Genomic DNA, 60,691 nt, shown 5'->3' on the forward strand with positions numbered 1-60,691 from the left:
AGAGTGTACGAGAAACTTCATTTATTGTGGAACAATTGGGGATTATGCAAGGCTGTTTACAGCTGAGGTATAATATAAATTATACGAGAATCAGGGGCGAGATTTAACATTGCAATGTCTCTTTATTCACTCTTGAAACCTCAAAATACAACAGTGACTTTAAAGTAAGTCTAACACAACGGTAACTTCACGACATATATCAGCCGCTGACCCGCCACTGGCTCTTGTCTTTTTCATGGACGAAGGCTATCCTGAAAGAAAGCAGAAAAAGGGGAAATACAACACTGACGGGAGGGTAAGGGAGGGATTGCATTGTTAAATCTCGCCTCCTGATTCTTGTATAATTTAGATTATACCTCAGCTGTAAACAGCCTTGCATAATCCCCAATTATACTTCGAAACACTCGTCTAAATTTAACAGTGCATGTTCAAAGCCGTACTTGTACTAAATTTGAGTGGTACTTGATAGGATCTCCCTCCCTGGAGAAGTGTCAAATTGGGGTCGGTAATAAAACTTTGTGAAGGTGCTCGCCAGAGACCAGTCAGCAAACTGCAGAATGTCAGGGATAGAGAAACCCTGTTTGGCTGCCTCCATAGCAACCGCCCCACGCACTGAGTAACCCTTAAATATAGTAGTGTCAACGCCTTCCATTTGCTTCTGCTCTTTCAGTCACCTGGCCAGTGTGGCAGCGGAGACAGGATTGTGAGGATTAATATGTGATAAGAAAAGCTTACTAGGTTTTGAAGGGTCATGTGGTCTCCATTGAAGCGTTCTAGCCTCATATTCCTGTAGGCACTTACAAACACGGAGATGCTCATTATCGGGGAAGCTAACATGAAAGCAAGACTTTGGATCCTGGCCTTGTCGGGCAGTTTTGGTAAGAACCGGGAGTTAAAACTGAACTCCTTCAGGGTGAAAGTATCTAAGGCGTAGATCACGGGCTGCAAGACCAGAGGCCCTGTCTAGGGCAGTAAGGGCAAACAATCCGACGGGCTTGTAGGACAGAATTTTTGTGGAAAGATTGGATTTTGAGCCTAAAGAAGAAATATATTGTACTAGTTTAAAGTTCTCTACTCTGTACAGAAATGTCTGCCGTTTGGTAACCTCTGCTGACAGAGGCCACCCAGCTAGCTCTAAGTGTTTGAGAGGGTGGGTTCTGTTTCCTTGGGTCAGTAGATCTTCCTGAACTGGTAGGAGGAGGGGCAAGTCTATGCACAGGTCTAACAGAAGTGGATACCAGGGTAGAGCTGGCCAAAATGGTGCTACAAGCACTATGTGTGACACCTGCTGACTCTGAATTTGGTGAAGGCATCGGCCTATCAGGGCAAATGGGGGAAAAGGCATAGCCCCGAAAGGTTGCCCTGTGCAGGGTGAGTGCATCCGTGTGAACTGCTAGAGGGTCTGGACGCCAGCTTACAGACTGATCTAGTTGGTATGAGAGACGGGAGGCAAAGAGGTCGACGTTCAGGGGGCCCCAATTCTGATGGAGGTGGTTGAAAACCCCTAGATGCGTTTCCATTCGCTGGAAACATTCTGTACTCCTGGGATGTAGCGTGCTGTCAACAGAATATTGTGGGTGAGACACCAGTCCCATAAATGTTTGGCCAGATAAGATAACATGGGGGAGTGTGTCCCTCCCATTTTGTTTATGTAGGTTACCGCTGAAATCTTGTCCATCAGTAGTAGTACCTGAGCCTTGGCCTTGTCCTTGTTCTTTGTAAAGGACATTATGGCTAGTGAGCCTGCTAACAATTCTAGGCAATTGATAGGACATGGGGCCTCTTCGGGGAGCCGTCGACCTCCTGTCGACATCCCTTGATAGTGGGCTCCCCATCCTTGAAGTGAGGCATTCGTCTCTATGACCAAATCTGTTGATTGTTGGAATAGGGCTTTCCCATTCCATGCTACTAGGTTGTTTTTCCACCACTGTACCTCTTCGAGGCACTCTGAGTCTAGATGGACTAAAACTTCGTAAGATCTGCGAAATCTGAGAACAGAGTTTTTTGCTTGCTGGAGGTACCAATAGTGGAGGGGTGCCGGAAAGACTGCCTGTATGGATGGGGACAGGAGGCCCAAGAATTTTGACAATTCCGTTACAGTAGTAACCGGGGTGTTTAACAGATCCTGGCATTTCGACTGGATCTTTCTTATTTTGTCCCTGGGGAGGCTGAGGCTTAAGTCGAGCGAGTTTACGAGCGACCCTAGGAACTCCATTTGTTGGGAAGGAACTAGTACTGACTTTAGGTAGTTCACTGTAAAGCCTAGCCCCTCTAGAAGATTTAGAGTCGAAGCCGCATGCTGAAGGACCTGTTCCACTGAGGGCGCCATAAGAAGGATATCGTCTAGGTATGCAATCAGGCGAAATCCTCTTTGTCTCAGTATTGAAAACACCGACTTTAACAATTTTTTTAATACCCTTGGGGCACTGGCTAAACCGAAGGGGAGGCATGCAAATTCCAGAAGTGAATCCCTCCACAGAAATCTGAGATATTTCTGGTGATTCTGCCAAATTGGGACTGTCAGATATGCATCTTTGAGGTCTATCTTCACCATATAATCCCCTTTCTTGAAAAGATCTTTCAACATGTGTATGGACTCCATTTTGAAGTGTTCATATGGGACGAAACAGTTTAAGGGTTTTAGATTTATCACTGGCCTGTGGCCCCCACCCTTTTTGGGTATAACAAAAAGGGAGCTGATGAATCCGGGTTCCTGTTGAAAGTTGGGTTGGACGAAATGGACCGCCTCTTTTAACAGCAGTTCCCAAACCTCCTGATCTATTATGCTTTGATGTTCCAATGAACATGGGATAGGGAGAGGGGCTTTTTGCTGTACAGGGATGTCTAGAAACTCTATTTGATAACCAGAGACTACGTGGAGGACTCAGGGGTCCTTTTGTAATCTGTTCCCATGCTGATAAAAAAATGTTTCAATCGGCTTGCCTGAGGTAGGTTTTGGGGAAATTCAAAAGGTTTTTGAACATACCTGATGGGAAGTGACTTGGGTGAGCCAGAACTATTGTTGTGGTTTGGCTGATATGTTCCTTGGGACTGGGTAAATGGGGCTCTGCTCCTGCCTCTGAAAGATGTGCTTGTGCCCTTATAGCTTGATGTGAGGCGAAAGAAGCCTCGGTAGAGGGCTCTGTATTGACCTCTGCCACCCCGAAACGCTTATGGAACTTTCGGGGGGCAGTGCCACGAAAAAGAGATTTACCAGCTTTCTTGGCGTCGGCCACAGTATTTGCTGTTTCAGAGCGAAGTTTTAAGCGGGATTCGAAACCATCTCGAAACAGCCGCTTGCCTGAGTCTGGGAAGTCTTCTTTCCCCAAAGACGCCAGGACTGGATTAAGTTTAGTCAGAACTTGTTCTCTGCGTTTAGATGAGACCTGGGTAGATGTATCTCCTACCAGCCTAATGGCTTTCTTAACGCAGCCAAACATAGCATCAACTGTGGCTTTATCGAGAATGGTTTCTTCATTCTCTATGTATTCCTGCATGAGCGTAAAGTTTTCATGTAGTGCGCAAGCGGACCCAAGACCTGAAGAATTTTATCCTGTATATCTCTCAGTGAATTATGATGCGTTTTGATCCCCGAAATCATGGAAGGTAGATAATTGTCTAAGTTAGGAGTGAAGGCTTCCTCTGTTGCTGGCCTTGGAAATTCTCGAATGATGGTTCTTCGCTCGAATCGTTGTAAAGGTTTTAACAAAGCTTTACGAAGCGCATCAAGTTCTTCACTAGGATCTCAACGAGAGTTAGGGGACAAAAGGCCGTCAAGGTCGTTATCCTCATTAGCGGGCGACTGATCTGCTTGTAAGTTTTTGGCGTAGGGAGTGGATTTATCGCCGCGTGGGCGTTTGGATTGAGTATTCTCATCAATCACGACATCGATAGGAAGATGTCTTTTTGTTCACTTTACTTTGCCGGTTTGGTCCACAGACTCGACGGCAGATTGTTCGGCCGACTGGCCCACAGGCGCTGCGGCTTTGTCAACGCACGATCAGTCGATCGCGTGGTCTTATAAGTCTTGCTTAATGACAGAGAGAATCGCTTGAGACAGGGTATTTAAAACGGACTGGTCGGCAACGGGAGCCTGAACTACCGATTCTGTGGGAGAGTGACGGGTAACACTTACTTCAGGCGGCGGATGGGTGTGGAATTCTTCGGCCGTATTATCTGCGTTCCCATCCATCTTGTGAGAGAATGAAAAAGACAAGAGTCGGTGGCGGGTCAGCGGCTGATATATGTGGTGAAGTTACTGTGGTGTTAGACTTACCTTGAAGCCACTGTTGTATTTTGAGGTTTCAAGAGTGTATAAAGAGACATTGCATTGTTAAATTGAGACGAGTGTTTCGAAGTATAATTGAATCTAGTAATAGTTCATTTCAGTTCGGTGCATTTAAGTTCACCAATCCTTAGAAGAATGAAGGACTATATATATAAGCCGTTCACAAGAGCTCAAATCAGTATACTGTATTTTTCTGTGGTCAAATGTCAGATCCTAAGAACAGATATGTTTGATTCAAATACACGGACATGTTTTCGCATCAAATAGATGCTTGTGTGGTAATTAACTTTCAATTTGCTTTTGAAGCGTGCAGTTGCCCCTTCCTCCCTCCCATTTCCTTCCAAAATTGTTCAAGCATGATTTTTTAGTTTCAACACTTTATTTTACTATACCACTCGATACTCTAAACTAGAGTTGTCTTTTTATAACTCTATGTAAGCGTGTCGGGTGGCAGTCTTTCGCGCCAATCAGATCGCTGCATTAGGGTATGTATCTAGCATCAATCAGATTTTCTGCATTAGGGTATGCATTTTGCCCAATCAGATTGGCGCATTAGGGTACAATCAGATTGCTGCAATGAGTTATTTATCTTGCACAAACCTATCACAGCATATCTCGCACCAACCAGAGCGTTTACGCATTGTTTTCTTGCTAATGTTGTCATGGAATCAGGGGGCCTTCGTGAGAGCGTTGTCGCTCTAGTACAAGATTTATTGGGATTACAAAGGTTGGCTGGTAATTTTATGTTTTACTTTTCAGTTAAAACTTGTTTTGTTTACAGCTTCTTTACTCACCACGCACAAGCCAAACAACCTACACTTTCCAACACGTACTACAACAACAACGTTCAAAGTCCAAACATAACATAACCAAACATTACACTACATATATGTAAGGCTATTTTATTACGTGCTTGAATTGTATTCTACCAATCAATTCAGTTTCGCTTCATTAGACTTTGCTCCACTGCGTGTCATTTCCTTGTGAAGAACCTGCATTTAATCTAATATTCTAACTGCATTTTACAACCCCAGGAAATTGACGTGGAACTCAGTGATATTTTTTAGTGAATTTTTAACGCGATTCTCACGTGTTTTTACGTCTTCCACCAATCAAATTCACTTTTGACTACCTTGGACTTTACCCCATCGAGTGTTCATTTTTTTTTAAACAACCTGCATTATCACGTATTCCACAAACAGAGGACAAAGTTTATATAGGCAACAACCAAACAAGGAGCCCCTTTTCTTCCCCTATCTGAAGAATGGAGATCTTTGGTTAAGGTCTACTAGAGATCAAACAGAGTTCCAGATTGTTTTCCGCAGTAAAGTTACGTGGAATGAAATTCTTGAGACAACTAACTTTAAAGGAATCATTTTTATTTTGTGTCAGACGGCTGAGGATCGGCAAAAAACGTAGTCTCCTTCGCGACCGTTATTTGGTCTCGTCACGCGACGCGCTCACTCTCCAAGGAGGAAACGAGGGCGTTATGGGACATGACCAAACTATAGCTGCGAAGGAGAATACTGTGAGCGTGGCACTAATGCAATTTATTTTTGTTTTTGTGTCGTCTCACTTCAGACAGACTAGAAGGTTCTTTTTCCCCCTTTCTTAGTTAAAGTAAAACAATGCAATATTTTCGTTCTTTTTAAAATTATGCTTTTTTTTTAAACAAAAATTAAGATATCAGTTACACGAAGTGTCCCACCTCAACCCACCTATCCAATAAAAATAACTCCTGCATGCATAAAATGGCTATGTTTGCCGTTGTTTCCATGCAATATAGATGCCTAAACCAATTCCAACCTTTTTTGTGGAAACTGGCTTTTAAAAGCCAGTAAGTAAGCCTGGCTGAAGGTAACTACGTAGGTGGGTAAATAAGCAAATAACTAAGTAAGTCACTGCTCTTTCGGAAGCTATCAGAGCAGTCTCATGAAGTGAAACCGAATTATCTCGGGTCTAAGTCGAGTTTTTTTAATCGCTATGACTTTATAGGATCTGATATGAAACGTGAGACGTGTTTAAGGTGGCAATTGTCATTCTGGATTTTTTCAGGACCTTTTTGGAAGGTTTCGAGCCATCTTACGGAACGGAACCGAAACTGAAGTGCAAGAGATTTTCTAAAACTCTTTGAGTCAACTTTAAACTTAACTCATTGCATGCACGTTTTGGTAAAAATATTGGACACTGTTTCAATAAATCCACGTTTCGAGTAAAAAGATTTCGAAGAACGTACCAACGTTAAATAAAAATACCAAGTCGGAATTTAAAGCTGGTATCACAGCGTTCCAAACCCGCTTGTACTCCCCCTCGATGATTTGGACCTCCGACAAAACTTATGGTTTTTAGTTTTCTCTTTATAATAAGTATATCTTGTTTGATAATTTTTGTCAACGCTTCTTGATTCTGGACACAGAATTCCTAGATGACTTTATTATATGGACGAGAGCGTTTTACTGGGAACTAAAAGACTCGTAGAATCGATACGACCACTACATCCGGGAAAAGCTCCCTGTAGATTGTGCAACGGTAAACGTTATTTAACGTTAATAAAGCATAATATCTTTTTTATTTTGAGTTACATACTTGCTCTGATAAAACATAATTAACCACTGCACTTAACTCTATCCCAACAGATCCAGAACGAGTGGAAACTGAAAATTGTTTCAACAGATCTCATAAAAGTGGAGCTACCAGAAGGTTTAAAATTCCTGAAATAGCGTTACCACGTGAATGAAGAAACAAACGAGCCAAGTTTCTTTCACGTCAATTGTCCCAAACGCTGCGTTAGATCATTTGTGAGATACAAAACAATCACCATAGATCTAAGATGTTTTTCCCTTAAATAAGCCGCAAACGGTTTTTTACCATAGGTTTCGTTAAGCGTTGACAGAAGGGTCTTATCGCCATCTACAAGTTACCTGAAATATGGACCCTGACCTCTTTTAGCCGACCTCCTCCCCTTAGGCCTGTCCCGATTGTGCTAGGCAACTTTTAGTAACTGCGTTTGTTTACCTTTTAGAGTATCCTCAAATTTCGCCCATATTTGAGAATAACTTTTTAAAGCTAAGTTTTAAGTTTTATTTCTTTGCGGATGTAGAAGTTATCGTGAAGAAAATAAAGCATTTAATTAACGTTTACATAAAAAATATCAAGAAATATAGGTACTTTTTGGACAGGCCTACCTCCCAAAAGCGAACGCCTAGACTTGACATTTCGAATGCTCGCCCAGGAGACGTTCGACTGTCTTTGTATTAAAGCCAGCCTTTCAATCTCTACCACAGATGTCTATTGTCCATGTAACAAAAAGAAAATTACACGTTAGCTTGAAGATATGAATCTTATATTCTTGTGGCAAAACAATATTATTTTTCGTTGCCCACATCGTTCGATAATCGAACTCACCAGAATTTCCGTGTCTGATCTAGTTGGGTCGCTGAACACAATCAAATTCAGTCGAAGGTTTTATTAAGACAAACTTTATACACTTCTAACTCTGTTCTTGTGACACATCATTTCGTCTGCAGCTGCAGTTTGTCCAATTCGTGTTGTAAATGAATTGACCAAGGAATCAAATTCAGTTGAATAGTAAAGCGCACATATTATATTTCTACCTTAACCGCGGGAAGAAGCGGATCTTTTGCCAGTATCTCTCATTTGACGGGGCCAAAATTTGTGCTACGTTTCCTACCTCTGATTTCCGAGGCTTTTCTTTGGCGCTTTTTTTTCTTGCATTCTACAATTCTGACCAAGGAATCCAGTTTAGTTGAATAGTAAAGCGCACATATTTCTACTTTATCCTCGGGAAGAAGCGGATCTTTTGCCAGTTTTTCTCATTTGATGGAGCCAAAACTTGTCCTACGTTTCCTATTTCTGATTTTCGAGGCTTTTCTTTGGTGCTTTTTTCTCACATTCTGCAATTTTGTCAAAGAACGTTGACGCAGTCGACGCCACTTTGAAAGTGCCTTAAAACCGAGTTGAACGTAAGAACTGACAGCTACCAACAAAACGCAAAAAAAATATATTACGGATTAGCGACAAGTAAATACCAACCGACAGCCGACATGGTCTAACATTATCAATATTTTTATGATTCAGGAAGAGTATTCTAGGTAAGGAAATGGGGTTAACCGACTTGCGTCAAAGGTGAAGATTATAGCTGACTAACGAAAAAACGCCAAAAAAATTTACCGGTTAGCGGCAAGTAAGTACCAATCAACAAACGATGTGGTCCAACACCATCGATATTTGTACTAGGAAAAATGAGCTAAAGCGAGCATTTTAGATCAGAAGCTGAAACATAACATCTGTTAGCTGTTGTTCTCACTTCCAGTTTTTCATTGAAAATTTGTTTAGCTCATCCAAAGTATTGGTTTTACACGGCCAAGTGTGTCACATCCGATCAATATTTCACCATTGAGCAGAAGCAAAACAAGGGGAAAAAAAGATAAAATTTCTTCCTTTTTAGCTGACAGTTGCCTTTGAATATATTTTCCTGTATTTTTATTACACCGTTATTCTTGTTGACTCAATTCCAAGCAGATGTCCATCACTAGATTAAATATGTCGAAACGTGAATCATTATAGTTCTCCTGTGTACTATAAAATTCTTAAGCTGTCTTTATGTCCGCCTTTAGGATTGTTTTTGGCAATTAATCATCTGCAGCAAAAGTCTGCCATTCAAGCGGGATACAGCTTTAACGTCATGTGTTCTTCAGACTTTTCAAAACGAAACTTCAACAGTGTACATGAAATGTCGAACCCTTTTGAACCCAAAGAAAGACGGTAAAGAGTATTGTTAACCGCGTACAGTTTTCTCCAACAGCATCTTTCCAGGTAACGTAAGATTATTAATAGCTGGCTTATTTTGCGTTGCTTCGATAATTAATTCACTTTCCTTTGGAAACACGGAAAAAGATTTTACACAGAAGTTTTCATAACCATGATGGTCCTACAAAACATATGAAACATGTTTCTAGGCCCAGCGAAAGTTAACAACACCGAGGCAAAACTATACCACTACCAGTGGCGCTTGAACTGCAATCTTTTTCATCATCCTTTGAACCTTTATCGATTCTGTTACACTCAAGATGACGTTTTGTTACAGACCATCTCTGTACTTATGAAAATATTTACCCTCATGCGAGCAAAACATCTTTAACTTCGAAAGGGTAACAACATGGCTTCCTAACAATCGTGGATCGGTCCAATTTCCGAAGCAGTGATGTTTGCGCATTTAATTCATGTTTTATTTTTATTATTCTGAGAGAATTTTCGCATTTTCACCAGCGCTAAAGGGAATCCTCTGTAAGCGAAAGTTTACAAACCTCAAGCTCCTCTACCCGGTAGAGGAGCCCGAGCCCGCTACAGTGGCGCTTGCACTGTCATCTTTCCCATCTTCCTTTAGACCTTTATTGACTCGAATTGCACTCATCAAGCGCAGATCTTCTCTACACATGTGACAATTTTGGCCTCAAGGGCTCGGTTTTCCCGCAACATGGCTTCCTAACAATCGTGGATCGGTCCAGATTCCGCAGCAAATTTAATGTGTGCGCTTTAAATCATGTTATTTTTTTGCAGAAATCTTTTCTTTAATGTGCAACAACTATATCGGCATTGCAACAACCTCTATTTTTGCAGCAAAATTTTATAATTTGCAGAAAGGTTTTCTTTTATCAGTTTGCAGCACCTAAAAGAAAACTGCCACAGGTTTCTTTATTATGCCACCCACTTGTGGAAAATGACTGGTTAATTTGACGATTAATTCTTTTCGATTTCGATGGTTGACGGATAACTAATAACGCCTATGATGGTCGACGATTAGCTGTCAGAGTCTTTAACTGATGGATGTTTCTTAGGAAGATGTTCTTCTATGAGTAAACAATGTATAATAAATGTTACGATAGTATCTCGCACGCTTTTCGAATTCCCCATCGGTGCATTATTATGTTGGTATCTCGCGCACTCTGTGAATTCTCTTTCTTTGCGTCGTGACGATTCTATCTCGCACACTATTTGAATTCTCTCTCACTGCATTGTTACGTTGCGATTGGGTGTTACGAAACCGAAGACCTCGAAAACGAAGACCTAAGACCTAAGACCTAAGACCCGGTCTTCGTTTTCGTACTACGAAAATGAAGACCCTGTAAACAGAAAACTGTAGAAATTACAAGTTAAACACACATTAAACAGCAACAACGCTTAGTAATATAATACTTTACACTTCACGCGTTTCTTCCCATTATAATACTGTCAGTACCACTTGCCCGTCTTGTCTGTTCTGTTTTGGTATGCAAGCCAATTTGGTGTTGATGTTCTCGAGGGTTTCCTCGGGTAAACTTACCACACACATCTTATTCTGGAACAGCAGGCAGATTTATAGTTAGCACTGCGTGACAGAATAACAAAGAACGCGTTCTGTACAGTAAATGACTCTTGGGTTCTGTCAATAAATATGTCTACTGTATTTCGTTGCTAAAATAGATTCTGAAGGTCGTTGAGCCTTCTCTGCTGGAAAATTCTCGTTAAAAAGTAAGGTATATCTGAACTCAGTTGAAATTTACAATAGTTTGATACGTGTGTCTGACTCTTGTGAAGACACTTTGGTCTATTACAAGAAAACATTGATAAATACCGACTTGCTCTAAACTTCAGTTTCATCATCGTTCGATATACCCTCACAAAACAAGTCAACTTCTATACTTCAATACTTCTTCTCATGTTGTTTATCTTGATTTAATCTTACCCTCTTCGTATTAAGCTTACAAACATTCTTTGTAACTCCTCTAACCTTCACATAACGACGTAGGCAAGACTTCGGTATGCTTGGACGAATACGCTCATAAACAAATTCCTTCAGGTTTCTGCCCTTTCCTCTGAGACGGTAAAGCGTTGCTTCTGGTATTCTACTGGATTCTCGATCACTTCTAAATCCACGGTTGTGTTTAAATGTAAACATAATATGAGATATTTCTCGATAGAAGGTTCAATCGTAACGGATCGCTCGTAAAGTTCGCGGGCTGACCCGTTCCCAAAACGCTCCACAAGTTTTAGTGTGGGTCTACCGCGAACGGTGTGTGACTTGGTATGTATATTGAGCGTAATAGCCTTCGAACTTCTTCCGCGTACATTAAGCAAGGAATTGTCCCCAAAGGCAGCCATTGCTTTAAACCATGCACTCTTGGGTTCACTGAACGCATGCGCTCTCACAGTTCACGCATGCGCTGTAGTGGAACTGCGTTTTGCGACTGAACGCGCAAAAGAAAAACCAATTTATACCTTGGGCGTTTCCCTCGGAAAGCCCGAGTAAAATGACAGTAAACTGAGCACTTTTGGAAATTTGGAGATTTGTTTATTTTTCTTGATTCTCACCTATCTAAAGCTGTTGCTGAGGGTAAAAATCCACCCTTTTTGTCGGCTGACGGCTGAATTTTAAGCTCTATAACGGCTGACAGTTTAAATCTGTTGAGACCCTCTCTCGTTGCAGCAGCTGTTTATAACTACAACAACTTTTATTCTTAAGGCAACTTTTTTTTAATTTGTACAAAGGTTTTCCGACTCGACCCAGCCTCTCTCTCTTTGTCACTCCTCTTTTACCATAGCACCACTTACTATTTCGCTCCGTTTTACTGAATGACAACTGGAACAGGCTAGAAAAGCAAAAGTGCCCGAGATACCAACGTAACGTTCATTAATCATTTTTTACTCCTAGAAATGTTTCTTCGTAATAAACGTCAACCGGTAAAGGCCACGAAATTTAACCATCAACTGTCGAAATGGAAAAAAAAATTACCATCAACCGTCAAGCTTTTCTCCATGAAGACCCTCTTACAAGTGGAACGGAGCGGTATCAGTCGTCGCCAATAGGCCATAAAGGGACTATAGAAAATTGACTGCCAATTCAGGGGAGGGAGGTCATATGAATATTAGAGACCCAAAGGGGAATCAGACAAATTCAATCTCTACCCCGGCGATAATCGGTTCTAAAAAAAATCGAGATTGTTTTCTTTACTCTACGGTTGTATGAAAAGATGTAAAGGTCAAACGTGGTAATTGATAAATGATAAGAACAGTTGGAAACAATTCACGGTATTTGCTCAGTAGAAAGTATGAGAACCACTTTAAATCACTGCAGAACTGATTTTGAGGTGAAGCAAATACGCCTTAATTTGTACATTAGTTTTGGTGAAAATTTTATTTGTGGAAGATCAATTTTTAACATTCCCTGCTTTGTTTCAGGTTCAAACCACAGTAAAAAGACGTTAAAGTTTTTGATCAATGAGTGGCAATGAGTAGCATGATGGCGGCAAATAATTCTTCTATTGCAGGTACGTCTTTATGTGCTATAAGTTTGAGGATATTTCTTTTGGCACGTTTTGGATGAATATGATTTCGTAATGCTACAATGGCAGCCTCTGCATAAGACTAAATCAACAGAACGGAAAGCCGTAAAAATCTTGAACAAAAGCTCATCTTTCAAACCGGCAGTCTCAATCCCACAGGGATCAATGAACGCTTTTCATTCCACTAATTTATTCATGTTTTTCTCGTTGCCATGCACCCACCAATAACGTAGCTCCATTTTCTGCCTTTAAAAGCACACACAACCCACAATTCCTCTATTCGCTCCGACGAAGGGCTAACGCTCGAAACGTCAGCTTTTGTGATCATTACGGTGGCCAATTTACCATTTCAACTTTTGTTGATATATCCAAATTAAATCAACAGAAGTGAAGTGATTTTCACGATAGGTGGGGAAAGGCGTCGGGTACCAATCGCACGGTATTGGTAGGCCACTCAGATAAGCAGGCGCTAGTTATATGAAGCGCCTTGCTCAAGCGAAGATTCATTCAAGTAAGAAATAACAGATGCCTCTCTCCTCGCACAAATTGTTATTGGGAAACTCGATAACATCAGACGAGTGGTTTCCTCGTATAATCGTGACAAAAGCGGGCGGCAAACTCAAGCGAAGAGAGATCTATAAAAAAGGTTTTTCGTCTTTAAGGCAGCGTCGTTAATCAGGCAAGCATGGCTAAGCTAAGATAGGTTCTTAACAAATTATCTGTAAGAAAATTGTAGAAATCTCAAAATTGAAGCTGATTTATTCCCCATTTTTCTTTTCTTAGATGTGGCAAACATGAATTCATCAGTTATTAACGGTTATTTTCGTGTCAGCAGTACTGTGTGCATGACTTTAGCATATGTGGTTATATTCGTCCTCGGCTTCTTTGGTAACATCTGTATCATTTACATCGTGGTTTCTCGTAAAAGGATGAAGACTAACTTTAATTTCTTAATTGTAAATATGGCAGTCGCAGATCTCCTGGTTTCTCTCTTCCTCATGCCGCCTGTGGTGAGTAACAGTTGTCCAATTATTAAATGTTACTCCATCGTTTAGTTTAGTTACGAAAAACCTCTCACTCACTCCCAAAAATTTAACACATTTTGTTATCCAACGCTATTAGCTCGGATTGTTATTGAAAAACCTCTTTTGTGTACTACCCTGTCGCCGTAGGTGAAATTCTTGTATACTGGCTCATCCTGGATCCCAGGGGCAGTGGGAAAAGTCACGTGTAAGTTTGTCAACTTCTTGGGGAGCCAGTCCATTGCTGCGAGTATCATAACACTTTTCTTCGTGACAGTGGATCGTTACTTCGCCGTTTTACATCCACTTCGAGACATGTGCTTCATTCGAAGCACAAAACTAGTCACCTCTGTGATATGGATCGCATCTTCCCTGTATTTTATGCCGTATCTCTTGCTCTTTGATGTTGTAAAGAGTGCTGATGGTTCTCACTGGGAATGCAGATTGGTTTGGAATTTCTTTACCTCGGATATAAGTGTCCAGTTTTCTATCGCCAAAGCCTATTACATGGCCATCTTCTTGATACTGTATTTGGTTCCTCTTGTTGTCATTGCATGGGTTCATGTTCTTATTGGTGGACATCTTTGGTCACACCAGATCCCAGGGGAGCCAACAGCTCATCAGAGACATCAGAATGAACTGTCAAAGCGCAAAGTACTGCGCATGATCATCATCGTGACGGTGACGTTTGCTTTGTGCTGGTTGCCAGCTCATATTCAGCATTTATTGATTTTCTGTTTTAACAACACTTATATAGCTTTGCTTAAAGTTGAACACCTAACCTCCGGTTTATTTTTCATATCACACGCCAATAGTGCCATAAATCCTTGTCTGATTATTGGTTTAAACAAAAGATTCAACGATGAATTTAGAGGAATTCTTACATGTCTTTTCTGCCGAAATTCCTTTCCCACGAGGAGAAGCTTTGGGACAGGAACATCTGTTGTTCTAACTCGCATACGAAAGACTTTACTTAAATGTAGTGCCACTGTTATCCCTTCTCACGCTCAACAACGCGCACGGTATCAGAGCTGTACGTTTTGAAACTTTTCTTTGGTTAGACAAGACGATGAAAACGGACCGTATTGAACCCCTTTTTTGCCATTGGTTAGACAGGACGATTTAAACCTACCAAAACCATTAAATATTAATAACCGCCTCCCGCTTAGCTCAATTGGTTAGAGCGCTGGACAGTTGTGCGGAAGGTCGAGGTCGATGGTGCGAGCCCCGGCCGGACCAACACTCAAGGTATTAAAATAACTGAGGAGAATGCGCTACCTTTCTAAAATATCAAGAAATGGATAGACATCCTAGTCTTCTCGGATATTGACCAATAAACCGTTGGTCCCGTCTCCTGCATCTATTAATTAGTTAATTTGGTCAGGCAGGGGACGTTAAAGAACCCACTCACAAGATTACTGTGATGTGGTCTGGCCTGTTTACTGGGAACTAGGGTGGAGGGGGCATCTTCAAATACGTTTCCTTCGATTCTTTGTAAACCGCCGATGCAGTACGGCCAAAGTCCCCCGAAAGGTGTTATGATGCGCATTTGATCATATCCACATGCTAATTTGCGCAATATAAATATTAAATTATTGTTATTATGTATTATATTTTATCATTGCTGATCTGTCCTCAGTAGTATAAGTATTATTCAACAAATTAAAAAAGGGTCATCAATGATAAGCCAACCTAGGGGAAGGAGTTGCATGCATGAAAGTAATCATGGTGTATATACGAAAAGTTACAGTTACTTTGTAGGACGTTAGAAGACTACTTTCAACTAGTGTGTTTTGCGCGTTGTTATTCTTATCATCATCCGGGAACTCATTAATGTTTCTTAGAAACCACACATAGCTTGTCAAGCTTGTCAATATTTTCATTGCAAAAGTAGAACAAGGTATTATCAACCAGAGCACAATTAAACCGCCAGTTTGAAAGGGGTATATGTAAGACATTATCTGTCTGTTGCATATAGCCAAACACAAAGTGGAAGAATTTTTAAGACAAACAAACAGTTACCTCGAAAGAATCAAATCACAGCTGAAATATCAGACTCAGAAACTATATATTCTTATGCAAATAAATTGACCAATTAATGTTTCTAAAAAGCCTGTGAAGTCCTTGAAGACCCATATATTATTTGGTCTCGGTTATAATAGTATCACTTGATTGTGTGTAATGTAGCTTAGGCAGACGAAAGTTTTGGTTAAGAACCATTATTGATAAAGTTTTCAGCGAAAGATGTGACCTGATATGTATTGTCGTCTTCATGTGATTTTGCTCAGGAAATGTAAGTATTGTAACTAATTGTTTAAAAATATCTTCTGTACAGTTGGAGATGAAAGCACTGTCAAATTGAAACAGTTAGTGGTTTAGCACTTCTGGTGTTTGTCAACAAATTAAAAAATCAAATATACAATACTGTACTCCCTAAATAAGTAAAGGTTTAGTAACGTCTCCTCAAAATATCTACATAGTATAATATAACCAAGAACTACCTTGAGCGATTGAATAAATTAAAAATTCCTTTGAAAGATGTGCTGTTCTTGAATGCACCATCGAGACAACCATGATTTTCCATCTCTTGAAATTGAAAATGGTGATGTTTATCAATCTTTTGAACACATAACCTGTCATTTGACAACGTTTCACAGGCCTATTACGTTCCTTATTTAATATTACAAAGGATAATCGGCTTAACGCCCCAAAAAGTCCATCTTCATTTCTTTTAGTTACTTTTCAGGGTACCCTTAGATTTCGCCCATATTTGGGAGTTAATTAGCGTTTACATAGATAATATCAAGAAATTTAGGCGTCAACTTTTTGGCATTTGAGAGGGCAACTTTCCAGCATTTTACGAGTACAATCGGGACAGGCCTACCTCCGGTTACCGATCACCTAAACTTGACATTTCGAATGGTCGCTTATTTGAGGTATTGAAGCCAGCTTCTTACTATTTACCGTGTCTATCTATTGTCCAGGTAATAAAAAGAAAATTACTCGTTAGCTCGAAGATATAAACAATGATATCTTTTTTTCGTTGCCAGCATCGTTCGGTAGTCGATCTCAACAGAAGTTCCGTGTTTGATTTAGTTCGATCGCCGAACACAATTAAATTCAATTTAAGGATTGTTTTATTTAGGCAAACTTTGTACTCCTCTAACTCTGTTCTTGTGACACATTATCTCGTCTGTAACTGCGTTTGGTCAGATTTGTGTTGTAATGAAATGAATCCAATTTAGTTGAATGGTGAAGCGCGCATGTGTCTAACTTGTCTTCGGGAAAAGCGGATCTTTTGCCTGTCATTCTCAATTGACGGAGCCAAAAATTGTAAGTTTCTTATTTCTGATATCCGATGCTTTTCTTTGGTGAATTTTCATCTTGCATTCTGCAATTTCGTCAAAGGGCGGTTACACAGTCGACGCCATTTTGGCCTCAGTTTTCGGCTTCAGTTTTCGGTGGAAAAAAGACAGGATTTACACATGCCATTGTAGAAAACAATTGTCGTTGAAATTGTACAATACTTTTCCTTAAGATCTCCAGGTTAGGGCTAGTGTATTTTTTAAGAGAAGATCGTCGCAATAGTGATTTAACTCGCGTGTGTTTGCCACACTAGTACTGTTAATTATTTAAAAGAATATCCGGTCAACTCGCCACCACAACAAACTCGCCACCACTCGAGCTCAAATCACCACCGGTGGCGATTTGACTTAAGCCTTACGTGTAGCCTCTCGTGTGAAACTTACATCAAATGAAAGCTAATATGCAGTAGTACATTGCAAAAAGGGAAAGGGACTCAGAAGTTGGAGTAGCGTCTCAACAATGGAAAGTTAAACGAAAAAAACATGTTGATATCCTGAAGATTATGATCAGTTTGTGAACAGCAAAACTAGAGTGATATAGTCGCTCAGTGAATTTCGCTAAGTGGTTTCCGCTGTGTTGTTGCCCTTTATTGAATATTTTCATTTGTTGAAAAGATTTCTTGTCCTAGTGTTGGGAGGCCTGTGCCTTCCATAAATAAGGCATAGCGGTCTCAGAGCGAACACGAGGAAAATGAGTCTCCATGTTTGGTGTAGTTTACATTAGCTTGACTGGCGATTTCCAAAAGCTCCTACATAATGTGAGTTCTTTAGAAAAAAAAGGACAATTCAGTGTTTGATATTTAGGTTTACTCATCGCTGGTACATTTTTCATTTAGCGAATCGTACAAAGGTTAAGAAGTGTATGTGGATCTCACCTGATCTCGATTGTTGGATTTTATAAATAAATTGTGGATTTGCGGCTACACACCGATATGAATGATATCGTATGAAACTTACATCATATGATGCTAAGAAGTCGAAGGTCAATGCGAAATTTAAAGCACGTACAAATACAGCGAAGTTTACTCAAATAGACTTTGGCGTCCTTTCTTTGTTTGGTAAACCCTTTGTTCCAAGCACAAAGGGACTCCTAGAGGAGGCCAAGTCGCTTTCTGCCAACTTTTGCCATGTTTGAACGCGCTATTAATTTCGCATCATCAGAAAATAAAAGATAAACAAATTCAAGATCTAACCTTTCGTATGATGTAAGTATTATTAGATTTAATAGCGAATTGCGTTCATAAAAACGAAACTCGTGTTAAAGCTCACGTCGACATTTTCTTGAAGTTTTTTCGCTTAAAGCAAAGCACGCTAGTCTGTTTGAGTGAATCTCGTTGTATTTCTACGCGCTTTTAATTTTGCAATAAACTTCGACTTTTAGCATTTAGATGATGTTAAAGAAAATAATTGCGCGAGAGCTGGATACGAACAACGAACCCAGGAGCAGTAGGGGTGGGGTGGAGGACCCGAACATGTAAAACTTGTTTTCTGTCGTTTTATGAAACTTTGGCTTTCTTAATACAAGGTCTTATGCAAAGACAAAACGTGTTTTCTGTTTTGTTTCACAGTTGTTCAGAATGCGTCTGCTACATGAAGAGAAAGTGACAGGTCTTATGCCGGCTTCTCTTCGAGGGGTAGTTATCTACAAGTGCACTTCATAAAGAAAAGTCGAGCATAAATAATATGAAAATGTCGCTTTGAAAGGTGGCTCTTACCCCTGTGCACCCTAACATCGGTAAGCTACTGCCTGTGAATATATTAAAATCATACATATGAACTGCGGATTATGAAATGAATATGGAAGCGATCTTCGCAGTAATGAACACTTTTTGAGCAGTAGTGAAAATGAGGCCTGTACGGGATTTGAACCCATCACCTCTGCTCTAAACTGTCCTCCATGCGTTTCCAAAGGTACCGACAAAGAAAATTTGTTTCACAATCAGGAGTTTGTGTAGTTGATGATCATTTTCTTGATTGTCGTGAACTTATTGGGGTGATACTGTAAAGAAAAGCTTGATGCTGGTCACTCTTGGTGGTTAAAGGGTTAACTGATATATTACTTCGCTCTCACACTGCTTCACCTGATAAGGGAGGAGTGTCGCTCAAAGGGAAGTTTAATTCAAAACAAATTCAACTCAGATTTGGTCAGTCAGATTCAGCTAAAAACATCATGAATACGGGCAAATTTATTTCCAGCCTTTCGAGTGGTTTTTAAATAATCTTCATTTTATTAAGCTGGCAAGGTCTTAATATATGAATTGTAATAATTTTCTGTCAAGTGAATTGTGGAATACCCCCTCATAAAGGCAGTTCGTATTTTACAAATAATTTTCATTTTCCCCTGCAAAATTACCAGGACCTTGAGGATACCGTGGAACCTGTCAGACAGCAGATCTCAGTGTTACAGTCCCGCAGACGGGTGCTACAGGAAGAACTGGATACTAGAAACCAGCTCTCTTCGTCTTTTAATGTATCATCGGTTCGTGAGCAGGATGAATCATAACAAACACTGAAGGGACTCATCGTTAAACAGGAAAGACCGACAGTTCGTTTCCTTAACCGGGCGAAGTGCATTATATGACAGTGTTATAACTCATCTATACCATGCCCACTAAAACCGCTTTCCTTTCCTTTCCTTTGGCCGTGCCTTTATACGAGCAGATCCATCTCACAAATGCGAATTGTAATATAAATAACGAGTGATTATACGATTGTATGAAATGAATTTAATCTGTTTCATAAACCACTGTGCGAATGATGTCGTAGTTCTTCCGTGTTATAATGTTACAAGGTGTCAAACACCAGAAATCAAGCTTGTCTCCTCCCCAGTCAAAGCCGCAGATAGTTGCTCTTTTCTCTTACATTAACAATGAATATATTTGAAAGTAACTCATTGAAAGGCTTTTAGTATCGCAAACGCTTTTCTTTCGGAAAACTGAATTTGGTTGATATTCTCCCGTTTCCGTTTTACTGTTCAGAGCATTGTACATCAAATCCTTTCCAACCACACGGACTTTTTTTTTAGAAAATTGGATAATTTTTCATTCTTATTCAGTTTCACCCATAATAAAGAAATGAACATAAAAGTGGGAGTTTTACTTTACTGTGATTGAGATCAGAAAGTTTATATAATTGGTGCTTACTTTTCAAAGTTAGCAACCCAACGGGCAAGCCCCTATCATCTTCTGAACCACTCGTATACGCAACCAAACACAAAGTGAAGACTCTGGTGGAAAAAAGTTTTGAAACTAAGCTTTACGTCATCACTTGGCTACAAGTTATTAAGTGGCGATCGCAATAGATACTGTCGTCTACCACACAATTTACTTAAAGTAAACAAGTAATTTACTGTGGATGGGCTAGCGGGAGCCAATACCTTACAGAATTCTCTCGTTTCGAAAATTTGCATTTATTGCTAATAATTTTCTGGTACCAGGCAACCTAGGCCTGCATTCTCAGTTAATTACATTTAAACTCACAGCCAGTCAGGCTGGTGACCTACAACTTTGCTAACATTGCTGAGCACTTATTAGAGTAAACCCTCAAGTAAGCAGAGAGGCAATCTGTCACTCAGGGTGGAGAGTTAACTTCATAAATTCATTGGTTTTACCTGTAAACCACACTTTGTGATCCGCTTCAGACGTCTTTGAGATGCGAACAAAGTGCATATGATTGCAGGAAGCTGAAGGTTTCATGTTCAAAATGTGAAACGGCGTGGAGGCTTTCTTTTGTATAGGTTGGTACAGCTTGACCTCATAAACGCCGCACCCAAATTTGTTAGACTAGTCATTGATCCCTAGGTAATCAATGTGTATCCGTAGACTTCCAAATCTTTTCACCAAAAGGAAATTTTGAATCGCTCGAAAGTTTTATCTTCTTCTGTATGATAGAAGCTCACGGCACCTTTTCTATATATTGGTCCACAATCGACATGATTTAAACTTGTCTTCTCTCTGTCGAAGGAGGAGAAAATCGCTGGGTGGCGAGGTCAACCGCCAAAATTAATGGGTTATGAAAGAAGTCAGCCCTTTTTTAATATAAACTATTAAAATTAGATATCAGATTATTCTCAAACAGTCAGTTTATAGGCGAAAAGCAATAAACATCACCACAAAGTGAGCATGTATGGTAACCTGGAGTCTGGTTTACCAGTTTAAAGTTCCTTTTAAGACCTTCCCCTTTTCGCGTTAAGCAGAGAAAATGGGGAAAAAAGGGAGATCCGAAACACCTTCAGAGCGTCGACGGTTAATATTGACCTGCTTTTTTGACGATTGACGGTAAAAATTTATCCTTTTTGACGATTGACGGTAAAAATCTATCCCTATTGACGACTGACGGTTACATTCTAGGCCCTTTTAAGGCTGAAGGTTAATCCTCATTGAGACTCTTACAACACACCTCCTACGCAGAACAACGATAACATCTGTTCATCGTTGCACTCGCCTTATTTTTATAAAAAAATGTTTTTACCTTATCCAAAGTAGTGGTCTCTAATATTCATATCCTTTTTATTATTTTACACGGTCAAATATGTCACATTTATTAATATTTTATTAGCGGGCAGAAGAAGAGAAACCATTGAAAAAATAACGATAGAATTTATTCCTTTTTAGTTGACAGGTGCTTTTGAATATATGATCCTATCTTTGTATTACACCTTTAATCTTGTTGACCTAATTCCAATCAGATGTCCATCGATAGATTGAAGATGTCGAAACGTAAATCATTCGAGCTCTTCTGTTTACAATAAAATCCATCAGAAATCGGTTTGTCGGCCATCAAGCTTGGTTTTCGTAATTAATCATCTGCTGGAAAAGTCAACCATTCAAGCGGGAAACAGTCAAGTTTAACATCAAGTGTACTTTAGCCTTTTCAAAACGAAATTTCACCAGTGTACATGAAATGTGAAACACTTTTGAACGCAAAGAAAGAAGACAGTGAAGAGTATTCCCAACCCCGAACAGTCCTCGCCAACAGCATTTTTCCAGGTAACGTAAAATTGTTAATAGCTGGCATATCTTGCGTTGCTTCAATACTGGATTCCCTTTCCTCTTTCAACACCTATACATTTTTGCGCAAAAAAGTTGTAGTTTTGAAAAGCCTCGAGATTTATTAAAAATAATTCAGATTTTGTACTGACGCAGTTTGATCGTGGAATGGACAGGGCATCTCTAATAAAATACGGAGTTATTTTTTCAGTATACATACCAGGCTCTCTCCTTTTAATATATACTTTCAATCAAACGTATATGAAGGTATTACTTTGCTCTTATTACTTTGCTAAAGCACGCGGCTCTAAGAGCATCTGAGAAACACTGAGAGGCGACAATCGGTAGGCAACAAGTGAGAGAGAAAGTAAACCACACAGAAGTTGTCATACCCATGAGAGTCGCACAAAACATATGAAACATGTTTTTTAAGCCCAGCGAGATGACCTACACCGCTTTCAATTCTCTATTTCTGTTATGTCTAATTAACTACAAAGAAAAGTAAGCCAATTCAGAGGGAAATCTTGCCTTCCCCCTTGCGCTGAAGGGAATCCTCTGCAAGCGAAAGTTTACAACCCTTGAGGCTCTTCTACCACTACCCGTAGAGCTTGCAATGCCATTTGTTTCATCTTCCTTTGAACCTTTATTGGCTCTTATTGCACTCAGCGTGACGTTTTGTCACAGACCATCTCTGCACTTGTGGCAATATTTGTCCTCAAGCGCGCAGTTTCTCCCACGACATGGCTTCCCAACAATTGTGGTCGCTCCAGATTCCTCAGCAAATTTTATGTGTACGCATTAAATTTACTATATGTTATTTTTGCAGGAATTTTTTTAATGCGCAGCAACTTTATCATTGTAGCAAATGCTTGTAATTGCGACAACTTTTATTGTTTTGGCATTTTTTTAATATGCAGAAAGGTTTTCCATAATCAGTTTGCAGCACCCGAAAAAAATCTGTCAAAGGCACAGGCGGCCCAAGCGCACTGTGTGTGGTTTTGAGGTCTAAATTTCGTTAACGGTAATACCTAACATATTAAGATCGAATTTTACGCGTAAGTGTAGGCCGTTAATAAGGAAAAAAATTAAGAAAAAATTAAAAGGATACCAAAAGTGAGAAATAAAACGTGTGAAGTCTTCTTGCCTTTTTTCCGCAACCGCTTTGTTGTCAACAGCGCATGCTTCACATAGAAAGTCGCCAAAACAGCGTTAAATTAAAACGACTGTTGGCAACAAAGCAGCTACGGAAAAGGTAAGGAGACTTCACACGTTTTATTCTTCGCTTTTGTTATCCTTTTTAATTTTTTTCTTAATTTTTTTCATAATTTTTTTTATAATTTTTTTTTAACGGCCCACAATTACGCTTAAAATTCAATCTAAATATGTAAGCTATTGCCGTTAGTGAACTTTTGACCCCAAAATCACACACAGTACGCTTGGGCCGCCTGTGTCAAAGTTTCTTCATTATGCAAAACGTAATTTTTTTTTATATTTTTTTTGTGGACAATGAGTGAAAATAGCAGCAACTTTTTAATTTGCAACATTTCCCCTGTGACCAACTGTTAGATATTTTTCTTCAGATTAGCACGCTTACTTTGAGGGTCTTAGTGGGGGGTATATAGCTGACGACTGACGGTTAGTTTTTTCCATTTTGACGGTTGACTGATAATTTTTAACGCCTATGGTGGTTGACGGTTGACAAACTCGTTCCCAGGGCCTCTCATCTTCTAGCCCCATGGAAGATGAAAAATCAAAGATTTACTGTATCCCGTCGGTTAAACGGCCACAACATCTCTGCCCGAATATATCGCTTCTAAACACTGGACTTGTTTGGGTTTTAAATTGAGATTACAATACCTGCTCGGAGATATAGCGACTTGAAGGCTGCTATAAAACATGGCGACCTAAAAAACGATAAAGGCTATTTTGGAGATGACAAAGGATATGATGCAAAAATCGAGCAAATAAAAGACTCTTCCCTAGGGAAATTTGTTTGCTTTGTAAACACGTGACCAGACCAAACCAGGGTCTCCCTTCTCTCGCTCCACAGGGCGGGAAGATGAAAGACCCTGGAAAAGAGTTTGGACGGTTAAATTTCAAAGTCTTTGGTGGAAGACGTTTATTAGGAAGATATATTTCTATGAGTAAACAATGTATAATGAATATAACGATCGTATTTCACACACTTTTAGGATTCTCTTTCAAACGATAGTTACGTTAATATCTTACACATATAAGGATCGACCTACATTCGATTGTTACGTAAGTATCTTATGTACTCTTTAGATTCTCTCTCATTTGATTGTTACGTTAGTATCTCGCGCACTTTTAGGGTTCTCTTTCTCTCAGTGGTGAGAGCACTCGCCTCCCACCACTGTGGTCCGGGTTCGATCCCCGGACCTGGTGTCAAATGTGGGTTGAATTTGTTGTTAGTTCTTGTCCTTGTTCTGAGGGTTTTTCTCCGGGTCCTCCGGTTTTCCTCCCTCTCCATAAACCAACATTCCAAATTCCAATTCGATCTGGAAACAGTGGACAAGAAGAGCCACCCAGTGGAATATCCATTGCTAAATTATTTATTTATTTATATATTTGCTATCTCTCACACTTTCAGAATTCTCTTTCATCGGATTCTTACGTTAGTATTAAACGGTCTTTTAGAAAACTCTCTCATTCGGTTGTTACGTTAGTATTTCGCAGACTGTTATAATTCTTTTTTATTTGATTGTTACGTTAGAATCTAACGCACTTTCGGATACTTCTTTATTCGAATTCGTAAGTTACGTTACTATCTTGTACATTTTTAGGATTGTCCTACACTCGATTGTCACTTCAATATCTCGCACTTTTAGAATTCTCTTTGATTTGATTGGAACGTTCGTGTTTTTCTCGCTTTTAACATTTTAAACATCGATTATAGATAAAAATGTCGTTGATCTCGAGGAGATCATTGATATGCTGGCGATGATAGCTATCGACAGAGTACAAGACTGTCGACATGACCTAAGCTTGATCTCAGTTATGATCTTGTCGAACGGCAAGAAATGTTTCTTCATAATAAACGTCAACCGGTAAAGGCCTTGACATTTAACCATCAACTGCCAAAATCTAATAAAATTAATTGTCAACCATCAAAGCTATTTCCCATGACGGCTCTCTTTCAAGGGGTACGGAGCGGTATTAGTGGTCGCCAACAGAGTATAAAAGAGGACTATAGAAAATTGACGGCCAATTGTTTGAGTTCATTTCAAGTTTATTTCCAACTACATTTATCGTTCAAAGTGCTGCTCTAGTATGAAACCCATCACGGAACAGTTCATAGCATTTGCTCCTCAAGTGTTCTTCTCAGGAGTGGTACACCATTCTAATAAATTAATTCTTATTAAACATATCAAAAAAAGAAGTAGTGTTATCAGGTGTCCCACAGGGATTGGTCCCAGGACCCTTGCTTTTCGTTATTTATATAAATGATATATCTAATAGCTCTGATAAATTGAAGTTCTACTTTGTTATATGCTGACAAAAATCTCAAATCCCTTGAATCTACAGTTTTTGCAGAAATTTTTAGGGTTTATAACTGGCTGATCGCAAATAAATATCACTTAATATAAAGAAATCTAATTCTGTCCTTTTTAGACCAAGACAAGAAAAGTTAAATCACCAAGTCAACTTGAAAGTACTTGACCATCAAAACAACTCGTACAATTCTTTAGAATGTAAAAATTATGTCAAATATCTAGGTGTGCTTATTGATGAAAATCTTTCTTGGAAATACCACATCGCCCACATTGCTTCAAAAATAAGTAAAACAATTGGAATTACTGCCAGCCTTACACACTATACCCCTGAATATTCATATCGCTTATTCAGCCCTACTTATTGTATGGCATAGTCGCTTGGGGCCAAGGTGTTAGAACTTACAAAAACAAAATTCTTATTATTCAAAAACGCGCTCTCCGCCTCCTGTTCTTTGGTGACTACAATTCTCATGCAGTACCTTATTTTGTCTCCACTAGCTTTCTTCCCTTAGATCTACTCTACTTTAAATCCGTTGCTATTCTAATGCATGATAAATCTAACAGCTTAACACCTACTAAAATATCTAACTTATTTGCTTCCAAATCTAATTTTCACTCATATAGTTCAAGATCATCTTGAAGAGGTGACGATTATGTTAAACACTTAAGGTTAGACAAACATACCAAGTCTTTTTCAAGGTACGGTGTAAAAATCTGAAACAGTTTATCGTGTGAAATGCGTCAAATGCCCAAAAATAACTTTAAAACCAATGTCCACGATACTTCACTCCGAATACTTTCAGAAGAAAATGATTATATTAGTTTACCCGACTTAATAACAAAATTTTCCTGAAAACTCGGCTTCGTATATTTGCAATGTAAACTTAATTAGATTGAATTCATTTTTATTTATTTGTTTATTTATTTAGCATTTTTTCCTTTTTTTCTCTAGTCTTTCTTGTGAGCCAATTGTACTGGCATAGTTAATTAATAAAGTAAAGTAATTAAGATAAGAGAAAAACAGTGGTGATAAGCCAATTGATTAACGTAACAGTAAACACTAATAGTTCAGCGTTCCCGGTCTAGCATATCATTGAGTTTGTGATCTTTGTAAATATTTATTTATAAAACCATATAACAGCGGAGCTCGCAGCACGCGCAGCGTAGCCCCATAATTATACAAAATAGTAGTAGTAACCCATCAAGCCCAAAAAATTGGACCTATTACCGTACGAGCGTCCGCACAAGGTGCTACGTTTAGCATGCACGGGCACGCCAACGCCACGGAGCTTTAGTTTTGCTGACGAGACGTGCGGGAAAAAAATACGAGCTCCGCTTTTAGGCTTGGCTGAATTTTTATATTAGTGTAATGCCACGATTCAAGTTTAATTGCCTTTAGCTGATAAAAGCAGAGCACTTAATTCGAGGGGAAGTTCTTAATTTTAATCAGGTGAATACAGAAAAAGGTTCTCGTATAAGGTCAATTGACGATAGAGACTATTATCTTGGTGGGATTAAGTTGGATCGTGTTGATGTTGAGAAAGACCAAGGGGTTTTGGTTAGCCAAAATTTAAGCTGGAATAATCACGTTGATCTTATCTCTTTTAAAACTCAAAGAATGCTCGATGTCCTTTATTGAATATGCACGAACATAAATGATATTAGTACAGAGAAATTACTTTGTATTACTTGTGTTCGTTCGCGTTTTGAATATGCTAACGTGGTATGGCTACCTTATACTAAAAGAGACATCAACAATTTGGAACAAAATACGCGCGCCTTGAAAAGTTAAATTTATTACCTTAGAAGTATCGAAGAGAAATTAATGATTTAGTCCTCTTTTTCAAGTCTCTTAAAAATATATTTAAGTTAAATATTTTCGATTATGTATCGTTTTGCTTTTGTACCAAACCGCTCAGGAATGTTGATCATTTAACGCTTGATGTGCCTTTCAGTAGGACTGACGTCTTAATAAAATCTTCCTTTTGTCACTATATTGCTATTTTCATGTGTCTAACTATGCAAGCAGTTAACTACTTATGATATCAGTAAAACTAGAAAGTTTTGTGTGAATCTCAATATAGAATAGGGATTTAGAAAGGAAGGGTAGTTGTCAACAGCCTTGAGGGGCTCAATTTGGGATTAGGGCACAAAATGCAATTAACAGTTTTTAAATTATCAGGTTAGTGCAAAAAGTCTTGGGCTCAGCAAGACCAGTGCCATCTGGATACTTGCCCCGGGGTGCTAGAGGGCAATGAGAATGCTTGTCACTTGACTTGTGGTTGCTCAAACCCTAACCAAACTGTAACCCTAACCCTAAACTGTAACCATAACCCTAAACTGTAACCCTAACATCAAAATACTGGAAGAAGGTCAATGGATTTCTGCAACCCCAAACCCAGCCATTGGGTTAAGTCGAGACTCGCCATAGCTGTCTCCTGAGAGTGTCAAATACCTTAGTCAGGTGATTTTAATTGTTTTCATTATTTAGCTGAAAGAATTCTTTTTTTGTTCGGATTTGTCGAATGTGGAATGAATTACCTGTTAGTATAAGAGAGTCAAATACCTTGTCAATCTTTCGTAAGAATTTGATGACCTTTTATTATGATAAGTTTAATACAGTTTTTTTCTAATTTTAAATTGCATCAATTTTTAATAGAATTGCATAGCTTAAAGTAAACACGCGCTCTGATTGGTCAATACGTCAAACGGAAGAGAGTGTATTTAGCGTGGAATCGCACTAATGCATAAAGCGATATCGCTGACGTGAGTCGCGAGCAAAAATTATTGTTATGAACGTAAAAACGTAAATACAACTAGTGCTACGTAAATATGAACAAATATGAACAAATTTATAGAAAACGAATGTCTTCCAAATTTTGAATTCAAATTCAAATTTTTAGAAAATTGGAGGAAACCACTCCGCTCAAAAGTACGAGAAAACGCATAGAAAAAAAAAGTCAAAATGGCAGAGACGAGGGAAGAAAGCCAAACGACAGTTCTTGCCGAGGAAAACCAAAGAAGCGTTCGGAAAGAAAACGAAAACAAGTATCAATGCCTAAAAAGGTCAAGCATCTTTTCCGGAAATCCAAACCATTGTAGCCTATACAGACGACGAACTGGCCTCATTTTGAGACAACATGGTTTCAAAAAACACTAAACGGCAAATTCACAAATTCGAGTGGTCGCAAAACAGTCATCCAAGCGCTCCGTGATGATTTCGACCCACCAGAGATATCAGAGCTCACTGGCCTCTCCAATCCTGAATCCATATCCAGCTACAGCCATAATCCTCTGGAAATAGCGGCGAATGTCGAATAAGTTGGCCGGTTTCAACCCATGCCAAGCACGACAACTACCAACAGCTATTCAAGTCATGCTTTACGGGAGATTGTTCTCAATAGCTCAGCCACGCCAAGCAACACAGCAGCTACTAGTGACCTTGACAGCAATGCCAGTCGTTCTAGTTACCTGATGGTAGGAGCAGTTGGCGGAATGTTTACTGGAGTAACTTTTAATAAGTGTCCAGTAAATATTTCCATAAACTTTCAGTCTACCATTGATACCAACGAGCGACTCCCTGCAATGAAAGAAAAACAGTTAAAATTGGGACTTTTAACCTTTTTTAAATTGTTTTTTGTCAGAGTTTACCGAGAAATTCCAGTCTTAATCATTATATTTTAAATACACTTGTTTTTACAACTGTAAATCACTTACCGGTTTTTCGTCGATCTTGCTTTGATACCGGAACGCTTGAAATTTCATTTCACTTGAGGATTTGACCATTCAGTTGTTGATTGTCGGCGCCACATTTTGCCAAGTTGAGTGGTATTAGGAAAATCTCTGTCTTAAATAACTCCATAGTTTGTACTTTCAGTTTTTTTGCTGAAGATTGTAAAATGTGAGGCACTGCTTTCTCCACGAGTTTGAAATAAAAGTGTGGTTTTCATTCTAAAAATATCTTGTTCACTCTATTCGCTAGATATTGACACCTGACTTTGAAAGGGTTTCCATTGTTTGCACACTGGCGTGGCGCACAGAAATACAAAACATCTGGTTTCGCCCAGTGATTTGATGGCTTTAGCTATGCCATTCAAGAAAAATTCACGAGGTACAATTAAAATTGTCGACGGTTCAAACGTGAGCGACTTAACTTGCTTTCCGTTCCCTTAACAATGACAGTTCTGACAGTTGTCTTTAAAATGGCTTTCTTAAGGGCGTGCGTACGGGATAAAAACAAACAATAATACTGCCGTTTTAATTTCTTGTTTTCTTATTTTTATTCAGTCATGCGATTCAAGAAAAAATCACTGCCAGACTCGTGAATTCCACAATAAATTTCACTTGAAAAACCGATATCGTGTGATATCGGTTTTTCGCGTGAAATTTAAGGTGGAATTCACTCGTCAGGCAGTAAATTTTTCTATAATATTATTTTTTAAATATATTACTTAATTACTTCTCTAGATATATGCAGGATGTAATCATAGGTTGCTTGATTTTAAAGTAGTCTTTTACTCCGTTTTAAGCCTACCCCAGATTGAGCAAGTGATTGATGTAATTGTCTTTGTGATTGTAAAAATCTAAAATTTGATTTACAAAAATTAAGAAAAAATGCCCTCTGCCTTGACCAATCACAATTCAGTAATTTTGCCCCTTATATGATAAGGAACAAAAGTACGTAGTTATTGTACATATACCATTAAGCTACCATTTCTGTTCCTAACAAATTATCTGAAAATATATAATTTACACTTGGGAATGGGTAAGTCGAACTCCCTCGGATTACTCAAAGTACCTGAATATAACCCAGACCGTGTAAGAACGAAATTGTTTTGCTAAATTACCTTACATTTCTCAACTTCCGGTACACTCGGGCCGTACACGTGACGTATGCGAAAAGTAACATGAAGATGTTACCTCCTGTCGGTCGATGTTACTTCGAAGTGACCACTTAATCGCTACATAACTGACTTTGAGGTGAACGAAATACACCTTACTTTGTACCAATAATTCTTGATTCGTTTCAGGTTTAAACCACAGTATAAGTATTGAACTGTAATGAGTAGCACGAAGGCGGCAGATAATTCTTCAATTGCAGGTACGTTTTTATGTGCTACCAATTTCAAGATATTTGTCTACGCACGGTCTAGATGAATACGAATTTTCAATGTTACCGTGGCAGCCTCTGCGTGAGTGAAAATCAACGGAAGCGACGTGTTCTTCGCGACACGTGGGTAAAGCCGTCAGGTACAAACCTCAAGGTATCGTTAACCCACTTGTGCAGATAAGCAGGCGCTAGTAATATGATGCGCCTTACTCGAACGAAGATGCCTCTCTCTTCCTCTCTCTCTCTCTCTCTCTCTCTCTCTCTCTCTCTCTCTCTCTCTCTCTCTCCCTCTCTCTCTCTCTCTCTCTCTCTCTCTCTCTCTCTCTCTCTCCCTCTCTCTCTCTTTCTCTTCCTCTCTCTCTCTCTCTCTCTCTCTCTCTCTCTCTCTCTCTCTCTCTCCCCTCAAGCGCTGTTATCGCGAAACTCGATAACATCGGACGAGAGGTTTCCTTGTACAGTCGTGGCAAAATCGGGTGGCATACTGGAGAGAGAGATCTATAAAAAAGATATTTCGTCTCCTCGTTGTTATTTAGGCAAGGCTAAGCTAAGTTAATTAGGTTCTTAACAAATTATCTGTTAGAAAAATTGTAGAAATCTCGAAATCGAAGCTGATTTATTCCCCACTTTTTTTCTTAGATGTGGCAAACTTAAATTCATCAGTTGTTAACCGTTACTTTCCTGTCAGCAGTACTGCATGGCTAACTTTAGCGTATGTGGTTATATTCGCTCTCAGCTGCTTTGGTAACATCTGTATCATTTACATTGTGGTTTCTCGTAAAAGGATGAGGACTAACTTCAATTTCTTAATTGTAAATATGGCAGTTGCAGATCTCTTTGTTTCTCTCTCTATTATGCCGTATATGGTGAGTAACAGTTGTCCAGTTATTAAATGTTACTTCATCGCTTAGTTTCATTACGAAAAACGCTCTCACTCACTCCCGGCAATTTAACACCTTTTTTAATTCCCACACTATGAGCTCGGGTTGTTAGTAAAAAACCTCTTTTGTGTATTTCCCTGTCCTCGTAGGTGAAATTTTTGTATACTGGCTTCTCCTGGATCCCAGGGCCAGTGGGAAAAGTCACGCGTAAGTTCGCTAGGTTCTTGGGGAGCCAGTCCATTGCGGCGAGCGTCATAACACTAGTCTTCATTACAGTGGATCGTTACTTTGCCGTTTGCTCTCCACTTCGAAACATTTGCTTCATTCGAAACACAAAACTAGTCGCGTCAGTGATATGGATCTCGCCTTCCCTGTTACTTTTGCCGTATTTGTTGCTCTCTAATGTTGTAAAGAATGCTGATGGTTTTCACTGGGAATGCAGATTGGTTTGGAATTTCTTTACCTCGGACAGAAGTACATAGACAGGTAAAAACGAACGATATAATATCCCGACGTTTCGGCGACTTCGTGACGCCATTATCAAGGGAACAAATGAAAATAAAATTAACAAATGCGAGTTCCGGAGTTACAACTAATTTGCATAGGGGAGGTAGCTACACAAATACTTTAGCACGGATAGAATCCGTTTGTACGTTCAAACTCGGTGTTTATTGTTTGATGTAAAGCATCTCGTTGACAAGACAATCGAATTTGTTCATGCACTTCTTGAGAACTTTGAAACAGCTAAGAAGGTGCTCAGGGACAGCACCTGCGTGGTTGTTGTCGTAGTGCTTGCGTACGACATTTGTTAATTTTATTTTCATTCGTACCCTTGATAATGGCGTCATGAAGTCGCCGAAACGTCGGTATATTATATCGTTCGTTTTTACCTGTCTATGTATTACTAAATCTTTGTTAATTCGGACAAAAGTGTCCAGTTTTTCATCGCTAGAGCCTTTTACATGACCATATTCTTGATATTATATTTGATTCCTCTTGTTCTCATCGCACGGGTTCATGTTCTTATTGGTCGCTATCTTTGGTCACGCCAGATCCCAGGTGAGCCAACAGTTCACCAGAGACATCAGAATGAACTGTCAAAGAGCAAGGTACTGCGCATGATCATCATCGTGGCGGTGACGTTTGCGTTGTGTTGGTTGCCAGCTCACATCCAGCATTTATTTTATTTTACCAACACTCACATAACTTTGCTTAAGGTTGAACGACTGAGATCCAGTTTATTTTTCATATCACACGCCAATAGTGCCATAAATCCTTGTCTGTTTATTGGTTTAAACCAAAGATTCAACGATGAATTCGGAAGAATTCTTAGATGTCTTTTCTGCCGAAATTGCTTTCCCACGAGAAGAAGCATTGGGACAGAACCACCTGTTGTTCTAACTCGCATACGAAAGACTGTACGTCAATGTAGTGCCACTGTAATCCCTCTTCACGCTCAACAGCGCGCACGGTCTCAGAGCTGTAGGTTTTGAAACTTTTCTTTGGTTAGACAAGACGATGAAAACCGACGGTATTGAAGCTTTTTTTGCCATTGGTTAGACAAGACGATAAAAACCTACCAAAACCATTAAACTTTGATACTGTAGAAATTTTATCGTCGTTGAACTGTTCTCAGTCGTATAAGTATTATTCAACAAATTAAAAAAGGGTCATAAATGATAAGCCAACCTAGGGGAAGGAGTTGCATGGAAGAAAACATGGTATATACGAAAAGCTACACTTACTTTGTAGGACGTTAGAGGACCACGTTCAACTAGTGTGTTTTGCGCGTCGTTGTTCTTATTATCATCCGGGAACTCATTAATGTTTATTAGAAACCACACATAGCTTGTCAATATTTTTATTGCAAAAGTAAAACAAGGCATTATCAACCAGAGCACAATTAAACCGCCAGGTTGAAAGAGGTATATGGAAGACGTTATCCGTCTGTTGCATATAGCCAAACACAAAGTAGAAGAATTTGTAAGACCGACAAACAGTTACCACGAATGAATCAATTCACGGCTGAAATATGAAGTACTTGAAGACCCATATATTATTTGGTGTCAGTAATAATTGTATCATTTTGACTGTGTGTAATGTAGCTCAGGCAGACAGAAGTATAGTTTAAGACCCATTATGGTAAAATTTTCAGCGAAAGATGTGAGCTGATGTGTATGGTTGTCTTTATGTAATTTTGCGCAGGAAATGTAAGTATTGTAACTAATCTTTTAAAAATATCTTCTGTACCGTTGGAGATGAAAGCACTGTCAAATTGAAACAGTTAGTGGTTTAGCACTGCTGGTGTTTGTCAACAAATAAAAAACGAAATATACAACATTGTACTCCCTAAATAAGTAAAGTTTTAGCAACGTCTCCCCAAGATATCTACATAGCGTAATATAACCAAGAACTACCTTAAGCGATTGAATAAATGAAAACTTCCTTTGAAAGATGTGCTGTTCTTGAATGCACCATCGGGAGAACCACGATTTTTCATCTCTTCAAATTGTAAATGGTGATGTTTATCAATCTTCTGAACACATAGCCTGTCATTTGACAACGTTTCACAGGCCTATAAAGTTCCTTATTTAATATCACAAAGGATAATCGGCTTAAAGGACGCCCCAAAAAGTCCATCTCTGTTTTTGTACTTTTTAGAGTATCCTTGAGAAAGTCTCTTCCTTCCCCGCAGCACAAGTAACTTAACAACACCCCAAGATGGCTACTATCGACGTTTGATAGTACAAATTGTTTACGTGATTTTTAGTGACATGAGTGGTTTAATGTTTGGTTAGAATTTTCACGCTTAATATTAGAACCAATTATTGTACTTAACGAGATTTTAAATTGCATGGATTCCGTAAAAAAGCTTTTAATTTAATGTTTCATCCTTGTTGCTGCTCTGAAAAGTAAATTTATCTGAAAATTCTAGAACAGGAAGTGCGAACATAGCTTCCTTTATCTAAGAGTTCTAGATCAGGAAATGCGAACATAGTTAGAAGTAGTAGTAGAAGTAGACATCTATATTTATACAGGATAGCCCCTTCAGTGTAGTAAACACTGGTATCAACGGGGGTCCTGTTACCCGTCCATCCCACCCCAGGGGAGGACATCCATCACACAGTAATCTCGTGCGTGGGAAATTAACGTCTCCTTACCCTAACCCTGCAGGAGACGGGACCTCAATTTATTCGTCCCTATCCGAGAAGACTAGAATATCTAATCATTTCTTGATGTTATAGAAAGGTAACATATTCTTCTCGATTATTTTAAGACCCTGAGTGTTGGTCCGGCTGGGGCTCGAACCCTCGACCTCCCACACAACAGTCCAGCGCTCTATCCATTGAGCTAATCGGGAGGCGGTAAATCTCAGCTGATCTCAGTTTAAGAATCTCAAGTCTATTACCGTACTTATCACACCTAACACGGGTGCCCTGAATAGTTGGAATGAAGAACAGAGTATATGTTGATATGCTACCCCTATCTCCCCCCCCCCCCCACTTCCGCCGTTGCGTGAGTTTTGTAGAAAAATACCTACTTACCATGTGTCAGACCAGTGTATTGTTCCTTATTTGTGGGCTGAGAAGCCCTAAAACCAGACACAGTATCACGAGATTATTGTAAAGGGCCACCCTGCTTTCGGTTTGATTTTCCTGTTTACGTGATTGAGAATGAAGAAAGGAAGCATCTTATGTGTCATAGTTTTACTTTGTTTTTTCGTTAGAAACGTAGATCAGAACGCATTTTAGCAATTGAAAAGGAAGAATCTAAACATTTGCAAGATGATAAACGAAATTTCATGCAGCATCAAGCATTAAAATAATTTTCGTTCATTTTTGCCTTGAAAAAAGCCGTTCTTAGGAAGAACCATTTAGACGAATATAACCTCTGTACATGACTTAAATTCTCGCGCGACTTGTGGCTGTTGAAATATCGTGGTTATCACATCAGAGCTGCTTTGCTTTCTGTGCGAATTCTTTATTGCTTTTTCCTAAGTCCAAAAAACCAAACAAACAGAAGAACCACAAGCCGAACAACTATCTTTACACGACATGGATTGTATCCGTATAACTCAGACTGTTTTAATCTTCTCGGTTGAGAAAAAAAAATCATTGTGATGCAAAAGTGGTACAAGTAACCTTGATTCTCTATTTGTCCCTCTCCTCTCATTTCATCATTCACCCCACGCTATGGGAAAAACGAAATTAACTTCGTCGTCCCTCACCCATCCCTTATCTACATAAACGTGTTTAAGCACGACGCTTAAAAAAACTTTTTAAAAAACATTAGTTCACAAAGACTAGCCGATTGCCTACAAACAAAACTATGGTTTTTTTTGCAGATTCTACTTGAAAATAGTCGCTGCCTTTGAATACACGGGAGAACAGCTAAATTACAACAAGAGTTGTTACTTTGTCACTGATATTTTAACTGAGGGTCTGTGCACAATCTTTAAACAAGAATGGGGCAGTCGCTACAAGACAACATTACGAGAATGGAAAGACCAACCTTCTGGAATGGTGAGTCCCCTCGAAACAGGAGTAGAGACGCCCAGCTGTTATCACCATGTAAATCGGCGATAGAGCTCAATGGGACTGTACCATACTGTTTTACGTTATCCTTTTTTCAGATTGTATCAGCAGTCTTAGTTCAATAGTTTGATCAAATGAGGACGACCTGCGGAAATCTCGAAATGAAGAGTTTGCATATGTGCCACGGGGCCACCTCTCCGACGGAGATTTCCAAAATGCCATTTCAACGGTTGAAACTGTATTCCACGCCCTCGGTCTACCCATATTGAAAATCCAAGAGGTTCAAAAATCAGACAAGCTACCCCACAGAGGAGTTAAACAAAGTCTTACGGAAGGTTGACGACTTGGAACAAGAAGTTAAAGAGAAGGAAGAGGAACTTCTAGAGAAAGACAAGGTGCTTCTGGAAAAAGCAACAACACTTGTGGAAAAACTGGAAGAGCTCCGAGAGAACTCAAGCGAAACAACTGAGACTGCTGTGAGCGTGCCTTAGGATTCTTCTGAAAAAGCTGAGACCTGACCATGTCGATGTCGCAGCCTCTTATAACAATATGGGTAACTTACATTGTGACGTGGGCGAAACAGATAAAGCAAAAGACTCCGACATTCGTGCACTGGATATTAATCTGAAAAAGCAAGGACTTGAACATGTTAATGTTGCAGCTTCTTACAACATTCTGGGTAGTTTACACAGTGCGCTGGGAGAAACAGATCAAACAAAAGACCGCTATGAGCGTGCACTGGAGATTAAACTGAAAATGCTGGGACTTGAACATGTTTATGTTACACGCTATTACAACAATCTGGGTACTTAACACTGCACGCTAGGCAAGACAGACCAAGCAAAAGACTAATATAAGCCTGCTCTGGAGATTAAACTGAAAAAGCCAGGACCTGAACATGTAGATGTTGCCGCCTCTCATAACGATCTGGGTAGTTTACACCGCGCGCTGGACGAAAATGATCAAGCAAGAGATTACTTTATGCATGCGCTGAAGATTCCTTTGAAAAAGCTGGGACCTGAACATATGTTGATGTTGCAAGCTCTTACAACAATCTGGGTACTTTGCACAGTAGGCTGGGCGAAACAGACCAGGCGAAAGACTACCATAATCGTGCACTGGAGATTGGTCTGAAAAAGTTGGGACCTGAACATGTTCGCGTCGCATCCTCTTATAACAATCTAGGTAATTTACAAAGTGCGTTAGGCGAAACAGCTCTAGCAAAAGACTTCTATAAGCGTGCACTGGAGATTCCAATGAAAAAAGCTGGAACCTGAGCATGTATATGTCGCACATTCTTACTATAACCTAGGGTGTGTGCACAATGACCTAGACGAACTCGAAGAGGCCAAGCATTGTCTTGATTAAGCATTGGTAATTTATATTTCAAATATGGCCAAGATCATGTCGGCGTGGTGAAGGTCAGGAGGTATTTATCTCGGCTACAAGAGAAAAGGAAGAGCTTTGAGCACCACGAAGCTGTTTTGAAAAATAAGAAAAGATACAGATGTTGAGTCTAGTAACTGTGCTGATTCATAGACCGTGAAGGCCTCAATTTAGTTTTACACGTTGTTGTCTCTCTGCTCGTGACAATTCATACCGCTTAAATATTCTCACTATATTTGGTATAATCTATATAATCCTATCTTGATCTGAAAATTCTTGTTATCGGAAAGAGCTTTTTTTTCTGGACAAATAGATCATCACTGTCTCAATTCTGGAGATGTTTCCTTGCTTACCATTCTACGGATACTCGGTGGATACTAAATCGTATAGAAGTCGCCAATAATTGGCGCCGCTTCTTTTGAATTATGATTGTTGATTGATTGAATTGTATACATATCACTCTCTTCTTATCAGCAATGTACAATCATAATGTAAAAGGTGGCCTGATGGTTTTGTAATGCTTCACATTTAATGCAACTTAAACCGACAATGTCTCCTCTTGTAAGGTTTCCAAATGAATAGTTCAGGACTCAATTCCACTCTAGATCTCAGGCTGTGAAGTTTAGAAGTATTAATAATCGATTATTAGACTACTTGTGATGTCACCTTAAAATTTAAAATTTAAATGAAATGGAGACTTAAATACTTTATCTGGTTTTGAAACATTTTTAAACGGAAGTCGTGCCTAACCTACAGAGTGTACGAGAAACTTCATTTATTGTGGAACAATTGGGGATTATGCAAGGCTGTTTACAGCTGAGGTATAATATAAATTATACGAGAATCAGGGGCGAGATTTAACATTGCAATGTCTCTTTATTCACTCTTGAAACCTCAAAATACAACAGTGACTTTAAAGTAAGTCTAACACAACGGTAACTTCACGACATATATCAACCGCTGACCCGCCACTGGCTCTTGTCTTTTTCATGAACGAAGGCTATCCTGAAAGAAAGCAGAAAAAGGGGAAATACAACACTGTCGGGAGGGTAAGGGAGGGATTGCATTGTTAAATCTCGCCTCCTGATTCTCGTATAATTTAGATTATACCTCAGCTGTAAACAGCCTTGCATAATCCCCAATTATACTTCGAAACACTCGTCTAAATTTAACAATGCATGTTCAAAGCCGTACTTGTACTAAATTTGAGTGGTACTTGATAGGAATTCCCTCCCTGGAGAAGTGTCAAATTGGGGTCGGTAATAAAACTTTGTGAAGGTGCTCGCCAGAGACCAGTCAGCAAACTGCAGAATGTCAGGGATAGGGAAACCCTGTTTGGCAGCCTCCGTAGCAACCGCCCCACGCACTGAGTAACCCTTAAATATAGTAGTGTCAACGCCTTCCATTTGCATCAGCTCTTTAAGTCACCTGGCCAGTGTGGCAGCGGAGACAGGATTGTGAGGATTAATGTGTGATAAGAAAAGCTTAGTAGGTTTTGAAGGGTCATGTGGTCTCCATTGAAGCGTTCTAGCCTCATATTCCTGTAGGCACTTACAAAAACGGAGAAGCTCATTATCGGGGAAGCTAGCATGAAAGCAAGACTTTGGATCCTGGCCTAGTCGGGCAGCTTTGGTAAGAACCGGGAGTTAAAACTGAACTCCTTCAGGGTGAAAGTATCTAAGGCGTAGATCACGGGCTGGAAGACCAGAGGCCCTGTCTAGGGCAGTAAGGGCAAACAATCCGACGGGCTTGTAGGACAGAATTTTTGTGGAAAGATTGGAGTTTGAGCCTAAAGACGAAATATATTGTACTAGTTTAGAGACCTGCCACATTGTAACATAACGGGGTTGTGGTGGGCGAAGTTGGAACACGCCTTTGAGCAACTGGCATACTAGTGGATGAGAGCCTGCCTTGTGACCATCAGTTTCATGCAAGACAGCAGAAAGTACAGAGCGGTAGACGTTAGTGGTTCTGTACTCTTTACCCTCATGAAACTGGAGTGCGAGAAAATCCAAAATATCAGTTAAAGATGGTGAAAGGGGATTAACATTGACCTGTTGACTACACAAGCTATTCCATTTTGTCCAGGCGGAGGAATAGGCACTAGTTGTATTTTTCCTCCAGGCTGCCAAGAGGAGTTCTCTACTCTGTACAGAAATGTCTGCCGTTTGGTAACCTCTGCTGACAGAGGCCACCCAGCTAGCTCTAAGTGTTTGAGAGGGTGGGTTCTGTTTCCTTGGGTCAGTAGATCTTCCTGAACTGGTAGGAGGAGGGGCAAGTCTATGCACAGGTCTAACAGAAGTGGATACCAGGGTAGAGCTGGCCAAAATGGTGCTACAAGCACTATGTGTGACACCTGCTGACTCTGAATTTGGTGAAGGCATCGGCCTATCAGGGCAAATGGGGGAAAAGGCATAGCCCCGAAAGGTTGCCCTGTACAGGGTGAGTGCATCCGTGTGAACTGCTAGAGGGTCTGGACGCCAGCTTAGAGACTGATCTAGTTGGTATGAGAGACGGGAGGCAAAGAGGTCGACGTTCAAGGGGCCCCAATTCTGATGGAGGTGGTTAAAAACCCCTAGATGCAGTTTCCATTCGCTGGAATCCCGAAATATCCTTTATTCCCTGTCCGCTTCTACATTCTGTACTCCTGGGATGTAGCGTGCTGTCAACAGAATATCGTGGGTGAGACACCAGTCCTATAAATGTTTGGCTAGATAGGATAACATGGGGGAGTGTGTCCCTCCCATTTTGTTTATGTAGGTTACCGCTGAAATGTTGTCCATCAGTACTAGTACCTGAGCCTTGGCCTTGGCCTTGTTCTTTGTTAAGGACATTATGGCTAGTGAGCCTGCTAACAATTCTAGGCAATTGATAGGACATGGGGCCTCTTCGGGGAGCCGTCGACCTCCTGTCGACATCCCTTGATAGTGGGCTCCCCATCCTTGAAGTGAGGCATTCGTCTCTATGACCAAATCTGTTGATTGTTGGAATAGGGCTTTCCCATTCCATGCTACTAGGTTGTTTTTCCACCACTGTACCTCTTCGAGGCACTCTGAGTCTAGATGGACTAAAGCTTCGTAAGATCTGCGAAATCTGAGAACAGAGTTTTTTGCTTGCTGGAGGTACCAATAGTGGAGGGGTGCCGGAAAGACTGCCTGTAGGGATGGGGACAGGAGGCCCAAGAATTTTGACAATTCCGTTACAGTAGTAACCGGGGTGTTTAACAGATCCTGGCATTTCGACTGGATCTTTCTTATTTTGTCCCTGGGGAGGCTGAGGCTTAAGTCGAGCGAGTTTACGAGCGACCCTAGGAACTCCATTTGTTGGGAAGGAACTAGTACTGACTTTAGGTAGTTCACTGTAAAGCCTAGCCCCTCTAGAAGATTTAGAGTCGAAGCCGCATGCTGAAGGACCTGTTCCCCTGAGGGCGCCATAAGAAGGATATCGTCTAGGTATGCAATCAGGCGAAATCCTCTTTGTCTCAGTATTGAAAACACCGACTTTAACAATTTTTTTGAATACCCTTGGGGCACTGGCTAAACCGAAGGGGAGGCATGCAAATTCCAGAAGTGAATCCCTCCACAGAAATCTGAGATATTTCTGGTGATTCTGCCAAATTGGGACTGTCAGATATGCATCTTTGAGGTCTATCTTCACCATATAATCCCCTTTCTTGAAAAGATCTTTCAACATGTGTATGGACTCCATTTTGAAGTGTTCATATGGGATGAAACAGTTTAAGGGTTTTAGATTTATCACTGGCCTGTGGCCCCCACCCTTTTTGGGTATAACAAAAAGGGAGCTGATGAATCCAGGTTCCTGTTGAAAGTTGGGTTGGACGAAATAGACCGCCTCTTTTAACAGCAGTTCCCAAATCTCCTGATCTATTATGCTTTGATGTTCCAATGAACATGGGATAGGGAGAGGGGCTTTTTGCTGTACAGGGATGTCTAGAAACTCTATTTGATAACCAGAGACTACGTGGAGGACCCAGGGGTCCTTTTGTAATCTGTTCCCATGCTGATAAAAAAATGTTTCAATCGGCTTGCCTGAGGTAGGTTTTGGGGAAATTCAAAAGGTTTTTGAACATACCTGATGGGAAGTGACTTCGGCGAGCCGGAACTATTGTTGTGGTTTGGCTGATATGTTTCTTGGGACTGGGTAAATGGGGCTCTGCTCCTGCCTCTGAAAGATGTGCTTGTGGCCTTATAGCTTGATGTGAGGCGAAAGAAGCCTCGGTAGGGGGCTCTGTATTGACCTCTGCCAACCCGAAAACGCTTATGGAATTTTCGGGGGGCAGTGCCACGAAAAAAAGATTTACCAGCTTTCTTTGCGTCGGCCACAGTATTTGCTGTTTCAGAGCGAAGTTTTAAGCGGGATTCGAAACCATCTCGAAACAGCCGCTTGCCTGAGTCTGGGAAGTCTTCTTTCCCCAAAGACGCCAGGACTGGATTAAGTTTAGTCAGAACTTGTTCTCTGCGTTTAGATGAGACCTGGGTAGATGTATCTCCTACCAGCCTAATGGCTTTCTTAACGCAGCCAAACATAGCATCAACTGTGGCTTTATCGAGAATGGTTTCTTCATTCTCTATGTATTCCTGCATGAGCGTAAAGTTTTCATGTAGTGCGCAAGCGGACCCAAGACATGAAGAATTTTATCCTGTATATCTCTCAGTGAATTATGATGCGTTTTGATCCCCGAAATCATGGAAGGTAGATAATTGTCTAAGTTAGGAGTGAAGGCTTCCTCTGTTGCTGGCCTTGGAAATTCTCGAATGATGGTTCTTCGCTCGAATCGTTGTAAAGGTTTTAACAAAGCTTTACGAAGCGCATCAAGTTCTTCACTAGGATCTCAACGAGAGTTAGGGGACAAAAGGCCGTCAAGGTCGTTATCCTCATTAGCGGGCGACTGATCTGCTTGTAAGTTTTTGGCGTAGGGAGTGGATTTATCGCCGCGTGGGCGTTTGGATTGAGTATTCTCATCAATCACGACATCGATAGGAAGATGTCTTTTTGTTCACTTTACTTTGCCGGTTTGGTCCACAGACTCGACGGCAGATTGTTCGGCCGACTGGCCCACAGGCGCTGCGGCTTTGTCAACGCACGATCAGTCGATCGCGTGGTCTTATAAGTCTTGCTTAATGACAGAGAGAATCGCTTGAGACAGGGTATTTAAAACGGACTGGTCGGCAACGGGAGCCTGAACTACCGATTCTGTGGGAGAGTGACGGGTAACACTTACTTCAGGCGGCGGATGGGTGTGGAATTCTTCGGCCGTATTATCTGCGTTCCCATCCATCTTGTGAGGGAATGAAAAAGACGAGAGCCGGTGGCGGGTCAGCGGCTGATATATGTGGTGAAGTTACTGTGGTGTTAGACTTACCTTAAAGCCACTGTTGTATTTTGAGGTTTCAAGAGTGTATAAAGAGACATTGCATTGTTAAATTGAGACGAGTGTTTCGAAGTATAATTGAATCTAGTAATAGTTCATTTCAGTTCGGTGCATTTAAGTTCACCAATCCTTAGAAGAATGAAGGACTATATATATAAGCCGTTCACAAGAGCTCAAATCAGTATACTGTATTTTTCTGTGGTCAAATGTCAGATCCTAAGAACAGATTATGTTTGATTCAAATACACGGACATGTTTTCGCATCAAATAGATGCTTGTGTGGTAATCAACTTTCAATTTGCTTTTGAAGCGTGCAGTTGCCCCTTCCTCCCTCCCATTTCCTTCCAAAATTGTTCAAGCATGATTTTTTAGTTTCAACACTTTATTTTACTATACCACTCGATACTCTAAACTAGAGTTGTCTTTTTATAACTCTATGTAAGCGTATCGGGTGGCAGTCTTTCGCGCCAATCAGATCGCTGCATTAGGGTATGTATCTAGCATCAATCAGATTTTCTGCATTAGGGTATGCATTTTGCCCAATCAGATTGGCGCATTAGGGTACAATCAGATTGCTGCAATGAGTTATTTATCTTGCACAAACCTATCACAGCATATCTCGCACCAACCAGAGCGTTTACGCATTGTTTTCTTGCTAATGTTGTCATGGAATCAGGGGGCCTTCGTGGGAGCGTTGTCGCTCTAGTACAAGATTTATTGGGATTACAAAGGTTGGCTGGTAATTTTATGTTTTACTTTTCAGTTAAAACTTGTTTTGTTTACAGCTTCTTTACTCACCACGCACAAGCCAAACAACCTACACTTTCCAACACGTACTACAACAACAACGTTCAAAGTCCAAACATAACATAACCAAACATTGCACTACATATATGGAAGGCTATTTTATTACGTGCTTGAATTGTATTCTACCAATCAATTCAGTTTCGCTTCATTAGACTTTGCTCCACTGCGTGTCATTTCCTTGTGAAGAACCTGCATTTAATCTAATATTCTAACTGCATTATACAACCCCAGGAAATTCACGTGGAACTCAGTGATATTTTTTAGTGAATTTTTAACGCGATTCTCACGTGTTTTTACGTCTTCTATCAATCAAATTCACTTTTGACTACCTTGGACTTTACCCCATCGAGTGTTCATTTTTTTTTAAACAACCTGCATTATCACGTATTCCACAAACAGAGGACAAAGTTTATATAGGCAACAACCAAATAAGGAGCCCCTTTTCTTCCCCTATCTGAAGAATGGAGATCTTTGGTTAAGGTCTACTAGAGATCAAACAGAGTTCCAGATTGTTTTCCGCAGTAAAGTTACGTGGAATGAAATTCTTGAGACAACTAACTTTAAAGGAATCATTTTTATTTTGTGTCAGACGGCTGAGGATCGGCAAAAAACGTAGTCTCCTTCGCGACCGTTATTTGGTCTCGTCACGCGACGCGCTCACTCTCCAAGGAGGAAACGAGGGCGTTGTGGGACATGACCAAACTATGGCTGCGAAGGAGAATACTGTGAGCGTGGCACTAATGCAATTTATTTTTGTTTTTGTGTCGTCTCACTTCAGACAGACTAGAAGGTTCTTTTTCCCCCTTTCTTAGTTAAAGTAAAACAATGCAATATTTTCGTTCTTTTTAAAATTATGCTTTTTTTTTAAACAAAAATTAAGATATCAGTTACACGAAGTGTCCCACCTCAACCCACCTATCCAATAAAAATAACTCCTGCATGCATAAAATGCCTATGTTTGCCGTTGTTTCCATGCAATATAGATGCCTAAACCAATTCCAACCTTTTTTGTGGAAACTGGCTTTTAAAAGCCAGTAAGTAAGCCTGGCTGAAGGTAACTACGTAGGTGGGTAAATAAGCAAATAACTAAGTAAGTCAGTGCCCTTTCGGAAGCTATCAGAGCAGTCTCATGAAGTGAAACCGAATTATCTCGGGTCTAAGTCGAGTTTTTTTAATCGCTATGACTTTATAGGATCTGATATGAAACGTGAGACGTGTTTAAGGTGGCAATTGTCATTCTGGATTTTTTCAGGACCTTTTTGGAAGGTTTCGAGCCATCTTACGGAACGGAACCGAAACTGAAGTGCAAGAGATTTTCTAGAACTCTTTGAGTCAACTTTAAACTTAACTCATTGCATGCACGTTTTGGTAAAAATATTGGACACTGTTTCAATAAATTCCACGTTTCGAGTAAAAAGATTTCGAAGAACGTACCAACGTTAAATAAAAATACCAAGTCGGAATTAAAGCTGGTATCACAGCGTTCCAAACCCGCTTGTACTCCCCCTCGATGATTTGGACCTCCTACAAAACTTATGGTTTTTAGTTTTCTCTTTATAATGAGTATATCTTGTTTGATAATTTTTGTCTACGCTTCTTGATTCTGGACACAGAATTCCTAGATGACTTTATTATATGGACGAGAGCGTTTTACTGGGAACTAAAACACTCGTAGAATCGATACGACCACTACATCCGGGAAAAGCTCCTTGTAGATTGTGCAACGGTAAACGTTATTTAACGTTAATAAAGCATAATATCTTTTTTATTTTGAGTTACATACTTGCTCTGATAAAACATAATTAACCACTGCACTTAACTCTATCCCAACAGATCCAGAACGAGTGGAAACTGAAAATTGTTTCAACAGATCTCATAAAAGTGGAGCTACCAGAAGGTTTAAACTTCCTGAAATAGCGTTACCATGTTAATGAAGAAACAAAGGAGCCAAGTTTCTTTCACGTCAATTGTCCCAAACGCTGCGTTAGATCATTTGTGAGATACAAAACAATCACCATAGATCTAAGATGTTTTTCCCTTAAATAAGCCGCAAACGGTTTTTTACCATAGGTTTCGTTAAGCGTTGACAGAAGGGTCTTATCGCCATCTGCAAGTTACCTGAAATATGGACCCTGACCTCTTTTAGGCGACCTCCTCCCCTTAGGCCTGTCCCGATTGTGCTAGGCAACTTTTGAGTAACTGCGTTTGTTTACTATTTAGAGTATCCTCAAATTTCGCCCATATTTGAGAGTAACTTTTTAAAGCTAAGTTTTAAGTTTTAGTTCTTTGCGGATGTAGAAGTTATCGTGAAGAAAGTAAAGCATTTAATTAACGTTTACATAAAAAAATATCAATAAATATAGGCACTTTTTGGACAGGCCTGCCTCCCGAAAGCAAACGCCTAGACTTGACATTTCGAATGCTCGCCCAGGAGACGTTCGACTGTCTTTGTATTAAAGCCAGCCTTTCAATCTCTAACACAGATATCTATTGTCCATGTAACAAAAAGAAAATTACACGTTAGCTTGAAGATATGAATCTTATATTCTTGTGGCAAAACAATGATATTATTTTTCGTTGCCCACATCGTTCGATAATCGAACTCACCAGAATTTCCGTGTCTGATCTAGTTGGATCGCCGAACACAATCAAATTCAGTCGAAGGTTTTATTTAGACAAACTTTATACACTTCTAACTCTGTTCTTGTGACACATCATTTCGCCTGCAGCTGCAGTTTGTCCAATTCGTGTTGTAAATGAATTGACCAAGGAATCAAATTTAGTTGAATAGTAAAGCGCACATATTATATTTCTACCTTAACCTCGGGAAGAAGCGGATCTTTTGCCAGACTCTCTCATTTGACGGAGCCAAAATTTGTGCTACGTTTCCTACCTCTGATGCCCGAGGCTTTTCTTTGGCGCTTTTTTCTTGCATTCTACAATTTTGACCAAGGAATCCAGTTTATTTGAATAGTAAAGCGCACATATTTCTACTTTATCCTCGCGAAGAAGCGGATCTTTTGCCAGTTTTTCTCATTTGATGGAGCCAAAACTTGTACTACGTTTCCTATTTCTGATTTTCGAGGCTTTTCTTTGGTGCTTTTTTCTCACATTCTGCAATTTTGTCAAAGGGCGTTGACGCAGTCGACACCAGTTTGAAAGTGCCTTAGAACCGAGTTGAACTTAAGAACTGACAGCTTCCAACAAAACGCAAAAAAAATATATTACGGATTAGCGACAAGTAAATACCAACCGACAACCGACATGGTCTAACATTATCAATATTTTTATGATTCAGGAAGAGTATTCTAGGTGAGGAGATGGGGTTAACCGACTTGCGTCAAAGGCGAAGATTATAGCTGACTACCGAAAAAACGCCAAAAAAATTTACCGGTTAGCGGCAAGTAGGTACCAATCAACAAACGATGTGGTCCAACACCATCGATATTTGTACTAAGAGAAACGAGCTAAAGCGAGCAATTTAGATCAGAAGCTGAAACATAACATCTGTTAGCTGTTGTTCTCACTTCCACTTTTTCATTGAAAATTTGTTTAACTCATCCAAAGTATTGGTTTTACACGGCCAAGTGTGTCACATCCGATCAATATTTCACCATTGAGCAGAAGCAAAACAAGGGAAAAAAAAGATAAAATTTCTTCCTTTTTAGGTGACAGTTGCCTTTGAATATATATTCCGGTATTTTTATTACACCGTTATTCTTGTTGACTTAATTCCAAGCAGATGTCCAGCACTAGATTAAATATGTCGAAACGTGAATCATTGTAGTTCTCCTGTCTACTATAAAATCCCTAATCAGTCTTTATGTCCGCCGTTAGGATTGTTTTTGGCAATTAACCATCTGCAGCAAAAGTCTGCCATTCAAGCGGGATACAGCTTTAACGTCGTGTGTTCTTCAGGCTTTTCAAAACGAAACTTCAACAGTGTACATGAAATGTCGAACCCTTTTGAACCCAAAGAAAGACGGTAAAGAGTATTGTTAACCGCGTACTGTTTTCTCCAACAGCATCTTTCCAGGTAACGTAAGATTATTAATAGCTGGCTTATTTTGCGTTGCTTCGATAATGAAGTCACTTTCCTTTGGAAACACGGAAAAAAATTTTACACAGAAGTTTTCATAACCATGGTGGTCCTACAAAACATATGACACATGTTTCTAGGCCCAGCGAAAGTTAACAACACCGAGACAAAACTATACCACTACCAGTGGCGCTTGTACTGCCGTCTTTTTCATCATCCTTTGAACCTTTATCGATTCTTGTTGCACTCAAGATGACGTTTTGTTACAGACCATCTCTGCACTTATGAAAATATTTACCCTCATGCGAGCAAAACATCTTTAACTTCGAAAGGGTAACAACATGGCTTCCTAACAATCGTGGATCGGTCCAATTTCCGAAGAAGTGATGTGTGCGCATTTAATTCATGTTTTATTTTTATTATTCTGAGAGAATTTTCGCATTCTCACCAGCGCTAAAGGGAATCCTCTGTAAGCGAAAGTTTACAAACCTCAGGCTCCTCTACCCGGTAAAGGAGCCCGAGCCCGCTACAGTGGCGCTTGCACTGTCATCTTTTCCGTCTTCCTTCAGACCTTTATTGACTCGAATTGGACTCATCAAGCTCAGATCTTCCCTACACATGTGACAATTTTGGCCTCAAGGGCTCGGTTTTCCCGCAACGTGGCTTCCTAACAATCGTGGATGGGTCCAGATTCCGCAGCAAATTTAATGTGTGCGCATTAAATCGTGTTATTTTTTTGCAGCAATCTTTTCTTTAACGTGCAACAACTATATCGGTATTGCAACAACCTCTATTTTTGCGGCAAAATTTTATAATTTGCAGAAAGGTTTTCTTTTATCAGTTTGCAGCACCTAACTGAAAAAAAACTGCCACAGGTTTCTTTATTATGCCACCCACTTGTGGAAAATGACTGGTTGATTTGACGTTTAATTCTTTTCGATTTTGATGGTTGACGGATAACTTTTGGTCGACGATTAGCTGTCAGTCTTTAATGGATGTTTCTTAGGAAGATGTATTTCTATGAGTAAACTATGTATAATAAATGTTACGATAGTATCTCGCACACTTTTCGAATTCCCCATCGGTGTATTATTATGTTGGTATCTCGCGCACTCTGTGAATTCTCTTTCTTTGCGTCGTGACAGTTCTATCTCGCACATTATTTGAATTCTCTCTCACTGCATTGTTACGTTGCGATTGGGTGTTACGAAACAGAAGACCTCGAAAACGAAGACCTAAGACCTAAGACCTAAGACCTAAGACCCGGTCTTCGTTTTCGTACTACGAAAATGAAGACCCTGTAAACAGAAAACTGTAGAAATTACAAGTTAAACACACGTTAAACAGCAACAACGCTTAGTAATATAATACTTTACACTTCACGTGTTTCTCTCCCATTGTAATACTGCCAGTACCACTTGTCCCTCTTGTTTGTTCTGTTTTGGTATGCAAGCCAATTTGGTGTTGATATTCTCGAGGGCTTCCTCGGGTAAACTTACCACACACATCTTATTCTTGAACAGCAGGCAGAATTCGAACGCTAGCCGCCTTTGATTTATAGTTAGCACTGCGTGACAGAATAACAAAGAACGCGTTCTGTACAGTAAATGACTCTTGGGTTCTGTCAATAAATATGTCTACTGTATTTCGTTGCTAAAATAGATTCTGACCGTCGTTAAGCCTTCTCTGCTGGAAAATTTTTTGTTAAAAAGTAAGGTATAACTGAACTCAGTTGAAATTTACAATAGTTTGATACGTGTGTCTGACTGTTGTGAAGACACAGTGGTCTATTACAAAAAAACATTGATAAATACCGACTTGCTCTATACTTAGTTTAATCATCGTTCGATATACCCTCACAAAACAAGTCAACTTCTATACTTCAATACTTCAATACTTCTTCTCATGTTGTTTAACTTTATTTAATCTTACCCTCTTCGTATTAAGCTTACAAACATTCTTTGTAACTCCTCTAACCTTCACATAACGACGTAGGCAAGACTTCGGTATGCTTGGACGAATACGCTCATTAACAAATTCCTTCAGGTTTCTGCCCTTTCTTCTGAAACGGTTCAGCGTTGCTTCTGGTATTCTACTGGATTCTCGATCACTTCTAAATCCACGGTTGTGTTTAAATGTAAACATAATATGAGATATTTCTCGATAGAAGGTTCAATCGTAACGGATCGCTCGTAAAGTTCGCGGACCGACCCGTTCCCAAAACGCTCCACAAGTTTTAGTGTGGGTCTACCGCGAACGGTGTGTGACTAGGTATGTATATTGAGCGTAATAGTCTTCGAACTTCTTCCGCGTACATTAAGCAAGGAATTGTCCCCAAAGGCAGCCATTGCTTTAAACCATGCAGTCTTGGGTTCATTGAACGCATTCGCTCTCACAGTTCACGCATGCGCTGTAGTGGAACTGCGTTTTGTGACTGAACGCGCAAAAAAAAAAAAAAAACCAATTAATACCTTGGGCGTTTCCCCCGGAAAGCCCGAGTAAAAATGAAGGTAAACTGAGTACTTTTGGAAATTTGGAGATTTGTTTATTTTTCTTGATTCTCACCGATCTAAAGCTGTTGCTGAGGGTAAAAATCCACCCTTTTTGTCGGCTGACGGCTGAATTTTAAGCTCTATAACGGCTGACAGTTTAAATCTGTTGAGACCCTCTCTCGTTGCAGCAGCTGTTTATAACTACAACAACTTTTATTCTTGAGGCAACTTTTTTTAATTTGTAAAAAGGTTTTTCGACTCGACCCAGCCTCTCTCTCTTTGTCACTCCTCTTTTACCATAGCACCACTTACTATTTCGCTCCGTTTTACTGAATGACAACTGGAACAGGCTAGAAAAGCAAAAGTGCCCGAGATATCAAAGTAACGTTCATTAATCATTTTTTACTCCTAGAAATGTTTCTTCGTAATAAACGTCAACCGGTAAAGGCCACGACATTAACCATCAACTGTCGAAATGGAAAAAAAAATTACCATCAACCGTCAAGCTTTTCTCCATGAAGACCCTCTTTCAAGTGGAACGGAGCGGTATCAGTCGAATAGGGCATAAAGGAGGACTTTAAAAAATTGATTGCCAATTCAGTGGAGGGAGGTCATATGAATATTAGAGACCCAAAGGGGAATCAGATAAATTCAATCTCTACCCCGGCGATAATCGGTTCTAAAAAAAAATCGAGATTGTTTTCTTTACTCTACGGTTGTATGAAAAGATGTAAAGGTCAAACGTGGTAATTGATAAATGATAAGAACAGTTGGAAACAATTCACGGTATTTGCTCAGTACAAAGTATGAGAACCACTTTAAATCGCTGCAGAACTGATTTTGAGGTGAAGCAAATACGCCTTAATTTGTATCATTAGTTTTGGTGAGAATTTTATTTGTGGAAGATCAATTTTTAACATTCCCTGCTTTGTTTCAGGTTCAAACCACAGTAAAAAGACGTTAAAGTTTTTGATCAATGAGTGGCAATGAGTAGCATGATGGCGGCAAATAATTCTTCTATTGCAGGTACGTATTTATGTGCTATAAGTTTGTGGATATTTGTTTTGGCACGTTTTGGATGAATACGATTTCGTAATGCTACCATGGCAGCCTCTGCATAAGACTAAATCAACAGAAGTGAAGTGATTTTCACGATACGTGGGGAAAGGCGTCGGGTACCAATCGCACGGTATTGGTAGGCCACTGAGATAAACAGGCGCTAGTTATGTGAAGCACCTTGCTCAAGCGAAGATTCATTCAAGTAAGAAATCACAGATGCCTCTCTCCTCGCACAAATTGTTATTGGGAAACTCGATAACATCGGACGAGTGGTTTCCTCGTACAATCGTGACAAAAGCGGGCGGCAAACTAAAGCTAAGAGAGATCTATAAAAAAAGGTTTTTTGTCTTTAAGGCAGCGTCGTTAATCAGGCAAGCATGGCTAAGCTAAGTTAGGTTCTTAACAAATTATCTGTAAGAAAATTGTAGAAATCTCAAAATCGAAGCTGATTTATTCCCCATTTTCTTTTCTTAGATGTGGCAAACATGAATTCATCAGTTGCTAACGGTTATTTTCGTGTCAGCAGTACCGTGTGCATGACTTTAGCATAAGTGGTTATGTATGCGGATTGGTTTGGAGTTTCTTTACCTCAGACAGAAGTGTCCAGGTTTCCATTGGTAGAGCCTATTTCACGACCATGTTCTTGATACTGTATTTGGTTCCTCTTGTTGTCATCGCATGGATTCATGTTCTTATTGGTCGACAAATTTGGTCACGCCAGATCCCAGGGGAGCCAACAGCTCATCAGAGATATCAGAATGAACTGTCAAAGCGTAAAGTAGTGCGTATGATCATCATCGTGGCGGCGACGTTTGCGTTGTGTTGGTTGCCAGCTCATATTCAGCATTTATTGATTTTCTGGTTTAACAACACTTATAAAGCTTTGCTCAAAGTTGAACGTCTAAGATCTGGTTTATTTTTCATATCACACGCCAATAGTGCCATAAATCCTTGTTTGTTTATTGGTTTAAACCAAAGATTCAACGATGAATTCAGAGGAATTCTCAGATGTCTTTTCTGCCGAAATTCCTTTCCCACGAGGAGAAGCTTTAAGACAGAAACACCTTTTGTTCTAACTCGCATACGAAAGACTGTACGTCATTCTAGTGCCACCGTAATCCCTCTTCACGCTCAACAGCACGCACGGTCTCGGAGCTGTACGTTTTGAAACTTTTCTTTAGTTAGACAAGAAGATGAAAACCGACCGTATTGAACCTTTTTTGCCATTGGTTAGACACGACGATAAAAACCTACCACAACCATTAAACATTGATATCGTAAAAATTTTATCGTCGCTGAACTGTTCTCAGTCGTATAAGTATTATTCAACAAATTAGAAAAAGGGTCATCAATGATAAGCCAACCCAGGGGAAGGAGTTGCATGGAAAATAATCATGGTCTATATGAAAAGCTACACTTACTTTGTAGGACTTTAGAGGACCACGTTCAACTAGTGTGTTTTGCGTGTCGTTATTCTTATTATCATCCGGAAACTCATTAATGTTTCTTAGAAACCACACATAGCTTGTCAATATTTTCATTGCAAGAGTAGAACAAGGTATTATCAACCACTGCACAATTAAACCGCCAGGTTGAAAGAGGTATATGGAAGACGTTATCTGTCTGTTGCATAGGGCCAAACACAAAGTGGAAGAATTTTTAAGACAGACAAACAGTTACCACGAAAGAATCAATTTACGGCTGAAATATCAGACTCAGAAAGTATATATTCTTAGGCAAATAAATTGACCAATTCATGTTTTTAAAAAAACCTGTGAAGTCCTTGAAGACCCATATATTATTTGGTCTCCGTTATAATTGTATCATTTGATTGCGTGTAATGTAGCTCAGGCAGACAAAAGTATAGTTTAAGAACCATTATTGATAAAGTTTTCAGCGAAAGGTGTGACCTGATGTGTATGGTCGTCTTCATGTAATTTTGCTCAGGAAATGTAAGCATTGTAATCAATTGTTTAAAAGTATCTTCTGTACTGTTGGAGATGAAAGCACTGTCAAATTGAAACAGTTAGTGGTTTAGTACTTCTGGTGTTTGTCAAAGAAAAATATCATATATACAATACTGTACTCCCTAAATAAGTAAAGGTTTAGTAACGTCTCCCCAAGATATCTTCATAGTATAATATAACAAAGAACTACCTTAAGCGATTGAATAAATGAAAAATTCTTTTGAAAGATGTGCTGTTCTTGAAAGCACCATCGAGAGAACCACTGTTTTCCATCTCTTCAAATTGAAAATGGTGATGTTTATCAATCTTTTGAACAAATAACCTGTCATTTGACAACGTTTCACAGGCCTATTACGTTCCTTATTTAATATTGCAAAGGATAAACGGCTTAAATGACGCCCCAAAAAGTCAAGAAATTTAGGCGTCAACTTTTTGGTATTTCAGAGAGCAAGTTTCCAGCATTTTACGAGTACAATCGGGACAGGCCTACCTCCGGTAACCGATCGCCTACACTTGACATTTCGAATAGTCGCTTATTTGAGATCTTAAAGCCAGCTTTTTAATATTTACCGTGTATATCTATTGTCTATGTAATAAAAAGAAATTTACACGTTAACTTGAAAATATAAACAATGATATCTTTTTTTTGGTTCCCACATCGTTTGATAATCGATCTCAACTGAACTTCCGTGTTTGATTTAGTTCGATCCCCGAACACAATTAAAATCAATTTAAGGATTGTTTTATTTAGGCAAACTTTGTACACCTCTAACTCTGTTCTTGTGACAAATTATCTTGTCTGCAGCTGCGTTTGCTAAGACTTTTGTTGTAATGAAATGAATCCAATTTAGTTAAATGGTGAAGTGCACATGTTTCTACCTTGTCTTCGGGGATAAGCGGATCTTTTGCCTGTCTTTCTCATTTGACGGAGCCAAAAATTGTACGTTTCCTATTTCTGATATACTATGCTTTCTTTTGGTGAATTTTCATCTGGCATTCTGCAATTTCGCCAAAGGGCGGTGACGCAGTCGACGCCATTTTGGCCTCAGTTTTCGGCTTCAGTTTTCGGTGGAAAAAAGACAGGATTTACACACGCGATTGTAGAAAACAATTGTCGTTGAAATTGTACGATACTTTTCCGTAAAATTTCTAGATTAGGGTTCGTGTTTATTTTTTTTAAGACAAGATCGTCGCCATAGTCATTTAACTCGTGTGTGTTTGCCATACCAGTACTGTTGATTATTCAAAAGAATATCCGTTCAATTCGCCACCACAACACACTCGCCACCACTCGAGGTCAAATCACCACCGGTAGCGACTTGACTTAAGCGTTACGTGTAGCCTCTCGTGTGAAACTTACATCAAATGAAAGCTAATATGCAGTAGTACATTGCGAAAAGTTAGGTGTAGCGTCTCAATAATGGAACGTTAAACGAAATGAAACATGTTGATATCACGTAGATTATGATCAGTTTGTGAACAACAACACTAGAGTGATTTATTCGCCCAGTGATTTTCACTAAGTGGTTTCCACCGTGTTGTTAGCCTTTATTGAATATTTTCATTTGCTAAAAAGATTTCTTGCTCTAGTGTTGGGAGGCCTGTGCCTCCCATAAGGCATGGCGGTCTTAGAGCGAGCACGAGGAAAATGAGTCGCCACGTTTGCTGTAGTTTACATTAGCTTGACTGCGAATTTCCAAAAGCTCCTACGTAATGCGAGTTCTTTAGAAAAAAAGGACAATTCAACGTTTGAAATTTCCAGGTTTATTTGTCGCTCGTATATTCTTCATTTAGCGAATCGTGCAAAGGTTAAGAAGTGTATGTGGATCTCACCGGATCTCGATTGTTGAAGTTTATAAATAAATTGTAAATTTGCGACTACACACCGATATGAATGATATCGTATGAAACTTAAATCATAAAAATGCTAAGAAGTCGAAGTATAATGCGAAATTTAAAGCACGTACAAATACAGCGAAGTGTAGTCAAACAGACTTTGGCGTCCTTTCTTTGTTTGACTGATAAACCCTTTGTTTGAAGCACAAAGGGACTCCTAGAGGAGGCCAAGTCGCTGTTTGCCAACTTTTGCCGTGTTTGCACTCGCTATTAATTTCGCATCATAAAAACTAAAAGATGAATAAATTCAAGAACTAACCTTTCGTATGATATAAGTTTCATTAGATTTAATAGCGAATTACATTCTTAGGAACGAAACTCGTGTTGAAGCTCACGTCGACATTCTCTTGAACTTTTTTCGCTGGAAGCAAAGCACACTAGTCTGTTTGAGTAAACCTCGTTGTATTTCTACGCGCTTTTAATTTTGCAATAAACTTCGACTTTTAGCATTTAGATGATGTAAAAGAAAATTGCGCGAGAGCTGGATACGAACAACGAACCCAGGAGCAGTAGGGGTGGGGTGGAGGACCCGAACATGTAAAACTTGTTTTCTGTCGTTTTTTGAAACTTTGGCTTTCTTAATACAGGGTCTTATGCAAAGACAAAACGTGTTTTCTGTTTTGTTTCACAGTTGTTCAGAATGCGTCTGTTACATGAAGAGAAAGTGACAGGTCTTATGCCGGCTTCTCTTCAAGGGGTAGTTATCTACAAGTGCACTTCATAAAGAAAAGTCGAGCATAAATGATAAGAAAATGTCGCTTTGAAAGGTGGCTCTTACCCCTGTACACCCTAACATCGGTAAGCTACTGCCTGTGAATATATTAAAATCATACATATGAACTGCGGATTATGAAATGAATATGGAAGCCATCTTCGCAGTTATGAACTCTACATGAGCAGTAGTGAAAATGAGACCTGTACGGGATTTGAACCCATCACCTCTGCTCCAAACTGTCCTCCATGCGTTTCCAAAGGTACCGACAAAGATAATTTGTTTGACAATCAGGAGTTTGTGTGGTTGATGATCATTTTCTCGATTGTCGTGAACTTATTGGGGTGATACTGTAAAGAAAAGCTTGATGCTGGTCACTCTTAGTGATTAAAGGGTTAACTGATTTGTTACTTCGCTCTCACACTGCTTCGCCTGATAAGGGAGGAATGTAACTCAAAGGGAATTTTGATTCCAAACAAATTCAACTCAGATTTGATCAGTCGGATTCAGCTAAAAACATCATGAATACGGGCAAATTTATTTCCAGCCTTTCGCGTGGTTTTTAAATAATCTTCATTTTATTAAGCTGGTAAGGTCGTAATATATGAATTGTAATAATTTTTTGTCAAGTGAATTGTGCAATACCCCCTCATAAAGGCAGTTCGTATTTTACTAATAATTTTCATTTTCCCCGGCAAAATTATCAGGACCTTGAGGATACCGTGGAACCTCTCAGACAGCAGATCTCAGTGTTACAGTTCCGCAGACGGGTGCTACAGGAAGAACTGGATACTAGAAACCAGTTCTCTTCGTCTTTTAATGTATCATCGGTTCGTGAGCAGGATGAATCATAACAAACACTGAAGGGACTCACCGTTAAACAGGAAAGACCGATTGTTTGTTTCCTTAGCCGGGCGAAGTGCATTATATGACAGTGTTATAACTCATCTACACCATGCCCACCAAAAGCGCTTTCCTTTCCTTTGGCCGTGCCTTCATACGTGTAGATCCATCTCACACGTGCAGATCCATCTCGCAAAGGCGAATTGTAATATAAATAACGAGTGATTATACGATTGTACGAAATGAATTTAATCTGTTTCATAAACCACTGTGCGAATGATGTCGTAGTTCTTCCGTGTTATGATGTTACAAGGTGTCAAACACCAGAAATCAAGCTTGTCTCTTCCCCAGTCAAAGCCGCAGATAGTTGCTTTTATCTCTTACAATAAATATATTTGAAAGTAATTTTAGTATCACCAACGCGTTTCTTTCAGGTAAACTGAATTTTGTTGATATTCTCCCGTTTCCGTTTTACTGTTGGGAGCCTTGTACATCAAATCCTTTCCAACCACACGGACAGTTTTTTAGAAAAGTGGATTATTTTTCATTCTTATTCATTTCACCCATAATGAAGAAATGAACATAAAAGTGTGAGTTTTACTTTACTGTGATTGAGATCAGAAAGTTTATATAATTGGTGCTTACTTTTCAAAGTTAGCAACCCAACAGGCAAGCCCCTTTCATCTTCTGAACCACTCGTATACGCAGCCAAACACAAAGTGAAGACTCTGGTAGAAAAAATTTTTGAAATTAAGCTTTAAGTCATTAATTCGCGATGGCGATTTATTAAGTGGCGATCGCAATAGATACTGTCCTCTATCACACAATTTACTTTAAGTAAACAAGTAATTTACTATGGGTGGGCTAGCGGGAGCCAATACCTTACAGAATTCTCTCATTTCGAAAATTTGCATTTATTGCTAATAATTTTCAGTTAGCAGGCAACCTAGACCTGCATTCTCAGGTAGTTACATTTAAACTCAGAGCCAGTCCGGCTGGTGATCTACAACTTCGCTAACATTGCCGAGCACTTATTAGAGTAAACCCTCAAGTAAGCACAGAGGCAAACTGTCACTCAGGGTGGAAAGTTAACTTCATAAATTATAGTAAGTAGAGGTTCAGCTTATATTTGAACAATCTGAATACTATTTTAGACTTGCTACTTTGAATTCAACATCACATAGGATAGATTGCAGTCGTATTGTTTCAAGAGCTGTAGTCGATGTTGATGTTGTCACTGCGTACAATTCCTTGCTGTCGAATGGTGAGCTTGTTGTGCCAAGCAGTGTTGCTAAAGATGTATTGCACAACATAATTCAGCTAAATATAAGGGTGCGTTCTTTCTCATTTGCAAAGGACATCATACAAAAACATGAAGTTGAGGCAAAGCAGCTGAAATCCAAGGAATTACGCAAAGAAATAAATAGAGCTTCCAAAGCTATTGATCAGAACCAGGGTTAATTAACACTGTCAGGACAGACTAAGCTAATAACCCTGGTAAGCTTTATTTCAAATTCAATAAGTACATTAACATTTACTGTTTGCTACTTGTTTGTGCATATTTCAAGACTACATAGTTCAAAGGCTATGAAAACAACCAATAAATTCTTCATATTGCTTATGGACAACGCATTATAATAAAATATTCCCGTGCTGAGAAATAGTAGTTACATTTTGCTGGGTGAACACTTTCAAGAGTGATTTTGTAAACCTGCGAAATAATGTTATAGCATAGTTTAATAATTAGACTAATAATGTATTGAGAACAGCTTACAAATGTAGTGTATTTTACCACCTTTGATTTCACTGGTCTTTGAAAACCTTTTCAATTACACTGATCTTTTGGCTGATCTTTTAAGCACTAGTTCATCACTTACATTTACCCAGGCTTTTCTTTTATCTTTCCTACTAGGCGTGTTTCCACTTTGACATGAAATTGATCTCTGAATGTGGATAGTATTATTATAGCCGAATGACCTAACATTTGGATTGTCGTTTCGTCTCCTTAATTTCCTTTGGTTTCCAAAATATTCCTCCAAGCTGTCTTGGCAAAACCTTTCTGTGAGCACATACTCGACATAACCTTGCCAAGGAGAAACCTATAAATACAAGTATATGTAAATACAGCCTCTTTCTATTTTGTATCAAATTTGATTGATATCATCACAGGGGATGCAATAATGTCAAACTTCTTAGTGTAAAGAGTGGTTTGAAAAAATCAATGAAATAATGTACTGATACATATCAAAATCAATGTATTTATTTTGTAAATCACTCTGCTGGACAGCTTCTGTCCATTTTGTATCATATTTGATTTATAATATCATCACAGGGGATGCAATAATGTCAAGCTTCTTAGAGTAAAGAGTGGTTTGCAAAAATCAGTGAAATAATATACTGATACATATCAAAATCAATGTAATGATTTTGCAAACCACCCTATGCTGGACAGCTTCTGTCCATTTTGTATCATACATGGTTGATAATATTATCACAGGGGATGGTATAATGAATGAAATAATATACTGATACACATCAAAATCAATGTACTGATTTTGCAAATCACTCTGCTGGACAGCTTCTGTCAATTTTATATCATATTTGATTGATGATATTATCACAGGAGATGCAATAATGATTGAAATAATATACTGATACATATCAAAATCAATGTATTGAGAACAAATTGGTATTCTTATCGATTTAATCAGGGCTCGACACTAACGGTAGTCCACTAGCCACAGACTAGTAGAAATTCAGTTTTGGCTAGTGGTTTAGCTGTAGGCAGCTTCCAGATGCCAATTCCTTTCGAACAGTGGCATGAACCACATCCTACAACAGAGCAGTTGTCTCCTGGCATTTCACTTTTTAGGATTCTCGATAATTCGATCTGAATTTAGCGCTATTGGCTTCATAAAAGACAGTTTTACACGACCAACATGACTATCGACCATCATGTAAAGACGCCATCTTCCAAAATGATATGTCATCCATATAAATAATGCTAATTTGAGCATGTATGCCGACGACCATCAGATGTATGTCATGGGGAAGAAGCATGACGTTGTCGCGCAAAGTATTAAGATACATAGAGAGAAAGCTCTATCCTGGTGCAAGAACAACTATCTCTCAACCATCCGAGAAAAGTTCCAGCTATTAACGATCAACTCGAGAAATGTTGACAAAGACAACGATAATCAAAATTTTTCTGTTGACGGTCATACTATTAAGAAAATGGGGGAAATACGGCTTTTAGGAGTTCAAATCGATGAAAAATTGAGTTTTACTAGTCATATCAGTGATCTATGCTCTAAGGCCAGTCAAAAAGTAGGAGTCCTAGTGCGGCTACGCAGTTTAATACCCTGTAATGCTAAACTATCACTTTACAGGTCTTCAATTCTGCCCCATCTAACCTACTGTCATCTAGTATGGCACTTTTGTAATGCATCGGATCGGAGAAAGCTTGAGCGGATTCAGGAGCGAGCACTTAGGGTGGTGTACAAAACTAGATCAGCGTCCTATCAAGAACTGCTAAGTCGCGCCAAACTACCGACGTTGAACAATCGGCGTCTACAAGACATTGCCACTTTGATGTTTAAAGTTAAGCACAGTCTCGTACCCGAGAATATTTCTGACTAATTTAATATAAAGAACACTCAGTATAATTTACGGAACAGTGACTTCGAACTGCCAAGATTCGAAACTGTAAGACTTGGTAGGAATTCTATTAAATATATGGGATATATATCATCATATCATATATATATGGGATATATATCATCTGGTCGAAGTTACCAAGACAACTAAGAACGATAGAAACTCTAAATTCGTTCAAGAAGAACATAAGAAAAGTCGACCTTTCAACTCTCGTTGAAATTTAAAACTTAACTAAATAACTTTATAATCTTTTTAATTATCTACTGTAAATAACTATCATCTACATATGTAAATGTATTTGACTTTTAAATTTTTTTTGTGTCCCCCATTAGCTTATAGCTAAAGACATAGACACTTAAATAAAGTTTTTCATTCATTTTTTTCATTCATTCTACAGC

The 60,691-nt window shown here is 39.4% G+C and overlaps 2 protein-coding genes and 1 long non-coding RNA gene across 3 annotated transcripts; all 3 read left to right on the top strand.

The window, feature by feature from the left end:
- Positions 1-13,321: 13,321 nt before the first annotated feature.
- On the top strand, positions 13,322-16,189 carry LOC148721990 (substance-P receptor-like). Its single transcript, XM_088736925.1, has 2 exons — positions 13,322-13,640; positions 13,803-16,189. Exons 1-2 carry the CDS (start codon positions 13,425-13,427, stop codon positions 14,694-14,696), a joined length of 1,110 nt encoding a protein of 369 aa, XP_088593051.1. The 5' UTR covers positions 13,322-13,424; the 3' UTR covers positions 14,697-16,189.
- Positions 16,190-30,581: 14,392 nt separating this feature from the next.
- Positions 30,582-33,001, top strand: LOC148721991 (neuromedin-K receptor-like). Its single transcript, XM_088736921.1, has 4 exons — positions 30,582-30,621; positions 31,267-31,493; positions 31,658-31,967; positions 32,424-33,001. The coding sequence occupies exons 1-4, from the start codon at positions 30,582-30,584 to the stop codon at positions 32,999-33,001; spliced, it is 1,155 nt and encodes a 384-aa protein (XP_088593047.1).
- A 14,533-nt stretch (positions 33,002-47,534) lies between these two features.
- Positions 47,535-51,941, top strand: LOC148721992 (uncharacterized). The gene is made up of 3 exons (XR_015992780.1): positions 47,535-47,664; positions 51,097-51,185; positions 51,693-51,941. It is a non-coding gene; the product is annotated as an uncharacterized LOC148721992 (long non-coding RNA).
- The last annotated feature ends 8,750 nt before the right edge of the window (positions 51,942-60,691 follow it).

Source organism: Stylophora pistillata, chromosome 10 (assembly GCF_964205215.1).
Source record: "Stylophora pistillata chromosome 10, jaStyPist1.2, whole genome shotgun sequence".
Classification (NCBI taxonomy): Eukaryota; Metazoa; Cnidaria; class Anthozoa; order Scleractinia; family Pocilloporidae; genus Stylophora; species Stylophora pistillata.

What these genes read in the sequence shown, in the direction of transcription:
- LOC148721990 (XM_088736925.1), top strand. Translation starts at nt 13,425, where the DNA reads ATGAATTCATCAGTTATTAACGGTTATTTTCGTGTCAGCAGTACTGTG. An exon ending in TCTTCCTCATGCCGCCTGTG is followed by an intron (nt 13,641 to 13,802) that starts GTGAGTAACAGT and finishes CTGTCGCCGTAG; the next exon opens with GTGAAATTCTTGTATACTGG.
- LOC148721991 (XM_088736921.1), top strand. Translation starts at nt 30,582, where the DNA reads ATGAGTAGCACGAAGGCGGCAGATAATTCTTCAATTGCAG. An exon ending in TCTCTATTATGCCGTATATG is followed by an intron (nt 31,494 to 31,657) that starts GTGAGTAACAGT and finishes CTGTCCTCGTAG; the next exon opens with GTGAAATTTTTGTATACTGG. An exon ending in CAGATTGGTTTGGAATTTCT is followed by an intron (nt 31,968 to 32,423) that starts TTACCTCGGACA and finishes ACTAAATCTTTG; the next exon opens with TTAATTCGGACAAAAGTGTC.